Source organism: Centroberyx gerrardi, chromosome 21 (genome assembly GCF_048128805.1).
Source record: "Centroberyx gerrardi isolate f3 chromosome 21, fCenGer3.hap1.cur.20231027, whole genome shotgun sequence".
Lineage (NCBI taxonomy): Eukaryota > Metazoa > Chordata > Actinopteri > Beryciformes > Berycidae > Centroberyx > Centroberyx gerrardi.
In genome coordinates, this window is record NC_136017.1 from 12,822,927 (window position 1) to 12,895,015 (window position 72,089).

The window sequence follows — 72,089 nt, forward strand, 5'->3', positions numbered from 1 at the left end:
GTTTGTCATCCTGTTTTTCAAAATTGAATTGAAATCTGTTTTTTTCATGAAAATGTGTGTGTGCATGTGTGAGTGACTGTTTGAGTGTTTGTGCGTCACTTTTAGAAATATAATCAATAATTGGAGACAACTGACATCTCCAAAATTCTATCAGTAATTTCCAATTGTCACTTGTCAAATCCGGGCAGTGTGTTTTTTCAGCCACACTGTCACAAAAACGAAAAAAGCTGTTTTCTCTGTTATCTCTGTCTCACACCAGTGAGAAATCTGATTGGCGATTTGGTGCTGAGTGTGATTTGTGACAACGCCATTCATGTCTCCGGGGATTACGGGTCTCTCTAAAGTGCGGGGGGAAAAAAAATCTGGGGTTGATGTATTCACTTTTATTCACTTACACAGCTTATTCCCCGCTGTATAGAGGGCTGAGTGAGACGGACAGACAGAGAGAGAGTGAGAGAGAGATCATTATTCCAGCCAACAGGACAGTGCTGTGGCAGCGATATCATTATTTGTACACAACACACTAGCAGTGGTGATAGTACATGCCATACATTTTGTTTTGTGATTTGATTGACTGGGCAAACAGATCCGCATATATGGCTTGACATTTTCCTTAATACATTTCTTTGATGCTAATTCATTTGCTGCACACACACACACACACAACGGTTTATCAGTGATTTTCAAGGATCAATGCATAATTCATTATCATGAACATGTCTCCAGTATCACACTATTTCTGGACATTATGACGCCGTGTATGCAATTATTTGCATTCCACTTTGATGTTAATGATGACAGATACAAAAAAACAAAAAAAACAAAACACAAAATGCAAATTATTATATTTTAGCCTTCTACAGCCAAGGCTGATAATGGCGATGTGATTAGCATGCAGTTGTAGACTATTTATTGGATTTTGTATGTATGATGTATTCCTTTACACATCAGTTGTTTTCAAGGATCAAAGCACATTTCATTATTATGAACATGACAAAAATATCACACTATGCTACTATGTGCGTACACACATTTTTTCTCATATCATTCTCATCACATACAAAAACACCACATGATGGGGGACACTCAAGTTCTCCTTCAATCTTGGATCACTGAATAAAGGCTATTATTTTTGTCGATTATACTTCAGTATTGATGGCACAGAAAAATGAGCTAGAGAGAGAGAGAGAGAGAGTCTGAGGCACCGGAGAGAGAGAGAGAGAAACAGATAGGGAGAGCGAAGGATTTGCTGGAAGTTTTGACTGGAAATCTGGAGATAAAGCTTTTCGATCTTGGGATTTGGCCCTTTAGAGCCGTTGAGTTCTGGCCTGTGTAGGGGCAAGATTAAAGGGAGGGCCTGACTCAGAAGGCCTGCATGCTCAAACATGTCTGTTGTTTGACTGGGCTCACCACTGTTGATCTCTGAAATCCAAGGAAAGCTTTCAGATTTGATGCCTTTTTCATGAGCAAATGTTTTTCGTACTGATCAGCCAGTTCACACATACACAAAGGCACATTAGAGGGTACATAAGTTCATGCATAATACAAGTTTATGAAGTGCTGAGCGTAATGTGTGTGTGTGTGTGCGCTTGTATTTGTGTGAGTATGTGCTTGCTTCACTTTGTTCTACCAGACAGAAAGATATTTACACACTGGCTTTGGGACGGTGTGGACCCACTATATGGTTTTTAACTGTGAATGAAAAGGCAGCTCGGTAGGCCTTTGAGGATAGAGGAAGGATAGGTAAAGCTTTATTTGTTGTGACTGAATTGTCTGTCTGTCGCCGCCTTTTACACAAAGATATTACTGCTCCCATTTCCAGTTGTTGCTAGGATACCCAAATCCAATAGTTTTTTAGAGGTCAACTCCCGCACGTCTCATCCAGAAACAAACGGGACAAACGCTAGCAAATCAAAAATCTATCCTTAAATCCTCTATGACATCGCAGCCCCGGCTATCCGTTAATCCCCGCTTGTCACAGTCGAGGTAGATCAAAGTAAATAGGAGGCAATTGCCATGATGAAGTTTTGCCAGGAGCAGGCATGTGCACAGACGGGGTCCGCCGCTGCTCATGCATCTGCCCCATTGCCCTCCAACAGAGAAAGCACACTTGTGGTGATCCTGATATTATGTTTTTAAAATGACGATTTCAGTACCCTAGGCATTCAACATGCATTAACGGTACCAATCAACGTCTATCTTTCATTTAAATTTACTTACAGTTTTGTCGGATGAATACAAAGCTCACACTAGCCCCCCTGGCCAAGTGCCTGCAGTATATAATAGACAGTTTGGGGAAATGTACACATTGAGCAGTCCATATGTAGGCCTACATTGACCAACTGCATGTGGAATGTGTAAATTAAAGCTGCACTAGGAAAGACTTTTATCTAAAAATACACCCGTCTTATCAGCCTAAATCACCAAGTGGGGCTGCAACAGAGAAGAGCGTCCCATCCGCCTCTAATTTAGACGGCATAGATTCGCCATATTTTCCCAAATGAAATTCTGATGTGGGGTATTGACACAGGTGGGAAATCTCCTCCATGCACAGGAAGCGCTGAATTGAAACTTTACAGCTAAACCAAAGCTGCCACCTCCATCCTCACCAGCCACTAAGAAGAAGACATTTAGATCTGAGGAGTGCGCAGTTTGCTGACATCACATTACATGATTTCTGGGTAATGAAGTCCTTCAAACATTAAAAATGGCAAAGTTATCAGAGTAAATCAAAGTTGAAGTTGCTTAGTGCAGCTTTAACCGGTCATTGTGAAAATCATAGTCACAGTAGCACAATGAGCTCTTATAGTCCTTATGTTACATGCCGCCTAAACACCCATGGCATGGAGATTGGCCATTGTGTGTGTGTGTGTGTGTGTGTGTGTGTGTGTGTGTGTCTGTGTGTGTGTGTCGAAGAAAACTCAGGACGAGAGAATGGCAGTTTGACAGGTTTATTCCATCTGCAGGTTGGGAGCCAAGGAACTTTTATAGCAGTTTTATAGTCTTGAATATTTATGATTATGTTAATACAAATAGAATATAATAAAGCTATTGGTCAAACGGTACAAGGTCACATGAACAAGACTGAACAACCAATGATAATTATAGTCCTAGCACTTTAAGGAGGAATAAGGAATAAGAGGTGACCACCTTCTTCTAGAAGACAAGTTATTATTTTGTCAAGGCCACTTGGTCAGTGTTTTTGGGCCTTTGCACATTCCAAGCTCACAGTACTGTGAGAAACACACAAGATGTTACTTTAGAGTTTAACCTTATAATGGTGAAGCAGATTCTGTATTCTGGAGTTTTAGGCACTTAAGATGTAAATATGGGTCAGTGGTTACATACAGGAATGTTGTTTATTATAGGTACTTTTCCATTTCTTCCTCAACATGTGTGCCATTGTGGGCGCTGCAGTTCCCTACCTGAAGGTCTTCTGATGAATACTAGAGCCTGAATAGAATATCAACTGCCTAGTGTTTCCGGATAGAGCCTTGTTATTCCATTTCTGAAGATATGGCATGAGGCTGATTGTGTGAAGCAAATGCTAGGCAGCACGTAAGTTGAGGACTGTGAGAAAGCCTCATTCAACTGTGATTAGTGTTTTTCCCACATAAACTGATGAGGTACACATTCACTATGTACATTAGCAACACAGTGGGTATAGTAGTAGTTCATGTGTACAGACTAGTAACTGGTCAATGCATGCATTGACTAGCTAATGTATGCAATAATAACAATGCAGATGGTCAGTGTACACATTCTCTGGACGTATGGATATCAAAAATTCATTCTCACATACAGAATATGGGTGTACTGTATATTAAAGTGAGGCATAAACAAGTTGTTTTTCCTCCTTTCCAGTAGTACAGTGCAGATAACCCCAGAACTCATGCTAGAGGCACAAAACCAACCAAACTAGCCAATAGCCATTGTTTCATTATTTCTTTTCACAGAGCAAAGTCTTTGTGAGACCCCAGAAAAATCTCCTTCAGAGAAATATAGAGAAGACCAAACAAAACCTGGCTATTGGCATAGAGGCATAAATATGTTTTTGGGCAGGCCTGTAAACAAATAGGTAGTCCCCATTCTATTCAAACTCTACTGCATTATGGTGGTGCAAAAAACAAAATTATGTAAATGTCTCTTCTTTTTTCCCCCATCAATATTATAGTACACAACAAGGAGAGCACAGGCTTTAGTTCAGTTAAGCCCAAACCAACACTGCAACACCATGACAGCATGACATGCACAACTTTGAAGAGGAAATAACCTAATTAAAATCTCACAGCTGAGATATAGGCCAGTGCAACAAAGTTGAGGTAAAAACAAGTCCAGCAAACTCAAAAGCCCAACAACAACATCAAGAATCCTACAGTAGCCTATGGCATGGCCTGCACAGGCAGAAAATCACCAGCTAAACAATAGCCCTACAAAAAAAAACGTGATTTTTCTATTTCATTGATTTCTCATATTTATCTATAAGTGACAAAGATTAACAGACTAGTTTACATACAAGACAACACTTTATAGTAGCCACACAACATTGCCACAGCGGGCATGACATATAGCCTAATTCATTCAATTTACATACAAAATATAGTGACCACATAGCAACAATGCCAATATAAGGCTCCGGCGGCTGGCGGCCTACATCACAGGGTGCATGCGGCGTAGCTTGGAGTGGAATATGGAGATGATTTCATCGTTATCCAGTTCGTCTGCAGGTTCATGTTCCAGTCACAGTAAAGTCAAGTTGTTGAGCCTGTTCGTTGATGACCGGAGACCTGTTTTGATTCCGTTTGTTGTAGAAAAGTCTCCCTTGAAGAGAAACTACGTGGTTTCCCTGATATGGCAGTTGTAGGGAATGTTGTCATGATGGGTTGAGAGTGTGGCTCATCAATTGCAGACAATTGCAGGCAATCAAGTCGGTGGTTCCTTCCCCGGCTTCAGCTCGTCTCGACTCGCGCACCTCTTCTTCCTCCAATCGCGGCTTCTTAAAATATCTAGTGACTGATATTTGTTTTGACGTCTCTTGGTAAAAGACATTTAAAACGTAAATATCACCAAAACTAGCTCATTTGGAATGCATTTCTCGAAACAGACAACCATGAAGGCACGAGCACAGCAACCTTTTTTTTTTTTTAACATTCTAAAAGACAACCCCCTGCACTAACGTTACAAAGTTTTAATTGGCCACAATAATGACACACACAGAAAACAAATCAAATTCATAATCTTAAACAAGCACAGATCCTGTACAGGCTCATGGCGCAGTGTTCAATTCAATTCAATTCAATTCAATTCAATGCTTTAGCATTGCAACGCAGTTGTCAGTTAAATTACCTAATTCCACTAAAGTTACTAAAATACCACAAGGAAATAGCTTTACCTACCATTGCAGTTTGTAGGGCAGCAGAAAACAACTTATGAAGTTACTGTTAAAAATCCCCTTACCAACACAGGCGGTTTGGAGCAAATTGTGGAATGTTAAGTTTCACTTTCGTTTTCACTCTGGGTGGCTCTGTTTGGTTGAGTACACCATCAGCCAAATGGCTAAAATGTAAATGATGGCAGGTAACTAGCCTACTACACTTCACATCTGCATCACTGGCTTTGAGACTTTGCCTCCGCTGCATGGTCTGAGCCAAAATGTGGAATTGAAAGGATTAAACAGGCATGTTTCCAAATTCAAAAAATGAAATAAACATAAAACAATAAATTGCTCTAGTTTCTGATACATTCTACTTAAGTGATAGATGTGAGCCAGATAATAACTTAGCTGATATCCCTCAGATACTATGATTCACGTTGCTGTGTTTCTCTTTAGATTAGATTTGTTTTGATTAGATTAGATACATTTAGATTAGATTACATTAAATCAAATTTCTCTGAAATTTGTTTTATGTCATAAACTATCATCCAGTTGTCATACAGATATATGCCGTATAATTTCCATATAAATCCACATAAATACAAACAGAACCATCTGGGTTACACAATCCAGTGTAGATGGAACTGACTGGAACAGCAGACCAGGTCAAAGGACAAAGCCTTCACTCTTGGATCATGGATGAGTTTGATGAGCGATCAAACTGGTGAACAGTCTAGCTAAGTCTCTCAGCCATTCAATATTTGCTTTTTTAGATGCTTATTTTACATGTTTATGGATCAAATTCAAACTTGAACTAAGGACGAGCTGAATGGCCACGGATGCTGAAAATGATTCTTTCGAGGCTGTGACCAAAAATCACCAGCAGCGATTTCTGCTTTGGCTGCTGGGAGCGTGTTGGATTTGTATGTATTGTCATGTTCAATTTGATGTCATCTGTCTAAAACCAATTTGCTTCACACTGACCATCACACAAGAGCAAACAAGGGATCTGGATGTCTATGGCTAGTGCAAATGATAAAAGTAATTACCTTAAAACTCATAAAAGAGGCATATTCCCTGCGGGAGCCTCTGAGGACGGAGACCCATGCATTCATATGTCTGTGTGTATTGTATGTGTGTGTGTGTGTAGTTGCAGGTGCATAAGTGTGTACATATGTGTGATAGTTTGCCCTCGCCTATGTGCATGGGATCGTCCGTCTTGGGAAATCTGCTCCAAATTGGACTTTAAGCAGACCTGAGTGTGCTTAATGAGGTGTTGATCGGGTCTGTGGTCGCAGCACAGGACAGTGGGATAGTTTACCACCATGACCAATATTGACAAGCGGAATTATTCTGGTGAGGTCTCAGTTCAGTCGGGAGATGAGCAATACAGCTCCTCTGCGATGTGGAAAATGAGAATGATAACAAGCACGCCCGCTACGCTTCCCTTGTTAATGCGGTGCTGTGTGGAATTCAAACCCCAAGAGACTAGACTCCTATTAAGAAAGAGAGAATGATTGCATATGCATGCGCACGAATACGCTCACACACCTAGGTACGTATACACACATGTGCGAGCACACACACACTCAACGGTGCGTATGTATTGAGGAGATGTTTTGGTTGGGATGCCTTTGTCAACAGCTTTTTCTCTCCCCCGCCCCTGTGATAGTGTGTGAGCGGTTTTGTATGACAAACCATAACTGACTGGAGGAGACCATGGGGGCTTAAACACACTGGATGTGATCTTTGTTGGCAATGACATGGCGAATCAAGGTCTTTTCCCATCTCCATCAATTCAGTCAGTGTGTCTAAATATCCACCATCCTTCAAAAGATCCAAATGATCCAGATTTTAATTTCATGTGATAACTAGTACAGTACTTAGTTACTTATTAATAGGCTTGGGCTGATATTTGATAATATCGAATATCGCAATATTTCATGAATATCGAGATATTTTCCGCGATCTTGAATATAATAATAATAATCATAGTTCTAGTGAAAAATGTGTCATTTTATTTCAAGTGGGTTCCCTTGTGCACAATCAGCCTGATTTCCTGGAAATGGCAGGAATGAGCAAATGAAACCAAATTGCCATCTTTTTCGCTTGAATACTGAGATCAAATTTCTAGAAATTTGATGTAATTTAGAATAAATAAAATAAAATCCCCCCAAAAAGGGGAAAAAAAGACTACTTATTAGTGATATTCCCAAATCATTCCACAAAGAATGAAACAATTAATGAATTAAACCCATTCAACAACAGAAAGATATTCCTACGCCCCACTTAAAAACAGACTCAGGGCCTGTAAATTCAAACTATAAAGTTGGCCAAGTATGTGGCAACACAAGGAAATTTCCACATAATCACTCAGAAACTTCAAGGTAGACATTAGTCTTGCCGAGCAATATGTTTCCTTTTAGGGATAGTGATTACATACGCTATTATCTAGCTGTGGATCCTGGCACACCGCTCTTTGATCACTGTTTTGCTCTGACAAAAGAGCCCATCGTCTGCATTCAATATTAGTGTCTGGGAGAAGGAAAACACAGGAGGCGGCGGCTGTTGTTCAGCTCTGACCCGAGAGTGAACTGGACATCAGAGGCCCCAAAAGTCCAGACCTGGCAGCTCTGTCAGACCGTGGAGAAATCTGCTGTCTCAGTCGCATATCAATGGTCAGGGGGAAAAAAAATAAAAATGTAACATCATCTTCTTCCTCTCCATTAAACTCCCTTACTCTCTCCTTCACTCTCTCTCTGTCTTTGTCACTCTCTTTCCCTCTCTCCTTTCCCCCCTGTCCATTAAACTCATTCTTTCTGTCACTCCTCCTCTCTCTCTCTCTCTCTCTCTCTCCCTCTCCATCTCTTCCTTTTGAAAGGCAGCCATTTGCAGCAGTTGGAGGGCGAGACTGTTCGCTCGCTCGCAAAAGAAAAATGAAATGTTCCCAAGTCCCCGCGCAAAGCTCTCTCATCCACGCCGTTGCTCCATTATCGTCTTTTTCCCCGGCATCTTATTTTCACCTGAGCTCGAGTCAAATTTTAAGTGTTTAGACGCTGTGATTATGAGCGGAACTTTGTGTAACCTGCCACAGCCTCTGGCTGCATCGCTTTACATGCCGCACATCATTATCAACAAGAGTTCATGTGGGGCCAAAGAGGATTTCGCTTCTTGTGTCTCCGCTGACGACTTATGATGCTGAGGCGCTGCTATCAGGCCGCGCCGGTTAATTGTATTTGACAATTGCGAATAGTACAGCCATGTTCTAATAATTATGGTCGGCAAATTAGAAGATGGAGGGGATACAGGACGGCAGGGAAGGAGTCGAATCTCTCGAATCCTGCTGGTTTTTTATTCTTCAGCTCCATTTGGAGTTGACCCCCAAGGAAACTGTCACGTAATTAGAATTTGTTAATTTGTGTTAATGATGCTTAGGTCCTGCTTCTCAAATTATAACACATGCACACACACACACAGGCTCAAACATGCGTACATTAGCATATATCACTTAGACACACACACACACACACACTCCTAAAGCTTAGCAATGAGTTTGGATACAGCTCAACAACCCATTATGTGTGGACTGACCCTGGAGGTTGAGGCACCCTTTCTTCCTCGTTGGTGGTGCCCGCTCCTCACTGCCAGAGCTGAAGTACGAAGCGCGCCAAGACTTCACAGGGGGGGGGGAAGGAGCAACTTCAAAGGTTGCAGATGATTTCCTCAGATCTTCGCTCAGCGTGGTATCGCCACAACACACAGGCAAAGCGATTGTCTGTCCGGCCAGACTTCACAGGCGCTGCCCTGAGAATGGATAGGGAATCAGAATAAGAATGAGGAGAAGTCTAAGCACAGGCCAAATTTCAGTGCAAAGATGTACAGATATCTAGTCAAAATAGTAGTTGAATCCTTGAAAAGAACATAACAGAATTATATCATAACTTGACTGATTTTGATATGTGATGAGCCCACTTTGAGGCTTTTTGGATAATGTTTGTTTTAATCTTTATGGAGCACCAGATGGGTACAGTTTGCTACCTAGGACAACGAGTAATGTACATTTTTGACTATTTGAAAGTAAATTTATTAGACTTTTCTATGATTGTTTCTATTTGAATTGTCTTGATGAGGTAAATACCACCCTGGTGCTCCAAGGTTAAAAGAATACTTTGCAAATATTATTTGACCCAGGTCTGGCTTTAAAGTATTCAAATATTTGAACATTCTCAGGCCTTAAGGAGCTGTCCCTTAACACAGAATGTAGAATTTTTACACAACCTTTAAGTATTCCAGTGACTTGGCCTGATATTGAAAATACTGTGAAGTTAATGATCTATCACTCTTATTATGGTACATTTTTTCAGTTATGTCTGCGATAAATCCAACCGTCTCAGATGGAAGGACACTGGAAATGGGATTTAGGTTTGTTCGCCAAAACTACATACACACAAAATATGTTCTGGATTTGGGGAAGAGCCCAACAGTCTTTATAACTCTCTAAGGCGGCTTTCCACTGGGCTGCATTTTGTGTATATTTGGTCCTCTGGTTCAGTCCAGGGATTCATCCGTTAGCGCCTACTGTGACAGAAGCTGCGTTTGGAATGGTTCACTCGTTCACTCACCCACTATTCCATATGCAGTGTTTGTCATATAGTGAACTATATGGGCAACGACCAAACAAAAGTTTCGGACACTATTAAACATCATTGCTTCAAAAAAAAGCACCGGATATTCGTGTGACGCACCTGGATGTGCCCAGCAGCTCATAAACAAACCAAGAGGTCTTGACAGTAGGTTGAAATGTGCTCAGGTAGTGTTGATTTTGCTAATGTTTTGAACATTAAATTACAAGTAAATTGTTGAAATTCTAATCATGTGCAAGTGTGGTTTTGTCAACTAAGGTGCTGTCTCCAAATGATAGCAAGCTGTTCTAGTTTGGCAAACAATAAGCTCATGAGCTAACGTTAGCTAGCTCACAAGCTAGTGACTAGCTAGCTACTCTTCCTCTTCGGTAAGACACAATCGTATTGTATTGTGATATATAGGAGGAATTGTAGGGTACATTGTCTGTTCACGACAGTTTCCAGTGCATTGTGGGTATTTCATAGTGAACTAGTGAATCAAATTAACTGTTGAGCATTCAAACTATAGTACAAAATGGGCACACTATATAGTGCACTATAGGGAACGGTTTCAAACAGAGCTGGAGACACACACAGTAGAGGGTTAATTGTCTTCAGGTGAACCTCAGCAGCCCTGCCTCTTTCCCGCCCCTGACCAACACTCAATTCCACCCACTGCTTACCAGAGTGCAATAAAAATAATCTTTTAAAAAGGTTGTTCTATTCTAAATCTGCATAAAGCACTGCTAAACCACTGTTTCACACTGAAATCACCATTCCCGTCTTCCCTCAACTGGTGTTTGGTGTAGCAAAAAGGGGATTTGCAACAATCACTAAAATGTTAAAATGTGCGTTTAGCAAACCAGGATAAATGAGAGTTTAAAAGAAATGCACTGGTATTTTGTCTTTGTATCAGATGCTAAAGCTAAGCAAAAGTGTCTTGTAAATATTGGTGTGTCCCTCCTATATATTGTCTTGTGTTAAACAGCCTTAAGCAGGCTCTACATAGCCATACATATCAGCATTTTCCAGGAGGGCAGCCTCAGATGCGTATCCTTGGGTCTATTTTGGGGTCACGTTGTTTCACTCTGTGTGTATTTTTTCCCTCCTTCGGGATATTTGAACCTTGGCACCATGTTTTGCTGAAAGTTGCTGATTGTTCCTTGCACAGGGTCATGGAGGGAAATCACAGAAGAAGCGGAATTACATTATAGCTTATTTGGAGGCCACAAGGTTTCACGGGAGCCATCCATCAAATGTTTGAGGTGTTTTTGGAGCACATAAAGAGGCGGTTCTGCAAACACTGCATAGTCTCAGGTAGGTATAGCTGAGCAAATCAAGTACGCATACAAACACACACACACACCACTTCACACATGGGTTTCGCCGCCAGGTCAGGGTGAAGGATCAGTCAATGATCCTCAAACTTGCACTCCTTAATGGTGAATAAAGCCTCATTGCCACGTAGGAGAACAGCTGCATATTAATGTCTTAGATGACCCACGTTATCCAAAATGTCTTGCATATTTTGAATTGCATATGACCTCTGAATGAGTTCCAATAGTCGGTTGTCCTTACTCAGGAAAAGTATAGGCTTAAGAGAGGGATTCAGCAGCCTCATTTATGCACATAAAGGTTGCTGTGTGATAGTAGAGTCTTCAAACCCCAATTCGCTGACAAGGCAAACCTTACAAATGTAGCCTACTACCCAAGCCTCTGTGGGCAAAATCATTGACATTGCTTCCATCATTTCCAGGATGTTTTTTTTGAGGAGCGTAAGATACCTTTTCTGTTAAAATAAGATTTGAATGCTCTTTCTTTCAAAACAGTTACATTAAAATCATTGAAGCCACAGTGAAAATGAATCTGTTCTTTATGCCCCCTTTAAACTTAGACAGTAGGTGTTACAAGTGTCAAAATAATTTGATCAAATATACTTTAAGAGCTCTCAGCCCATCTTCAAACCACATCTATTCCATGTTTTACCTCTAAAGCTGCACTAGGCAATTTTGCACTTTTGCAGCCCCAAGAAATTTTGAAAATTTGAAAACCTTCATTACCCAGAAATCATCAGTAAACTGCGCACTCCTCTGACCTAAATGATCTCTTCTTAGTAGCTGGTAAGAGTGAAGATGGTGAAAAAAAAACCTTGGTTCAGCCATTGTTGATGAGTCCGGTTTTCACTGGATGGAGCGCTCATTCGCTGTTTAGGAGCAGGTTTTGTATTTAGCTCTTAAAGAGTAACTTAACACCAAACCCAGATCTGTGTAAAGCCTGGCATCTAATGATAAAAAGCATGCTACTGAAATTGCCATCTGTTATTGGCTGATCTTTGGTGCCAGGTGATGTCACCACTTATACCACTATAGTAGGTGACATCACCTGGCACCAAAGATCAGATGTCAGGCTTTACACAGATTTGGGTTTGGTGTTTAGTTACTCTTTAAGTTTTGATTCATCACACAAGATTCCCTGCCAGTGTCAATACCTTTCAATACATTTCAAATGCGCAAACAGGGAGAATCTACAATGTCTAAATCACAGAGGATGGGACACTTTTCTCTGCTGCAACCCCACTTTGTGATTTATTTTTTACATAAAAATCTTGCCTAGTGCAGCTTTAAGTGATAAGAACAACATGTGTGGAAGACCATCCAAGCATGCAAGCACTAGACACTTCTCAGCTGCTGCCCAGTGATAATCAGACACATACCTCAGCATATGTTCCGTGATTGAATATTGCATGGCTGACGTACTGTACATCCACATTGCTTTAAAAGTAATGAAGAGAGACTTTGAGAAAAAAATCATAATAGGGGAATGAACGGTGTCTTGTGTACCGGGGTGCTTATTAATAATAGAGCATGTCCTCCGCTGCACTCGGCGGCTGAGGTACAGGCTCAGCAATACACCGCCGTCAGCCAGTCGTGTGTGTCCTAATGGCGCTGCTTGATACATGACATGAGCGCCGCTGAAGTGGGCGGCATTTCACACTTTGGACTTCTTTATGCCTTTGGATGGTTTTACATCACGTCCCGGTGCGAGGCGCCAGTTAGCACATTTACAACTATTATCCCCTTCATCTCAATAAAAGTTTCAATTACAGGACAGAGATGGGATCAGATAAATGGGCCGTGGTGGTGAAATACTGTATGCTCATATTCTGAGAGGGAGGGAGAGAGTGACAGAGTGAGGGAGAGAGAGAGAGAGAGAGAGAGAGAGAGAGAGAGAGAGAGAGAGAGAGAGAGATGCTTATCATGTGATGGGGGCTGCGTTCACGGCTGGAGCCTCTTCATTAGGGAGTGAGGAAGCCCTTACAGGCGATTATGTGTGTGTGTGTGTGTGTGTGTGTGTGTGTGTGCACACACACACACACACAATTCCAACACACATGGCCCGGTACACAGAAGTGTGTATATGCTGCATGTTGTCTGTGTTGATGAATGTCATGTAAATGATGTGGAACAGAACCACTTATGATGAAAACGAAATATCTTATAAATTTCAGGGAACTGCAAATAGTCTGTGTTGTAAATAAACACACAGAGCCACATTCAGTCAGAAGCGTAGCATCAATATTGGCACAAAGCGATAAAAAATAGTCTTTTTTTGTTGCTGAGTCATCTACAGTGTGATATTAATTTTGCATCAAAAGAGGGGAATATGGCAAAGGAACAGACTGTCAGATTTGGATTATGTGTCTTTTTTTGGGGCCTGTTAAAAAATGGCAACAGCAAAAAAAAAACAAAAAAAAAACGACCCTACAGTACCTACTGTATATATTTAAACACATTCAAGTGAGCAGGCTCTCTCACACAGAAACAAGCATGCACATGTATACCTAAACATCATCTCTCTGGACAGAATCCTCGTTAAAATAAAGTTTCTGTCACTGCCAGGTGCTTTTGACTGCTTAAGAGGAGGAGCCAGCCGACAATAAAATTGCTCGGACAAACACAGGAGCAGTGTTTGGGGTGCAGCTAAACACGGCCAGCATGATGTCCCATGACAGGGAATCTTAATGATGACTGAAAACAACAATAAGTCACAATCTGAAAGGTATTGCAGGTTTACAGAAACCTATAATAATAATGGCGATGGACTGGCCATCCTGTGCGGAGTGTCGCCCTGCCTTCCGCCCAGTGCATGCTGGGATAGGCCCTGAGACGGATTCAGCAGGTAGAGAAAATGAATGAATAAATACCAGTCAGATTCCTTAGCTGGACTATACTGCCTGTATAATGGTCAATTGTTCTTTCAGTCTCTGCACAGTGAAAAAAGTTAGTCGATAAGTGTTCAAGCTTTTTTAAAATGTATTTAAGTGATAATCCACGAGATTCTTGTTTTTCTTGAATTTGGCAACGCCTTTGGTGATAAGCGGTCATTACTTTGGTGTTTTTCACTCGATGTAGACACTGGCCCAACATACTGTAATAATAGACATTCAATGTAAAGTGCGGCTTCTCATATTTCTTCTACCTTCTTCTTTTTATTCCAAACAAACTGCTGTTGCTGCTTCTGTAAACAGAAAAAGCATCACTTTGTGTGCAGCCGAGGATTTTTCCCGGGAATGATGGATCCCTTCATAGGTGTTTAGAACAGCAAATTCGTTTATATGAAAAAGTTGCAGATTATTAGTTTAAGGAATCCAAGCTTTTCTTAAGGACATTGCCAGTAATCAATATCATGACCTGGTGAAAATCCACTGTCTTTGATTTGAGAATGATGTTTCTATAAATATCAGTAGGTGACTGACTCACAAAAGGCATGCTCAGACAAAACAATGTGCTACATGTGTGACAAACAGAGAAAATAGATTTTGATATAACAGCTTAGTGTTATAACAGCAATAACGCAGTAACACATCAGTCCGATCCATGCAGGCGCTCTCCTTTCCCATTTTACCTTCACACATGCACTTCAGCGCTTAAAGCTGATATAACAAATCTCTTTATCCCTGCAGCTGTCTTTACAAACATAATCTCTAATTCGAGAAGGAAATCATTTATATGACTGGCCAAGGTTATTTGGATGAGCACATCAGTGAAGAATGGCCGCACCATCTAAGGATAAAGCGTAATAACTATTATGCCTCAGTACTTACATTTTTCAGCTTAGTGCCCTAATGTGAAATTTGTCTCATGTCACTGGAGAGCGTACGTGGCATTATGCTCACTCTCAAAGAGTTAACATCTCATTTCCCACAGTTCCTTGTTTGTGAAAGATGTCAATGTAACATAGCGTAAAAACAAATAATTTGTATTCTTCTCACCGCATTGTAAAATGATAGATTGTTTTCAAAAATGTTGTTTATAGAATGTTTTGAGTGATGAGTTTCTCAATCTTTTGCATAAAATGGTCAGGTAAAAAAAAAAAGGCCATCAAGTCATTTTATATTCTGTACCATTATAGAGGGATCCAGGATGCTCATTTAGCAAAATGTTCTTTAATTACATCTGGCATTCATAATTAAATAAATTGGTTTTATATTTTAATCCATCACTCAAAATAAAGTCCACCCACTGATTTTGGCATCTGGATAAATCTTTAATTATTCACAATTTCGGCTTAGCTTTTGACTTTGTCGTAATCAAAAAGTTGCTCTCTAATGGATAAACAATGTCCCTTATCTGTATCTGCATTCTCTTCCCCCAGCCATTCCTGTGTCTTATTCAATAACTATAAATGGATACAGGAATTATAATCATCCGATGCACACTCCATCTCACGAGGATTGCTAAAAGCCATACACTCCAGCGCTTCCTACTATTAGCAAACACTGACACCCACCCCATGGCCTAGCTGCTCCGCAAGGGAACTCAGCTGAGCACAGTGTGTGTGTGTGTGTAAGTGTGTGTACTTGTGCCCTGATGCTCGCCACGCCGAGTCATGCCACCTGCAATTCCTGTCCCTCTCCGTCTGACAGTGCGTCTTTTGACTTATGTAATCTTTCTGGGATGAATTGCCTCTCCCTCCGTCTCTGTCTCTCTCTCTTTCTCTCGCTCTCTCCCTCTCCCTGCCTTCCCCCTGGGGCGATGTGGAGATGGCGGTTGTGCAGTTCCAGCTTTACTGTCCGTCAGTATGTGACGGGCCCTGAGATCCTCCGTCAGCGAGATGAGGATCTAGGGCGTAATGAGCAGACAGTGGCCCCGCATTAACACTGACGCTAATGGATTTCTACAGTTCAGGAGCAGCGCGGTGTCCCCTTGGTCTTAATTCAAATGGGGATTAGTGACAGGCAGGAGAGCAGTGCATAAAGAAAGGGAGGAAATGAGGGAGAGGGGAAGAGTAGAGATGGAGGGAGGAAGGAAGAAAGGTAGAGAGAGAGGGAGAGATTTCTCCAGGGGAAAGTTGGGCTAGTAGGTTTTTAGCAGATTGGACTTTTAGTTCTACAAACATTTCTCGGAGGCAGAGCTGCTCTGGAGGCAGAAATAATCTGATTGGTTGAGTTAAACCTCAGTGGGCGGAGCCAAAGAAACAGTGTTTCGGGGCTCAATTTAGCTAACTGGCAAACTTGAATGGCAAAGAAGGAACTCTGGTTAAAATATAAATCAAAAATATAAATGGCAGTGACATTTTTTTCATTCATTATCATGGAATTCATGATGTTGGAAGGTCAGCAGGAAGCTAACTAGCTTACCTAGATAGTTATAGGCTAGCATGGCTAATTGAACTTGAAAGGTCAGCTAGGCAAACTGGGCAGATTGCATTTTTCAATTAGTAGCAAGAGCGCTAGGCTTCATAATATTAGCTTCTTCCTCTCTTACCCCTTGTCTTTTTCACTGGGCTTCAGTCTAATGTCACTTAGCCACATAGGTAGCACCAGGGTGGCTTGCAGTAGCTGTAGCTGCCCTGGAAACCTCATAGCCACCCATTAGCCATCCCTAAAATGTACCTCAAATCATAATGAAACTGGCACTCAGTGGAGCCAATTACTCCGGCACTACACCAGCTTTCTGACGTACAGACGCTTTAGATTCACTAAATACTTTCCCCATTTGACCCAATTTTGTTGCTGTAGCAGCAAAACCACCCCACTCCACCTGCGTTACTTGTAGCTGCCACTTATCCAGTCACATACAGTTGTTCAAAGCAATGTTCCGCAATGCCCAATGGTATGCGAGTACAGCGGTGTCTTATCCAATCAGGAGCAACCTACCTTCAAAGCCTGTGAGTTGCTGGAATGGAGGTGTAGCACGGATAATAAAGGCTGGTGAGGACACCACAGGGCAGACGGGCCGTCCTGAGCAGCGGGGGGTTTCCCGGTGAGCCGGTCGATCTGCGGGCAATGAGATATTTTGGCGGGGGGCAAAACAAACGTTAGTTCCCAATGTTCCCCTGGAGAAAAAAGAAAATCATGCCTTTTAGACTTAAAGTCACCTGTGTGGCACAATTAGAGAGAACCTTCTCACTGATCCTCAATGCTACAGTTTCATTATAGTTGAATTAATATGTGATGATGAATAATTCACCAACAATAAATAGATAAAAATGAATGCATGGTATTAACTTTGCAAAAGAGGCTTTTATTTGCTTATTCAAAGTTAATCTCATCTTAACTTCCACTGTCCCCCGAATGAATACAAGAATATAAAGATGGAATATGCAACCTGTTTGTTGAGGGCCGACTATGGAATCTGTGTTGGTTAAATATTTTGAGGCAAAATAAATCGTCAACAATTACAACCAACAGGATCGGTTATTGTGCTTTTGTTCAGTAAGGGTTATGCCTGTCACTGGAAGCTCACCATTTTGCATTACTGGACCGGCTGGGAAGGCCTGGGTGGGGAAATGAAAAAAGCAGCACTAACCCCCTTACAACAACAGCCAGTGTGGCCTTAAGCAACCTCCTTTCACCTGCGACAACTCCTCATGGCTGCTGCTGTAAATAACAATGTGCTTTTATTCAACTTTCCTATTTAAATTAGGCTGTTAACCGAGTTTAACCCATTAAAATCATCCCCTCTGCCACCCCTCTTCCTTCATTATTGCTTTACTTTACTTCCCTCAAAAATGTTGACCATGTATCATTGCCACAATTGTCTGCAACCCTGACTGTCACAGTGTGGTGATGCTCATTAGCATATGCCCATTAATTTCTACATCTACATCATTTTTCTTTCAGGACTGAAGGGGAGCTAATCCCAAGAGAGTAATTCAGTCAATAATAATGTCTTTTTTGGGTCGATCACAGGCTATAAGACAGTTTAATCACGATAAAGTCTTATTACTGTATTCTCAAGTCCATGGCGATAGTGTGCAGCAAAAGGGAGAGAGTTTAGGGAACTCTCAGTGATTTATCTGTGTCTGACACTCACCCATGTGCAGTAATTTGCTGCCTGTATGCTATATTTACTCCCACAAATATGTATTTCGCTGAAACACACTCTTGATGAGTACAGAACTAAATGAGGTAGATGGAAGAGGGAGCGGGGGGATGCTGCCGCCGCTATCGCTCCCGTTCGGTCTCTGATAAAATTATTCAGCATGAATTGTTGATGTCTCGGATAATTGCACGTTTCCATGGATACGGTCCCGCCGAACGTGGCCTGCTCTCGGAATGGAGATGGGAGAGATGGGAGATGGCGGCGGCGGCGAGATTAGAGCGGCAGAGAGCCTACGGAAACTTTGCACAGCTGGCTCGGTGACAGATGCGAATCGTGGGGCTGCCGCTCCAGAATAGCAACATTAACAACTGTACAGAAGCGCCACTGAGAGTCTGCACCTTATTTCCTGCTTCCTCACTGCAGGGTGTTCCCCTCGCTGAGACGTTCCCTTGGTAACCCCGGCAAAACATACTGTACTGTACAATAAAACAATGCAGGGGAAAAACTATGGTACAGTACAATATGATATGGCCGTCATAAGCAGCTATCCCTGTTTCCCCATCAATTTCTAGTCAGTATATTGGTTTGACTGTGTATGAAATGTTTCTCTATCCAAGAATTCACAAAGTAAAAAGTACAAAAACATTCATTTTGGCCTCAAGTTTCATTTGAACTTTCACCTTGACTGCAATGCAAACTAGATGTATACAGTACAGAATGCAAATACACTTAAAAAGATCAGGCGTTCTGTGTTAAATAATTCCTCCCACAGACAGTATATTTAATGTTTATTCAGCCGCTTGGCTTCTTGAGACACATGCAGTTGTAGTCGTATATTTTCAAGAGCTAATTAGCATTTTGCTGCATCATGCTACGGCCTGTTTCAACTAAAATCACAGGATCCAGTCCAGCCAGCCTGGCAAATGCTGATCTATACCGTCATCTACCCCACTGCACTCTGCATCTTATTTGATTTCATCTGTAATATCTTCTGCCTTGTGTTTTGAAGTCGGGGTTTTATTTATTTATATTGAACCATTAGAGTGAGTGACAAATTACCTCTTTGTAAAATGTTGATATGCCTCTCTTAGGTTCTGTAATCATCTTACACTGGACTTGAACTAAACTGACATTGACATTTACTCACTTTTTTTGGATAACAGACTGTCTCTCTGAGTTAGATACCACAAAAAAAAGAACTTTGACTTCGAACTTGATTTCCTCTGCCAAATCGGCAAAGGAGAGACTTTCCGCTACAGCTGAAGTACTGAACCTTCACCCTGTTAGACGTACCCCCACCAATGCTCAGTCACAAAAGGGAGTCTCGGACAAAAAAAGAGTATATCAGGATCAAGACGGCATCAATTCAAATAAAAGGAACAGAACGGAATGCGCCGCATAAAATGGAGGAGAGCGGCGCGGAAGGCGAAGAGCGAGGAGATGGGTCTCTGAGCACAGCTAGTTAGTTCCAAATGCATCAGTAGGCCCTCCTTTTGACTCAGGCGGTAAATTAAGGGGCAGGGCCCATTTTCCTCAGTGGGAGCCTTAACAGGAATCCTCTCATGCGTGGAGCTGAGCGGCCCTGATGGGTTTTCAGCCTCTAACTGTCAAAGCATTGGGGGGGAAGTGGGAGAGGAGAGGGGTGGGGGTTGGAGGGGGGGGTCGACCTTTTTCTATGATGCAAACCGAACGGAAAGGGAGTGTATGTGTGTGCTGGAATACTGACCCCCAATCAGAGAAGTAATTGTGTGAGGGTGTGTGCATGCATTTGTGTGTGTGAATGTCTGTGTGTGTGTGTGTGTGTTTGTGTGTGTGAATGTCTGTGTGTGTGTTTGTGTGTGTAATTGGAAGTTTCCAGGTGAATTGAGGTGAAATTATTCACAGAGCGAGGCGACAGAGGGTTTTCGCTGCAGAGGAATACAGGGCAGATAATCACCAATGCTGTTATTGATTTTGGAATAAGAAAGGAAGGCAAAAATAAATACCAAAAAAAGAAAATATATATATATATTTATATCTCAAGCCTGGTTTTCTAAGCTATGGATTAGGCATAGTTTGCAGGGCTATTTATTTATTGTGGGACCCCACATGACAATAACAACATGTTTTCATGAGCCAGGATCCCAGACTGAGAAACTCAAAATCTCATACCGAGCTAAAAAGTTTAACATCTCCGGATGTTAAGTAATTTTCGTAATGCTTCATGAATCTAATAATGGGGGTGGCGGGGGCGGTGGCTTGGGGGGGGGGGGGGGGGGGGATCCCATAAAATGTGATTGTGTTTCTCTTATGAGTTCCATAGCGGCGAATTTATCCAACAGCTGGGACCCATTGAACGAAACCTGCAAGGACTCATTTGTGTTGAATATCAATTCAATGCTCAAATGCATTTCTGAAAGTAGGGGCAATTAACAGGCTAATTATCGGGACCGTGGAGAACATTCTAATCAGGGGAAAAGAGCTTAAGTGAAATAGCGTTGTCAACGTTGGCTGAGTCGGGGTGAGTGAGAGAGGGAAATGCGTTTGACTTTTCAACCAGGACTTGACCTTTGTCGGCAACTTGTGAAAGTGATTAAGTTACTTGGAAAATGCACGCACGTTTGACTGCAGTGGGCGTATTCGGTTCACAAAACAATAAAGAGTACAGTGTGCATACAAAAATATACTAAAATGTACCTGTGTAAGTTGATACAGCTGGATGCATGAAGTATTTGCTTGTATTTGTACACTATTTGCTGTAAGAATGAAGGGAGAGAAGACAGAGGATTGTGATACAGGTAAGATTATTGACTCAACTCATATCATATCATATCATTTAATTTCATATCATATATCATATCATTTCATTTCATATCATATCATATATCATTCCATTTCATATCATATCATTTCATATCATATCACATCATATCATTTAATTTCATATCATATATCATATCAAATCATATATATAATTTCATTTAATTTCATATCATATCATATCATATCATATCATTTTATTTCATATCATATCATATCATATCATTTCATTTCATATCATATCATGTGTGTGTCATGTGTATGTGCTGCTAAATGGTGATTTGGAACCGGTCATTTGAAACATAGAAGTTTTATGTTACAGCACGCCTATTCAGTTCCACTTTACAACTTGTAAACAGACAATGAAAGAAAAAAAGAAAGAAAGAAAGAAATCAAATCAAACAAACAGAACTAAATTGATATGGCTGCATGAAGACAGATGCATGAATTCCACAGTTCCAAGGGAGGAAAGGGGGGCGGTTTCCTAAAAGGTTTTTAAACAGTTATCAATCAAGGCAGTTTTCCCCCCTATTCAACGAAATTTGGATTCGCATGTAAGTTCCTCTCGACCGAATGTAAAACCGCCCACCGTCTCTCATTAAGAGTCGAGCGTTGATTTCTTTTGATCTCCTGCCAAATGATACTGGGGAAAGGTGAAAAGTTCAGTGTAGGGTGGAGAATGCATCTATTAAGCCTTTAATGAAAATGCTTGACCGTCTCTGGCACGGCGCCAGCACTCACTTTGCGGTAAAACATAATGCAAATGTACAGAATCCAAATGGAAGATGGAAATTTTTATACCCCAGCTGGTTTATTTCCAGTCCACAGCAATAGAATACACAGATATATTTGTCTCATGGGGACAAACGATGAATTATTCCAAATCGAACCCCTCAGAATGATAGATTTATGCATTTATGGCTGCAAAATAATATTAGTATTTAGCTACTCTTCTTGTTTCTTTGTGGTAGGTTTGCCGCAAGAGTGGAAATTCACAGGTAGCTGGCAGTGCAGCCACCTCTCTGCAGTGATGCTTAGTATAGTAAAGGTCTTTTAAAAGTAGCTAGTCATCCCCTCCTACATGGAGTGACTACAGAATTAACATCATCAACAGTCTGAGGGTGCGATCACACCTACAGTTCATTTTCTTTGGTCCGAACCATAGTGGGAAAGTTTACTCTGTTGCATTTTTCTATTTGGTTGATTTTAGGTTCAAACTGCCCAGTTACAAGTGAACCACGGCTCGTAAACAAAAGTCACATGGACTCACAAGCAGCTTGTTTATTGGACAGAGTTTTGGTGACCTGTCGTCCAGCCAGGTTAGAGATTTTAGCGGCAGGTGGAAGTCCTTTACCTAAGCATCATGGACTTGTCTGTGCTTTTTGCCATAATTGACCTTCTCTGGTCTTCATACCAGATCAGAACACATGAAGAAATAGATGTTGGGGTTGTTTCCTGTCGGTTTGAGTTACGTTCTCACTTCTAATAAAGTGCAGCGCAGTTCTCTTAGAAGAGGACTGGGACTCGCCTTTTCAGGCGTCTCGGTGCGATTATTCAGTGCCGCCCAAGTGCGAGCTCACCAAGCCAAACAAAGTGAAATAAAGGAGTAAACGCTCCAGAGTTTGAATAATGTGCTCAAGACATGCTTGGTGAGAGCACGCCCATAGCCTAGAAAATGTCCTTAAAGTAGCTCCTACATGGAGTGACTACAGATTTAACATCAACAGTCAGAGGATAGGGACAGTCAGGTGGATTGAATACTCTAAATTGCCCATAGGCATAAGTGTGTTTGTGTAGTATGGTAAATTATGTATGTATTTAATCTATTAAAATGATGTATATGACATTGTATATGATGTGAAGTATGTAACCTATATGACATTGTATAGGATGTATATGATGTGTATATGTAGTATGTATATACAGTATATATGATGTAGTATGTATATGACATGTACTGTATATGATGTAAAGCCCTTTGAGACATGCTTGTGATAAAGGGCTATATAAATAAACAAGACTAGACTAGACTAGACTAGACTAGACAAAGGATGTTGGCCAAAAAATGTTTGTACCCAGTCCCATGTGATCTACCACAATAAGAGCCTTCTGCCTGACTCTTATTTCTCTATCTGGCACTTCTCTATTATACATAAATATATAATATATGCACACAAGGGACACTGGAATGTTTGTTACACCTATTGTCTGGACGCTGTGACCTTGACTCATTTGGTTTGCTAATAATGTAGGCAGGCTAGGAATTTATTGTTCTACTTGATACTCTGTGTCGGTTGCTGTGGAAAAGAGTGTCAGCTAACTGGCAAAAATATAAATGTAAGCTCGCCGCCGATGTGCTCTTCCTTCTATTGTGTTGTGTCTCTCCTCTTATAAAGAGTTCAAACCAGTCAGAAGTCTGATCTCTGGGGTCATCTTTGCCTCAGAATAGCACTGTATTGAGCATCCCGCCTTTCATTATACATCAATATCCCAGCGCTAACAAGCGGCAGCAGTATTTTTCTCATCTGGCGGATTCAGGCTTCATCTCCCTAAAATTTATGCAGATAATTAAGCACTGGGGACACAATTAAGCAGACAGGTATGTGTGCCTTTGAGTTAATTGACTGATTTAAAAAGGGTAAGTGTGCAGAATAATGTTATCTGCTTGGCTACTCATACTCCGTTGTTGGACGTCCACACGGGGAAAGATCATTTATCTTTTGACTGCACATATATTGACCTCTTGTAGTCCAAAGAAGTAAACAAAAGTTCTAAATGTCCATTAATCAGACAGCAAACAGCATACTCGCCCATAATAATAATGCCCTTTTGCTGAAGCGTGGATATTAACAATGCAAATTTTCCAGTATGATACTCGGGAGCTAAAGTGTGCCCGTTTACAATGCAAATGTATGCTATAAATTATGAAAAAAGGGTGTGTTACATTAGTGCGTAATTAATCAAATCTACGCCTGATTAAATGTATGTTTGAGGCTCGGGCTTACATTATATGATTATCTCAAACAATGCGATTCACAATTTATTTGCATTTTCTGTGTGGTCAGTGCAGAGCTTAGCCAAACTTAGCACCACTAGAAACTTTTATTAATGATTCTAATTCTGCAACTCAGGAGTTGTTTTAGCAAAAGATTTCCCAAAATGTCTACAAAGTGGGTGTTTATTCATAGTTTATTCATAATCGGGCTTTGGAGCAAACTGCATAGGCACTCATCATTATTTACTATATCTTTTTGTATGTTACTGATTATTCTCTGGCAGTGTCCTGATTGCTCTTTGAACCATGTGTGGCGTTTCAGTGACAAAAGACCTTCTCACCGTGCGATCGATAAAGTAATACTACTACTACTACATTATAGATGCTGTTACACACCAGCCGCGGTTTGAAAGTCCAGCCTCATACATGACAGAGTTCATCTTTCCTGAATAGCCTTGACAGTGGCACAACACCCACTGAACAAGAAGCGATAATAAATCAGTACAACATAAAACAAAGGTACCCATTCCCAACTGCTCTGAATTTATTCTGAGCGGGGGTATTAGATATTATTTATGTGGAGAGCAGAACGTCAACCCTATGCTTGCTGCATTTGCTTGATTGTATTTGCGAGCGAACAGGTTGCATAGCAATCGCGTTCTTATTTGATCTCACCACGGGTTCCACGTTTTCCGTTAATGCCTGGTAGTATTGATTGTGCATTTTTAATAAGCCGGGATAAGATCAGCATAAACAAACACAGTTTTCAGCAATGAAAATACAATTACGGGTCCATCATGGAGTCTTATTCTCGGTGTTTGTTTCTATCTGCAAATCCCCAAGTCATTAGAAGACTGCTGGGAGAAGGGAAGCTGTACTTTGTTTGACTAACGTCGCTATCAGGCCTGCATATGAATAAGTCTCTTTCTATCCAGATCAGCATGCCACTTGGACGCCCCCATTGCTGTCTCATCAGCATTCACATAAAGTGAGTCAGACACTTCCTAGTATAGAAAACTGTCTGTAACACTTAACGTCATTAAGCAACCCAGATCTGACACTGAGTGGATGTTTGCTCACCCACAGTGCGATGCCGCTTCTGGATTCCTTTTTTTGAAGCGTTACGGTTCGATTCCAAAAACACACTCCCTCTCTCTCCCTCTGTCTCTATATATAGACGTCAAAGTGTCAGCCGAGTATACCTGCTATCCTTTGGAAAGTGTCATAATATTGTTGTGCGAACAATTTTTACGTAAGAGCGGGTTTCAAATCGTGAAGTAAATTGACTTATTCAGCTGTTTTGCACACCGCGGGGTTCAGCCGCTGCTTTGCATGACTGTTTCTGCACACTTATTCCCAGCTTGAACATTGATTAGGTGGTTGAAATGAGGCTGAAACATTGTAATGCTGACTACCCACTGTGAAACACTCCCTTTTTTTCCCCTGTCATTTGTGAGTAAAAGTAGCAGATAAATGCTTGTCTAATAATTGATCATTTAGCTGCTCATTAACACATTTCTGTAATAACACATCCTGCTTCTAGGAGTGTGACTGCACTTGAAGCGAGCATTATTTCCTGCAAACTCCCAGCATGGACAGCACTGTTTTCATACATAGACTTCTCCCAAGTTTATTTGACTTGGAAGCATGCCTTATGAGCTCTGAAAAAGTTCATGTTCTTAGTTAGGATTCACATTTAATATATTCTTGAAGATGAAGACAGTCTTGGCTCTTCGCCGCAGTATTAAACTTTCTTATTTTAATGTATTTTATGTTCTTTGCCAACATCCCAAGGATAATATGGCTTGTACCCATTTGAATAATTGCAGCATATACTCTGCAATACCTCATGGGGTCTTTTCAGAGCTTTGGTGACAGTGTTTTCCATAAAGATTTGGATTTATTTCAAAGGGGAATACCATTCAATTTAATACTTCTCAGATGCTATTCTTATGGCCAAGGACAGCCCAACAATTATTTGTGAGCATAAACAACTTTTCCCAAACCTAGAAACAAGAGAACCAGGACTGCAATCTGTAATGTTGTAATGATGTAAAACCTGGAGCTACTCTATTGCCATTGGACTCAAACAATGTTAATCTGAATATTTAAAGCCCAATGAGCTTTATATTACAGCAGCGCTATCAGCTACAAACCAGAAACTCAACCCTTTTATCCAGAAAATCATCCTGGATACTGTCACAGTCGGCTTCTCCATCTTCGCCAATTCATTTTCCATGGAGTTGTATGTACATGGGTGTGACATCACAGATTAGGGTGTGGGGGCAAATTCAACTTTAAGAGCTATTTTATTCATTTTCATCATCATCGAATGGTTGTGATTGTGAAAATGTTTGTAAGTCTGAGTTATAGGGTTAGTGATGCCTGATGCAAGGTGACTCTTATCCTTGTGGAGTGGATGGTAACAAGGTATATTATTAACCAGGGCAATCATGGGGAAAATATTTTCAGAAGCGTTTAGATTGTTGATGCAACTGGGGGGAGGGGGGATGGAGGCCAATTTGCTCCCCAACTTTTAGGTGCATTTCTCCATTTTAGCAGACACTCACCTTCCCATGACCTTCTGGGTGGAGGAGAAGGATGATACAGCACTTGGTTTCCTTGAAAGCATTTTGTTTACTGCCCTTATAACTATTTCTACTTTCATTACCCTTAAAATAAAAAAGTGGAGAGGCACCAATTGGAAAAAGCTTTCTTCCTCCGAGTATCACGGTAGTTAGTCTGGACATGCTGTTCCTTCCAACCTGGCGCTGAACAACATCAAATTGAGATTGTAAAAATATTACAGTGCCTCAGTTGGCGCTGGCTCTGGGCAAAGGCATTGGCCAAGACAATGGTCAGAGTTTTGGGTAGTCTACATAAGAAGCTATATAGACCTATAAATAAGACAGAAGAAGCCTAATAAAAATGTGGAGCCCCCACCTGCACCATGTGAATGCACTTCCGAGGCCAACATGACACATTTCTCCTTAATTGACTCTAAAGTGCTTAGGGAAGTTCTACCTCTTCTCAAGTCTTCAGCGTGCCCTCTGGACCCCGTCCCCACCGCTTTTTTAAAACGGTTTTTAGCTGCTTATCGGGTAATATTCTAAACACTGTAAACTCCTCCTTGCAAATCGTTTTTTTTCCCAAAGCCTCTAAAAATTGCCATGGTTAGAACTTTACTGAAGAAAAGTATGCTTGATCCTTCAGTCCTCAGTAATTATAGGTCTATTTCGAACCTATCTTTCCCTGGCAAAATAGCTGAAAAAGTGGTCTTCAAGCAGCTTAGTGATTATCTGGAAATGCATAGTATCTTCGAAAGAATTTAAATCTAGTCTCTATGCCCACCAGAGTGCAGAGACACTTGTGAGGGTGGTCAACGATTTGAGAATCAATAGTGAGTCCAAAAAGCTTTCTGTTTTAGTGCTACTAGACCTGACTGCTGTAGTTCATCATGAAATTCTGCTTGACAGACTCTGTGAGTGGATTGGCCTATCTGGCCCAGTTGTAAATTGGTTTAGATCATATCTAACTGGGAGAAAATTCTATGTTAGTTTAGGTAACTTCAGCTCTGACCCCTGTGGTGTCCCACAGGGCTCCATTCTCTGACCTCTTTTGTTTAATTTGTACATGCTCCTTTTGGGACTAGGAAACACAACATTAATTTCCATCAGTACACTCATTACACCCAAGTCTATATAGCACTTTCACCAGAAGACTTGAGTCCTGTGAGCTCTTCAATCCACTGCATGGAGGATATAAATTTATGCACGTCTCATATCTTTTTACAGCTTAACGAATACAAAACCAAGGCTCAGAGAGTGAACATCTCTGTTTACCTAGACTCTCTGTCACTCAAGAATAATTAGCAAGTGAGAAATTTAGGAGTTGCTCCACATTGGAATCTATCTCCAAAACATCTCTGTACAATTTAAGAAATATACAGAAAAAAAACGTGTGCATGATTTAATTACAAGAAGATTAGATTGCTACAATACGCTCCTTTCTGGACTACCCAAAAAGTCAATAGCTCAGCTTCAGTTTATACAAAATGCTGCTCCCAGAGTTTTACAGAGGACCAGAAAGAGAGCACATAATTCGCCTGTTTTAAAATCTCTGCACTGGCCACGCTGTTTCTTTCCGAATCGATTTTTAAAATTATCTTATTGATTTTTAAACACTTCCGCGGACTTGCTCCTGATTATTTTAATGATATACTCACGGAGCGGGTTCCCGGCAGAGCCCCTCAGATCCTCTAACTCCAGCCTTCCAATTGTTCCTAGAACTGGAACCAGAGCTGGGGAAGCAGCCTTTAGCACTTATGGCCCCAGGCTCTGGAACAGCCTCACAGAGAATATTAGGCCAGTCGAAACCACTGACATTTTTAAACAAAGGCTGAAAACACACCTTCTTAACCTTGCTTTAAGCTAAGGAACAGTCTTATGGTGTGTACATTTTTTGACTTTCTTTCTTTCTTTCTTTCTGTGTTCCCTTTCCATAAACAGTACATTGTTATTGCTCTTTCTCTTTTATCTATCTCTTTTATTGTATTGCATTGACTTGCATGAATTGTGCTATATAAAATTTTGAAAGTTTTTGAATTATATGTACATACTGTATTCATGTTTACAGTGATAGCATTTCCCATGCTATCACTGTAAACATGAGTACACGAATAGCCGTTTGAATGGGGACAGCAGGATTTTTCATAAAATCCATTGTTTGACCAACAAACCACTGTTAGAGAACAAAGGGGATTTCATAAGCGCGCACACACACACACACACACACACACACACACACACACAAGCAGATTTCCTCTGCACTGCTCTAGGTATTCCATATTATTCCTCTCATCAAAATGCAGTGATGTGCATGATATCTATATTTTATCTCTGTGTCCTTAAGAACTGAAACAATTACCATGATCATTATGTGGAATTGTATTTGCATTACAGCTTTTGACAGTATATATTATATAATAGCTGTGGGCTGAAATATTCAAGAAGGAAATTCAAGCAAACCTATTCCGCTTCAAAAACAAATGAATGCATACTCATTTAAGCCGAACACCTCCATTACTGCATTAGTATATGCACTTAGAAATGATTTGTAATTATTCCTAGCAGCATTTAACATTTATAAAGTGGGAAACATGCCTCTAAGTGACTTAGTTAATATAAGATCATGCAAAGGCTCTGAACTGTTTAGGTTTATCATGGCTTGCTTTGAGCTTGGTTGTTCATAATTAAGGAAGTTTGGGGGAGAGTGGTGGTGATTCATGCTCCCTCAAGTTGTAATGAGCTCCAAGACGTATGGATTAATGGGGCTAATTCATGATCCTGCAATCTCAGTGCAACATTTTGTCAGGTGGCCCAGAATCCCGCGCAGCACCTCTGATGTCAGAGGGAAAATCCCCCCCTAAAGCAGCATTCATATATAGGAGGGGTTCTCCTTGTTGTTTTCATGTTATCCATTAAGACCTGTTAAGATTTTGAACTCCACATGAGAAGACTTTGGATTATACTGTTGTCATTTTTCACAATGTCTATATATCCCCAAAATCTGCACAACCTTAGGTAATTAGATAAAACAGTACTATACACTATTATAGGGTAAATTAGACCATAACTGAAAGAAAAAACATAGAAACACAAATTAAATTTCACTTTTTTTTATTGGAAAATCACTGCAAACTATGAGAGTTAAAGAAAATAAAAAGTCCTACAAGTTATTTGGCACTTTTGCCATCTTTACTTTTTATAAGCAGTGTCCTCAGGCATTTTTGCCCGTTACACTACAGTGTCTTTGTGAATGTAGCAATGTACCCATTACTTTCAAAACGAACGGAGCACATAGAAATATTGAGCTTCATATGCAAAAAAACACATATCTCTCAAACAGTTGAGATTCAGTAACGTTTTAAAGACAATATGACATTTTGGTATCACCTGTGAGGCGGTGGATCATTGATATTTTACACTGTATGTGAGGAGATAATAGTGGTGAGAGTGAAACCTGTGATTAGAATAGTCATTCTTCATGCAATGCTCCAACTGGCATGTCTAGTGAACTAAATAATAATGAAATAAAGATATTCTTCACTTTGATGACCCCACTTTGGGAGCCATTGATGTGTGGTATTTCGGTTCCTACTGCTTTAGATTTGTTCAAGTTCTGGAGGGAGTTGTTCCTGCTCACAAATATTGATTGAACTGTGTAAGAGCCTAGGAATAACATATGCTAATCTTATTTTCGGATGGACCTTCCATTTTAGTACTAAGAGACTTTATGAGTAGCAATGAATATTATTTACATAGAAACCCAGGCAAGGCAAAGCCTGTTTAGCAGTACAGGCTCCAGAAGAATCACTGCAAGAAAGTGCAATAAAGCCCACCAAATATGCTTCTGGTATTTTGTTCTGCATGTTTGGGAGCCCTGACACAAACATGATTATTTGGAGACCTAATGTGATTAACTTGTGAGAGTGTAAACCTCTGTGGGCCTTGCAGAGGAAGAGCTGAATCAGCTGTAATCGGATGTTTTTAGCTGAAGATGTTATGCTGTATGCACGAATCCTCCCCTAGTCTTAGAATGAGAGAGAGAGAGGGAGAGAGAGAGGGAAAGAGGGAGAGATCAGTTGTGTGGGTTTACTTTTATTAGCTGTGCCAAGAGAAAGAGAGGTTGCGTTTGGGTCTTTTCAGCCCATGAAATAGCTTGCCTAAATTCCCAGCAAACCCATGCATATCATTAGCTTGATTTCCACTGCAGGGCTCGGCAGGCTTTGCCAAAATTTAAGTTTCACCAAAGCAATCGAGCTTATGCCAAAGCATTAGCTGATGCCTGAACTCGGTTTGAACTTAACCAATCCAAACCCTGATGTAGAATGCTGATTTTGGCATGAAAAGCTGCACTCAGTACACTTGAAACATACTCATGCGTATGGCCTTCTAATGGGCAGATTGGAGTATTTGGGGCGTGTTCAGGCCAAGCATGTTTGCAGCAGTTTATTTGAACTCCACAGCGTTTACTCTGTTAGTTCGGTTCGTTTGGGCAGTTGAGAACAATGCCATTCGACCTTGGGTGTGCAAACAATAAGTGGCCTGAAATTGCCGGTCTCAGACATCTTCCAAGCAAATTGCGGTGTGGTTCATTATCCGAACCAACTACGGGAAACAAGCCCAAGACACACGGTTTCAGGGGTAGAAAGAGACATATGTTGACATCTGATAGCCAGCAGTTCCTCATGCTTGGAAAGTCCAGTATGCAGAGCTGCTCTGGAGGCAGAAATAATCTGATTGGTTGAGTTAAACCTCAGTGGGCGGAGCCAAAGAACCACAGTTTTTTCTGGCAATGTACGTTAGACTGAAGCCCAGGGAAAAAGGCAAGAGGTAAGACAGGAGGAAGCTATATTATGAAGCCTAGAGCTCTTGTTACTAACTAAAAAATGCAATCTTGCCATAGTAAGTTATCTAGGTTAGCTAGCTGACCTTCCCAGTTCAAACTAGCCATACTAGCCTATAGCTATGTAGGTAAGCTTAAAAAATTACACTGTTGAAGGTCATATTTGCATCATATCACTGTACAGAAACACATTTTATGATCAACTTACTAATGTCTTTACCGTTGTTGATTAATATGCAAATTTAAAAGAAACAGAGATCACTGTGGGCTGATAAAATATCAGTTTGCCAAATCAACATCGGGTCTGTTATTGAATTATCACTAAAAAAAAGCATATTTGTTTAGTAAATATTTAGGCTACTATTTCGATAGATAGATAGATAGATAGATAGATAGATAGATAGATAGATAGATAGATAGATCTTGTGTACATATGTTTATGTATGTTATGTTTTTTACAAGAACAGATAGTTTCAGCATTTTAACTAATATTGGCCAATTTTCAGTGTAAGTCCTTGGTAGTACTGTAGTTGGTCCACACAGCTCACAGTGGATTCTGGCACTGTCAGTACTGGACTACTGAACCAGCAACCCTTTTGCTATTAGTTGGCATGCCTTGCCAACTTACAGTCATCATGCGGGACGGGCTGCTCCGCTTTGGCACCCTGTTCAACTTGTCTGTTTTCCTTTTCACACCATACAGTGTTTTGCTGGCACTGTGAGCATAGGTGAAAATCAGATACAGATTTCCCAAGGCGTTCACAGTCTCTAAGGGGAAACGACATGCTAAAACAGAATTCATACGTGTGGCTGTATGATGATCTCGGCGAGTTCAGTCAATATTTGTGAACAATAGAAGTCATTTCTGATCCTCTGCACTAGGATCACATTTGACATACATAATCAAAGCATATTCACAGATTCACTGAAAAATTCGACTGAAAGAGCTGGCGCCTCTTCTCCTTCTTCCATCTCCTCTTCCTTCCATTCCATTATGACATGATACGGGTCACTGCAGTACCGCTACACTGAGCTGCCAACAAGCATATCATTTTCCATTAAGATCCCACTCAATGGTTGCAGTGGCATTATTGGTAGAAGGAGCAGACAGAGAGTAATGGACCCAAAGTGATGGCTCTGTCAAATAGACACTGGTGGAAAGTACCTTATAGAGCCGTAATAGACCAAAGTCTGTCTGGATAGCAGGCAGAGGAGGACTGAAATGTTACTGCTGAGGTCAGTTCAGAGACTTTATTGAAATTATTTGATTTGGAACTGATAAAGGCAGAGAACAGAATTTGACTTTAAATACGTGAAATTGAATTTAAAAAACGGCATGAACACACAAACCAGTGTTACATCGCTTGATTTAAAACTTTGAATTTTAATTACATTTTAAAATCAATTTTCCGTTTTATTTCCTTTGAACCATCCAAATCCAAGAATTTAATTATAATCTAGTGAATTCTGAGCTGATCCCAAACCTCGCCGCCACCTCTGACTGGGAAAAGATTTACACTATGTGGCACTTGCTGTAATAGGCTTGTCCGCAGTGTCCGGCAGTGATTGATCTCACCCATCATGCCTCATGTGTGCAAGTGGCTTGATTTACACTTTGTTAATCTTTCACTACTGTGCAGGGCCTCTGCTAGTATTCCCTGGGCCCCAGACCGAACCCAACAATATGGGCCCTGCTTGTGACTTATAGGGGGGAAGTGGGTTCATAAATGGTCATAACTGAACATTGTATGAAATCATATAAAAAGAAATACATCTTGGTTTCTCTTGCTCTTACAAAATTATGAATGGTGAAACCCCATTACAGAATCTGACAGGCTAGAGTGGGATGGTCAGATTTAAGACCTGTAACACAAGGGCATCTGGTTCAAGCCCCATGTCAAGAGTACTACTGTTCAACAACCCAGAGCACAGTTATTTCCTAACAGCCACCTATAAACCATAGCCCACATGTTTTCTCCAACCCTTGACAAAGTTGTTTTCTTTGCTTAGCGCTGAGTCACTAGTTGTTGTTGTCTACTTTAAGTGCATCCCTGACCTTAACCCCAACCTCACCTACATTCATTGTCATTTTCTGTTTTTGCTGAAACTTTTTATTTGCCAGTGTTAGTTATTGTACACAATATTTGTCACTAAAACCAGCACCCACCACATAGCTTTTTGTTAATGTTTGCCAAAACCATTAGTATGAATTTTCGTAATCCTCCTTACAATAACAACAACACGTCCCTCCTTGATGGTCGCCCTGATACTGTAACATATTTTCTCCTTGCTCTTCACCTAAATAATGAAACAGTACATAAGAGTGAGGACTGACTTGTCTCATAAAACAATTGTTTTATCATGTTCCAGAAAACTTTGAGCAACTCCATGAAAAACAAGGGAGTGGCGGCACAAAACCCTGTTAGAAAAATGATTAATTCGAAAAAAATGACAGGACTGGACCTCAACATCATGCTAATGCATTTCAGAAAATACACATGATACTTTGCCAAGTATTGATAATGTATGTGGCACTTGTAAACTGGAACGTACAACAAGGAATAACAAGGAAACAGCAAGGAAAAAAGGGGAAAATAAAAATAAAACCAAATGAATAGATACGTTCAAATCATTTTAAGGTTTTGGTTGTGACAAAGTATGGGTTTGGCAAATATGATGTTGTCTTTATCCTGTGAACTTGGTTATGCTCCATTGTATTTTCTAGGCGGCCCCAAACAAAATAGCCAGTAGCACAGAGCAGTGAGTCCCTCCTCGGGCCCCGCTGACAAAGCACTTCAGAGGTTTTGCACGATGAGTAACTGTTACACTGACAACTTAGAATCAATAACATATTTGTGCGTAAATCAAATTTCCCTCAAGCACAAGTACCTAATTAACCTCCCTAGCCATCTTTTTAACTCCCAATTACATTATCACAGGAACCGATCCCCCATACTTGACTGCATCCTTTATGAGAGCATCAGTGGCACACTTGAACAAAAGACCAGCGGTTTCTGTTTGCTGCTCGAACTGATTTTCTAATTCTAATCGCTTTTCTTCCTTGATCAGGCTATTCAAGAATATCATTGTAATGCACCAATCTACTTCACTCCTGAGTTTACACTGTATTTTTCTGAGGTATTTGGATGACATGTCTATGTTGGAATAGCACATGGCATAGGGATAATATAAATGTAAATTCTGTATTATGTAAAATACACAATGGATGCACACCTCTGGTCGCATAGCAGTGTCACTTAGCAACCACTTTCTTTAGCTACTGTTCAAGAGCTATATTGCTTGGTGGAAGAATATCATTTAAATCAGTGCCACTCAAGGCCATAATTGACAGTGATTTTAGAACAGCTGTGAGGGTTTTTACTCTGCTTCATGTTGTACCTTACAACGCCTAATTTTTAGGCAACTTTGCACTTTGGCGGCAAGTGGCAGCAAGGATAACTGTTTGAATTTTTGAAAGTTTGAAGGACTTCATTACCCAGAAATCATGAAACGTGACTTAAGTAAACTGCTCAATCTTCACACCTAGATGTCTTCTTCTTAGTAGGGGTGGAGATGGTGAAGAAAATAAATAAAGAAACTCAATCTTCTATATATTATTAAAGCTCTGTGCGTGTTTGTGTATGTCTGTAAGTGTTCGCAAGTCTTTACACTTTTATATATTTTGTTTTAGGGGTGGACAGCAAATCCCTTCATTCACTCATCCTATAAACTGTGGTTTCTAGACTGTAGACCCACATGCCGATCCAATATGTCTCATATGCAACTGAATAGCTTGCGATTGTCACTTGATCCCTCTCTCTCTCATTATCCCTCTCTCTCACTTTTTATGCATCAAGCACTACCACACACACACACACACACGCGCGTGCACACACACACACACACAAATGAATGGGAGCATAAGTAACAATGAGCGGTTGAAGACAAGTAGTCATACCCTCATTACAGGGCAACTCCGTTGTTCAGGACAGACACACACACACACGCACAGTTCGCGAGGGCACAATCTCTGCTCAACAAAGGAAGAAATGAAAGTCTGTGACAAACGGATGGACAGCATCTGTTTCTCTGTGTCAGTCTGCAGCCTAGTGCTAATTGCAAATGCCAGAAGATACAAAACCATGGCAAAGGTCTCTGGCAACTTCTCCTCAGTTCGGTTTTTTTTCTTTCTTCCTTTTTTATGCTCCGGGGGTAAACAAGCGAGAGGCCCCAGTAGCTAGAAAAAAATCACATTATATATGAAGCGCCTCATGCTATTGTTGGGGTATGTGTGTGTGTGTGTGGGATGAATCCCAACCGCAGGCTTTTTATTCCCCAATCACCTTCTAATATGTTTCTGACAGTAGCTGTCATGTTATGGGAGCGGGTATTGAAAGGCTTGATTTCTAAAAGGGGGATACAGCTCAATTTGCTGTATGAATTCATATACATTGTCCTCCAGAAACCTTGGTAAGGCTTTGGCAAAGGTTCGCTATGTTTTCTAAATAATAAGCACACAAAAAGATAGATAGATAGATAGATAGATAGATAGATAGATAGATAGATAGATAGACAGATAGACAGGCAGACCACCATTATGGTGTTGATAGTGCCTCTCATTACCTTCATACTGTGACACAGGACTGTAAGTGTAGCCTATCACATCTATTTATCGTATAAATTGTATTACATATTATTATTAGTACATATTTTCCATCCTGTTCCATCCGACACATCTTTTCCTCTCGCCTCCTCTTCGATCATATTCTTCCATATATCATATCATATCCCAAGAGCCCCATGAGCAAGACAGTAAACTGCAAACTATACTCCATGGGCAATCCTGCACTTTGACTTCTACGACAAAACGCATATGTGTGGGAGGCTGCGTTTGCACATCGAGGAACAAAATGAGAATGAGGAGAATTCCAGAGACTGTGAAATTGGTAATCTTCTTCCCTCTTCTCTGTCAGTACCTGCGGTGAACCATATTGTCCTAACACGACACCACAGTTTCAAAATTTACCAATGTCACGTTAATAGTTTGTGCAGCATAAATATACTGTATTTTATGTGTTCATTACCCGCCCCCACCCTCTGTGTCCCTTTGCTGTTTAATTTCATGCAAGCCATTTATCAACCAGATGTTTCCAATGAGTCCTAAGATTAAGTACCTGTGGTAATAAATGAGACTTTATCATTCATGAAAAGATTTGTATGGTAAGAAAAAAAAAGAAAAAGAAAGAAAACCCACCGCCTTTGCTTGCCAAGGTAGATTAATTGTAGGTCAAAAGAAAAGTCAATGTAACGTCGAGAGAGCGCGTGGAAATGTTTTATTGGGGTCAATCAGGGATGACGAAGTTCAGCGCCTGTTGAAAGAGGCCATTCGTGATGTTCATTAAACATACACGGTAAAGTATACATTTTATTCTGTTCTATTCTCTGAAAGTACAGGTTTCAATTAGTGCATGGGAATTACATTTCTTACGATGTAGAGGCTTTGCAGTTGCGTCACAAATCTCCTAGCAACCATAGATGGCACCATCGTGGTCCATTGGAAAATGTGTGCAAATAGCAACTAGGAAAGAAAACGAGAGATACCTGGAAACGATTGTTGTGCTACACTGAATTATCTTGTAGCCTATGTAAAAGTGAACAGTATGATAAGATTCAAGATCAAAGTAATCCAGCACACACCAGGATTGTCCAAATCAACTTTTTAGTTTAATTCATATAAAATATTGGGGCGAACAACACATTTTGCATTGTGGCTTCTTCAGGTTTGCTCTTATTTTCGCTAGTATGATAAGATATTTGTTTCCAAATTTAGGTTAATGTGACACAGGAATCTTGTATTTAGCCTTAGTCTCTACTCCAAAGCACAAGTTAGCCTAGCTTGAGAAGATCAGCTCACAATTGGTTTTTGGCTTTGTTAGCTAGTTGACTAGTCTGTAGACTGTCTTAACTCTGGTCTCTACTCCAAAGCACAACAAGTTAGCTTGAGAAGAGTCAGCTCAGCTAAAGTAAACAAACAGTTGGTTTTTGGCTTTGTTAGCTAACTGACTAGTCTGTGGACTAATTTAGTCAAGCAAACAATGTTAACATGCAGCTGCTAGCCATTATGAACGCTAGCTTCTACTTGATTAATTAGCTAGTGTGCAACCAGATGTGTTTACAACAAGACAGCTAACAAGCTGACTTTAACAACAAAGTCAGTCAAATTCATCAGTGGGAAAATTATCAGTTCTCAGTCAAAAACAGCACAGAAAGAAACCATGTCTATTAAATTCTATTAAGACAGCCCAAGAGCTGTGGACCTCCACAATGGCCGCCAGAGGGTGTGTTACGCCACCCGGAAGCTATGTAAATGGAGTTAAACAAAATAGAAAAATGAGAAATTATTAAATAACTTTTTGGCAACAGACTTATGCTGTAAAAAGCTATCCTTCTGGGATGCCCTGGTGGATGAGTGCACTAATGCGCTTGCCTCAGCAGCTGTCCATGTACTGTGACAGCATGTGTCTAACTCAAGAACTGCTTCACACACTCCTCACTGCCTCCTTTACTGTCTATCTCCATTTCACCATCTGAAGCACTAATAAAAAGAACTGAAGGACGGATCTCTCTTACAGGTTCTGTGATCTTTACAACCCTGACCTTCTTTGGTTGTTCCTTGAAAAAAAAGAAAAAAAAGGTGTTATTGAAGTGAAATATCAGTATCTCTCCTGGTTCTCCCCATTCTCAATCTCAGAGAAAAGATACTGTGGACTAAAATGCATAGAAGATACACCACAGTATTCAACCTCAGAGACAATGGGAATGACTTTAGGAAATGTGTTACTTCTTCATTGGTTACTTCTATTATCTAAGCATTGTTGTTTTGATCCTTGCACTCCTTAACAACTGGCTATTTATTATATTGATGATTTAGGATTTTGGGCTGGAAGCACATCAATGCAGCAGGTTGCCACCTAGTCCATAAGTACATGTGTATGGGAGTAGAGTAATTGACCCATAATGGATTGAAGTTGCAAACCTTTGTGGCGAGTTGACCTATTCTCTCCACAGAGCCAAAGGTTATAAACAAATGAATATATATCTCTATTATCTATATATTATCTATAACTATGTGAATTCCATCAGGATTTTTTAACTCAAAGCTCCCGTTCATTTCCAGCGAATAAAGTTGTTTTCCTTTTTTTGATTGTTTGCTGCTTTGTGGGTTGCGCTCATCACACACCTGCATAATGAAACCCATGATATGTCTGAGTAAAGGCGTGTGGTAAAAATAGACGTGATTCTTTCCATGCTTAGAGACTGAATTGAATGTGTTCATGGGCTCTCCATGGCTCTAGCAGTGCGCAGATGCTCTCACTGATCTCTGATCACGATCCTTCGGGCAAACCAGACCATTTTATGATTATGCATTTTATGATTACTGACATGAAACGGCTTTACCAACCTCAAACAGAGCTGTTCAAAGGTGAGCGGCTCGCAGCTTGACATCAGGAGGTGGGGATGTTATTACAGCTGTGGGCTGGAGCACAGCAGCCCATAGGAGAAGATTTAATGACCCCGGTAATATGAGACGAATGCCAACAAATCTAGGCAATAACACTGCATTCTATGGATCAAAAACATTACATTCTATGGGTCAACAGACTTTGGGTATTTTTATCTTATGCTTAGATTGCTGGGAAGTGTGGGTGGGGGTTATAGATGAGAAGAGAAGAATAGAATAGGTAATAGAATAACATGGAACTAAACTTTATTGTCTGCACAAGGTGGAAAATCGTCCCTGGCCTCATCTTGGACATAAAACATACACCAGTGCACAACATAAAAACTCATTAAAACAATAATAAAAAAGCCAATTAAAACAAAAAAAGTGAACAAAAAACAGATTTTAATGTTTCTGGACAATGGTGCGAGAAAGCTATTGACAATGATGATGCATGTCTTTAAAAATGTGACATGGATGTTTAATTTATTGAATGATTTTGATTTTTTTTTTTTTGATTTTCAGTGTTTTAATCATACGTTACAGAAATATGAGTGAATGATTAATGAGTGAGAAGCTATGTGGAAACTACTGTACACTAATTATCAGGTGAATCTAAGTGGCTCTGAGCCAAGCTATTGACACACTTTTACCTTTCAAGTTGTCAGCCAAGTTAGCTCCTTAATCCTGTAGCCGCTGCCAACGTGTGATTCCATGCAAGACGATTTTAAGAATGTTAATGCATTTCATATGCAATGTTTTGGAGAGCTTTGATACAGATTCACAGCCCACACTTCTTAAGTTGAGAGTAAACATAATACAAACACTTACTATCAATGTCTGTGGCTCATACATGATAGAGCATTAACATGATAGGATAACAACAGCAAAAAAAAACCCTGAGTAAATGGGAGTAGGGTTCGACTGATATGGATTTTTGAAGGACATACCGATATTTTTAGACTGAAGTCACTGATATTTTTTGCCGATATTAAATATATTTAAATTTGACATTTGAATTTTAAATTTCCCCAAGAATTTTACTTTTCTCAGGGTGGAGAAGCCTCTGAAACAGCATTTAGACCATATGGCACTTAAACTTTACACTGAAACCCATAAATAAATAATACAACTGTTTTAGGGTTAGCAGCTCCTTCAGGTAGGAGCAACTCTGGGAAACATTATGCTTGTAGACGAAGAATTAAGAAGAATTAATATCCAGTATTTAATTAAAAAAAAAACCAATATTGGCCCGATTTATTGGCAAAATGACCTATCAGTCTAACCGTAATAGAAAGTATATTGAAAGTGGTTGAGGTGCATTTATTGGACATAAAATGGCAATGAATATAAAAACTCTTCTGAGTAATGGCCTTCAAATAACATTGAAGCTTTTCTACATGATGCCAGTGCCCCCGTCCTCAGGGTGTGAGTGGACATGAATGGTTTGACGAGCACAAAAACGATTGAAACCACATGCCATAGCTGTATCTGTCAACAGATCTCAAGCCAATTTAACCTTAAGGGAGATGCTTGGGCAGCGCCTGAGACAGCATTTTTCCCCGGCTATCAACAAAACAACAATCACATTTCTGATGGAAGAATGGCATCACATCTCTGCGGCAGGGTTCACAACACTTGTGGAATCTATGAAAAGGGACAGTGACGGTTTCTCACAGGTTGTGGTGGCCCAATGCCCTTTTCAAACTTTTAATGTCAGTGCTCCACTTATTTGGTTGAATTCATCATTTAATCATTTAACGTCACTGTATGCAGGTGTCAATCAGGTTTGAAAAAACAAAACAGAATAGCTCTCTGAGAGACAAACAGTATATAAGCTTGATGACGTTACCGAAGCAGCTACAATGAGGAGAGCAGATGGCGGCATGTACGTGGATGATTGACAACCTGGTGTTACGCCCTCTGGCTTCGGGGTTTGCCTCATTTGTCTGATGCTTGAGTCTTGAAATTTATTTGAAAAAGCAAATAATGGAGCAATGGCGCTATCATTATTGCTGACATTTTGACATTAGCAGACTCAAAAATGGGGGTTACTTTTTCAAACAAAATGCCAATTTAGAAATCCTGACAACCGCGGCTTTAATCTTTTATTCAGTCGGAAAATCGTTTATTTCACTAAGCAAGTGAATAAATCTGCAAATGGAATTAGACTATTATACTTGTTTAATCTTGCATACATTCTTATTGATTTTGTTTTCATAAAACAAGTGGGCAAAAAATCTGATGGGGTGAGTTCTTTTTTACTTGTTTCGAGTGTAACTTAAAACAAAAAAACAAAACTTGAATTAAGTGATTTAAGGTGGATTGTAGCAACTGATAATGTAACTGCCAGATTATGAAACATGTAATAACCATGTATAGTAAAAATCGCAGATTTGTGTAATAATGCAATGAAATTACATTATCCAGCAATTCATTACATTAACAGGTAATACATTTTTGACCATTTAGAGTGACATTTTGAGAAGTTATTGCATTATCTAGCAGTTATATTGCATTATCGGTTGCTACATGTTTTCTTTCTGCAATGACCTACCTAAAAATTAAAAAAGTTTCAAAGTTTTATAAGGTTCATAATGATGTCAGCCTCATTCATTCATGTCATTCGGCCCTCCAACTCCATCCTGCGCTGCAGTACATATACAACACGGTGAACATGGTATTTGGAGGTTATAGCTAAGGTGTTTGTGATGCTAACATTGTCCCTTTATGCTTGTTAGCCTTAGAGAGTTTGTAATTCTTACAATATTACAGTCTGTTGACCATGGAGATGATAAAATATTTACAGTTAATACTTGGCCAAGACGGCGTAATGAAAGAGATTTGTTCACTGAAAATCCACTGTTGCGGGAATACATGAGCAGGGAAAGAGTGTTTATTAGCGTGTACTAGACCGCTAGCTATGTCATTTCCTCTGATCCCCGCCTCTCCGTATGTACACCACGCATTAATTCCTCTTCTTCCTCTCTGTCTGAACTGACAAGAGTAGATGATGCCGTCTGCACTCCACACTGTGAGGCAAACATGAAAAGAGCAACAGTACCAAACGAGGAGCCTTCCATCTTCCATCAGCTCATCAAATATGCAAAACTTGTTAGTGATCAGCGTTTCACAGCTTGACACCAGCAGATAGAGATTATGGTCTTTAGATATGATTAACATTGCAGCTTGGACAAGCTAGCAAGCAGTAGGTGGAGATGTAATGAGGTTGCGGATGTGAGTGGAATACCACCAAATCCAGGCTGACATCCTCGATCATGACTGATGTGTGTTTTCGGCGAGCTGAGGTGTTGCTGATGCTGGTTTTGATGTTTGTTTGTGTACTCGCTCATGATGAATATTATTTTCATAATTAGTAAGTGATGTTTTTCCAAAAAAAGATGCTGGCTTCTTCATGAATGCATACAGATAAACATGATCACAAGTTCCTCTCAAACATTATATCGTCATGCAGGGGGAAAGAATATGTGCAAAAAAAAAAAAGCAAGTACATGAGAGATGGAAAATATTGCGCTGCATACTTTAACCATAACATCTGACTATTCTTCTAAATGTAAAGCTGAATCATTTTAACCACCAAGTACAATTAATATGCCAGCATTTATTTTATGTGACACTGGCACGGAGATATATTGACAACTGACAGTTTCATGCCACACACATGGTAGAAGCACAACAACAAGGACTATACACATACAGTACAAGGACACACTTCAGCCAGTGGGCTATAAATATCCCTCTATATATATAACATTCAACACTTTATAGCTGTGCATACACATTCAGCAACATTGTTAAATGTGTACAATGAAACTGCAGGGAAAAGATGTGCCTGTCAGAAAAAAATAGATTTTTTTTTTTTTTTTTTTGTGGTTAACATAAATGGATGTTTTGGCATGTGAGGCGATTAGCTACTGTGTTCAGTGGGTGGGCCGCCATTGTTCATTCATGATAAATGTGTATTACACGCATGGGCAGCTCTAAAGCGATTAAACGTGAGTTGAAAATGGTCCTTCTTCCAACAGTTGGGGAGTGCCAGTGGAAAACAAGCTGGAGTGCCGACATGTTAGCCCAAGCGCATCACGAGTTGTTTTGACGTTTGAAGCCATTTCAACCATATTTGTTGCCCATTTCCGACCATGAATACCATCCTGTTCCATTAAAGGTTGCCCATAACCTTCTTATATTTTCCCACCGACTGAAACCTAGCTCCTCCAGCTGAGGGGAATCTGTCGGCACGGTGTGCAGGGGTACTTGGGATTCCCTTACAAGTCATTATCAATCTGTTCCATTTTCCTCCGACATGGTTATAGGGCACACGTCGGTGCGGGCGAGAGACGTCGGGGCTCGCTTCTCTCTCTCTCTTTCTCCCTCCCAATGCCTTTTTTTGCTCACATATCTATCACATACGCACGCACACACACACACACACACACGTGCACACATACACACACACTGACATTTGTGATTACAGTGATTACCAGGCGGTGAAATGAAGTCATATTTTTGTTTCCAAATAACAGATTGTCAAAGCAACAAATGAATCTGCTCCCACCAGCGATGCGAATAGACATATTATTTTCAAATTTCAATTTATTTTCTTGTGAAGGCTGTTGTCTTGTGGGGCTGCCACTCACACAATTGTTTTTCTCGATATTGTTAGCAATCAGGCAGTGAGACGCCGGCGCAGTTTGTCAGGGGGGGCTTGTTTTTCATCTGTCGCCGCTGGAAAACGTGGTTTAGAACACATTCGGATCAACACGTGCTGTGTGTGTGTGTGTGTGTGTGTGCATGGGTGGTGCGAAATGGTTGGGACACCCTGTGGAGCTTCGCAGTCTCCCCTGCTGCCTTGGTCAGGACCCACCATGTATCTTTTTCTGGTCTCTTTGGATCCCTCTGCCTGAATAGAATCTACATCGACTTGTTATTTTATTTATTTGTCTGTCTATTGCTGTCGAAATTCATCCACTCAGTTATGTTTATGCTCCCCGTAATATGGCTCACCCTTTGCTGTCAGGGTTAAACGTCCCATTAGCATCAAATGGTTTAATATGGAGTAAACAGTATGAAATATAGCCGACACTTAACGGCCCATTTTGCGCACTTGTTTTCATGCGGGCCTGTTGTGTCACTGTAGAAGCAATTCAGTCACCACAGGACAAATAATTTTCACACGTCAAGGCAAACTTGAAATTGAGGTTTTTAAGGTTGTGTACCATTGGCAAATAAAAGTATATTCCAGTTAGATGATATTGTCATATAGCAGAATAGAATAGAATGGAATGGAATGGAATAGAATAAGATGTTGCCCTCATTCCAGGCAAAAAAAAAAAGTGTACTGGGCCTCCTACAAAGTAAAATGTTGTATCATCACTGTCAGACTAATGATTAAAAATGGATCTACACTCGTTACAGTTTCAGGCGTTTTTCTGTCAGCAATGGCACTGTCACAGAACAGTATTAAAACAATTGTGAATCCAGTGACAGTTACCAAGGCAAAACAATTTCTCTTTGGCTGAGATGCAACAGAGAACAAACAATTGATTTCTCGCTGTGACTTATACTTTATTCATTGCAGGGATATGGAACTGCCAAACTACAGGCTAACTTGTATGATTCTAAAATCCTTCAACAAAGCGATAAGAAAATCCCTACCCATAACCATGGCCCACTCTGATAATGTCTCATCCAAAGCGATTTTACCCCAAAGCGGGTAAAAATTCAGCAGACGTATAGGTTGTTTCCCTTGGCAAACTTATTCCTTTTTTTTTTTTTTTATTCCAGCTTTTCTGTTTTCAATGTCACCCAATCATAACAAAAACGCATCATGCACAGGGATTTGTTTTGCCACTTTTCAGTTTCAATATATCCACAGTGTCCACAATTGCAATTTTTGTCAGTAGCAAATTCATTTTCCCTCCAACAAGCTGACTTGAGCTGGATATGAATGAATGGGTGATGAGAATATTTCAGTCAAAACTAAACTGTTTGTCAGGGACCCTTCTGGAAAAGTTGCTGTAAGAGAAACAGTAGTTAATTCTTGGTTCTGGTCAAGTAAATCTGCAAATAGTTGCTGAGTGAATTACTGTAGGACTCAAAGATCTCTGTGCAAATGGCTGTATTTATCAGACGAATCATACTGCAATTCAGCTGAACAAGAAACGTAGCCAGAATATTTATAACTACTTAGGATGAATAATGAGGCATATTTTCTGATATAGAAAAGGTCCATGCACCTATTTGATACAATGTGATGAGCAAGGCTGGTTAAATTCTATTTCAATTTAATCGAATCCGAAGGTACAACTTATTCGAAATTCAAGTACTAAAAAAAATACTTGCCATATGCAACCCAGAAATAATGGAGAATGAATGTTCTATCATCAGAAAGCGATTTGATATTCCAGTTTGTCATTTATACTGCATTGTTTCAATTGAAAATGAACTGAGCCTAACCCTAATGAAGAGCGCCCATGAGGGAAAATGTTTTTCATCATGCATGTGTCATCAGGCTGATAGGCATTTCAACCTGGCTTGAACCACAAACCTTTTCTTTGTGGAGACTCAGGTGGACCGGAGACTCTAAACTTCCCATAGGTGTGAATATGAGTGCGAGTGATTGATTGTCTGTCTGTGTTCGCCCTGTGATGGAGTGGCGACCTGTCCGGGGTGTTTCCCTGCTTTCCGCCCAAAGCATGCTGGGATAGACTCCAGCACCCCTCCCCTCTGACCCTGAATAGGAGTATGCGGGTGAAGAGATTGAAGGAACGTTATTTCATGTCATGGAATACATCGCATACCTATAAATTATTATGTTTGTTATGTTTTCTGTTGTTATATCACAGTTTGTATAACACTTGTTACATTACTTTTCCATTACACCCCCCAAATTGATGATTGCATCCTCTCTTACCTTCATAAATTGAAACAACTCAATTGCTCTCCTATGTGCATCTGTATGAATGATCAGGGCAACCAAATAGTGTTGATGCCCAATGTTCTTTTCATCGTTATGCTTGATAAAATCAATAATGTAAATCAAAATGGTTGCTTGGTGTGTGCCCACATCAACTGAGAGGATTACGGCTAATTATGAGGAAAACAAATCAGGAGAATGGGGGATATCGTTTTTGACATATAGAGGGGGTGATAACTAATATAACAACTTATATCTTGATTGAAAACTGTGATTACTGAAGCTGAAATGTAATTTGCTCATCACTGGGAAAAGTAATAATAATACTCTAATGCGTTACCACCTGACATGGTGGATGGGTAAGTGTGTCACTGTTAAACTAAACCAAGCACAAACTTCCTTTGAAGTAGAGATGCTGGGTTTCGTGACGCTAATGTCATGAGGCTTTTCATTGAATAACCAACCAAACAAACAAATTATTAAACACATCCCTTCACATTACGAACCGAAATGACAAGCGCTGTCTTTTGAAATACTTTTTTTGGCTTGCTTTGTACCTGTACGGGACTCTAGTTCACCTCAAATCAGCGGGATTTTAGGAAATCCGGCGTGACAAGGAGACGAAGCGGAAGGAGCGGGGTGGGGTTAGAGGAGGCTGAAAGCGTCCTTACAACTAAGTGACTTTGGGAGAGGATAAACATGGGACGAATGCGAAACGGAGACGTCACGCGTCTGACCCGTTACTTAGACGTTGTTATCGCCCTCTTTGTTCAAACATAATGGAGTGACACAGCCGGGATTGTCACTGTGCGAAGACGAGACATCAAATCCGAGAAGACACAGCTGCATTTCTTTTACCTTTTCTGGGTAATGGCCTTGCTGTAATTGCAGCCTTAAAATGTTCAAGGTGCGACGCGTCTCCCTTTGTCTCGCATGCTGATGCTACAATATTGCACTCAAACCCTTCGCTGTTGAAGACACACATTTGTCTGATGTTTATCTTTTGACCAGTGGCAGTATCTATTCTGCAGTATAGTAACTTCAGTAACTCTTAAGGAAAACAATAGTCAAGGTTTTCTGTCTTTTGTGTTGGCTTTCAGTTTTGCAGAAGGCTGAGTTTGTTTACTGTGAGGGGATATGAAAACATCACTGAGAACAACAGAGCCTTGTGCCATATGTTTTTTTTCCTCCTCTTCTTCAATTATATATTGCTTTGCACTGAATCATACACGCTATTGCGCTGCAGGGTGGATACAGGTACATGCAATGAGTTATTTTCTGCCTCTTCCCCACAGTTGTACTCACTACACCGTCTAGTAGCCGTCAATAGGCTCTTGTCCATGGTCACACTCAAGGCAGACGTAATGAGGGGAGCTAGTGCTTATTGTTCGCCCACAAGTTTCAGCTGGGTTTGGGGTTTGGGGTTTTCACAGTGCTGGAAACTTCATCTTCCTCCAAGATGTTCTTGAGGCAGTTAATGGTCACCAGTTATGTTATGTATGAAAAACCTTGAAAACACGTAGCACTGTCCTTGCCTTTCATGTTGACGTATGTTGCTGATTGGAGTTTTAGTTCTACAAATATTTCTCAGAGGCAGAGCTGCTCTGGAGGGAGAAATAATCTGATTGGTTGAGTGAAACCTCATGGGCGGAGCCAAAGAACCACAGTTTTTCAGAGCGCAAGTTAGCTAACTAAACTTGAATAGCAAATAAGGAGTTCCTCTCAAAGTATAAATAAAAAATATAAATGGTAATGACTTCTTTCATTCATTCATACCCATGGCATTCATGATGTTGGAAGGTCAGCAGGTTAGCTAACTAGTTTACCTAGCCAGCTAAAGGCTAGTATGGCTGGTTTGAATTTGGAAGCAGCTAGGCTAACTAGCTAACCTAGATAACTTAGGATAGAATGCCTTTTTCACAGCCTAACAAGTTGAGAAAAAAATCTTTCTTTATCTTATGCATTGAGGTTTAACTCCTGCCTCCATGAAATGTTTTTGGAACTAAAACACCAATCTGCATTTATGCTTGCGTGTGTGTGCTTTTGTGGTGTGTGGGTGGGTGGGTTATGATTATGCAGTGACAACTGATATCATCAGATGGAAAGATGTCTTGTAATTGTGTGTAAATTCGCTCTGGATACAAAGTGCCATGCTCCACACAGCCCTAGTGGCTGAAAGCCCTTGATACTCAGTAGCCTTGCTGTTGGCAAGTGGCTACGGAGGAGTGGCTATCTTTGTTGTGTAGTGAGGTTAAATTTGCCTGGCATGTATTTCTTGGATGAATTTTAAGTTTGTCTGACATATGACATGATAAGGTCAAGGATGTTAATAGATGATGTACAAACGTTGAAGATCCTTGCTAACCCATGAAATGAATTAATTTGTTTCGGATTAGCTGTGATCACTGATTGCTCTGCTTTGCAAGCTGAGGAGGAACAACATGGTGACACTACATTGAGTTGTACTGTAATGGCTACACCATTCAACAATTTTGTGCAAATCCATATCAGGAGTTCATTTTCAAAACACTATATACTTTTAGAAAAAATATAGGCTGCCACAAGTTCATCATTCAAAATCTCTGAATGGAATTTTTTGTAGACTAGATGACCTTATCACATAGTGGATATCTCCTTTTGGAGTAAAACTAATAATATAAAGCCATGTAGCAAAGCTGTGGGATGTCAAAAATGCTACAAATACCATCTATATTTGACTTGATATAAATTTGATTTCAGTCTCCAAGATTACTATCTCTTTGCCAAGTCTTCTTGAACAAAATATAGGTGCTTGAGATTAATATGAAGCATGTGGGCGACTTGCAGGTTGAAGTCAAATAGCATAATGTTGATTTGGTCTTCATTGGTTCATATGCCCTCTCTCAGTTTTGCATAGAGGTGGTTTTATACAAAGATAGGCTATTTGACATGATATATTTTTATTATGGGGGGTTCATGTATTACAAATTCATCATATAGTCATTATGGGAAAAGTAAAACATCCATTTAGTTTACTACACAATGTAGGCTAATTTGTGTACAATTACAAAAACAAATGACAAAATCTATATATCTATCTATATATCTATACATAGCAAATAAAACATCATTACCTCCTCCACAGCTCCATACTGGCCAACAAGCCACAAGCTGAAGGAAATCTGAATGTTGGCCTTTGTATTCTGAGTTATTGGCGTCTTTCTTTTCTGTACTGTATATAGAGTTTATATGTGCCTCCTCCACTGACACCGTCTCTTTCTGTATTCTGGCCCCGTCAGTTCATCTGGCACATAATGTGTTTGTCAGGCATGGAGGCCCCCAAGCTCGGCCAGGCTGAACTCCAGCCATACGTCTTTCTTTCATTACTTTGTCATAGGGATCCAGTGGCCTCCAACACTGGTCATTAATCCTACGCCAGGTCCCCACCTCCGAGTGCCATACTGTTTGCAAGTTGAGCCTTGTCGTTTGGCCATGGGAGTTTCACCGGGAAGGAGGGAGTTTCACAGCCTGGAGCCCCATGAATCGCTCTCTCTGCGCTCTCCCTCATATTTGCCTGTTAACCATGTAGGATTTTTGCAATTCATGAAACTGATGCTGCTGTATTTCAGGCTGCTTTTCCTGAACTGGTCATTCTCTGGACCAATGCTACTTCCATCCTCAGCCTAGATTTTCCTGATCAGTCAAAATAGCTTGATTGTTGAGGCCAATCAAAGAGCTCAATGCCTGTACACTTGATCTGCTTCCTCAGAGCAAACCCCAGACAGTCAACTGAAACACAAAATTCAAATGGTCATGATTCCTGGGGATTCCTGGCTCCAGACTAGGAGGTTCGTCAGGCAGTACGCTGCTGTCAGCACTACTGTCTGTGTTAATGCATCCTGTTTACGCAGAGAAAGATACACCCAATGATAAATTGCATGCTTAATTGCCTCTTGCCTTAGGATGCACAGTTCATGCTAATGTAATATCCATCACTGGATCAGACATGTCTTGAGCTACTGTCTCCTTCCTGGTTCAAATCTGCAATTTTTCAGCAACTAAATGCCTCCATGAAAAGGCTGCCACCATTTTAGAGTTGTTGTTGCTGCTATACTAGACCTATGTCTTACACTGTATATTTGTGATCCTTTTATGGTATCTCGAAAGCTTTGAAAAAGAGATGAATTGAAGACAATTGAGATCATGAAGGCACCATACTACTCAAATGAAGTATTACAGCTAGACTGCATGGTATTTTCTTTTAAAGGAGCATTAATTAATCAATGACCTTTACTGACCTGTACTGGGGAACTGCAACAACATCGATAGAACTGATCTCCTAAACAAGCTCCCACCCCTCCAATCCCCTTGAGCTACGGTGGCCTGTGATTGACACAAAGTCACATTTAGACGATAGAGAGGACTGAGCGAGCTAATTTGAGTCTTGAAATTCCAATGGGTGGGGAGTTTTTGTTCCAAAAGAGAGTACGAGCTGGAAAGTGAGTTTTGAAAGCCAGAATTCTCAGCACCTGGCAGAGTAATCCTTGGGTCAATAGTACTGATCAATAACCCCATCAGCCACAGTAATAGCAGCAGCAGCAGCACCAAATTCTTACTTTTTATTGTACCTTTAATATTACTACATCAAAATACCACTGATTACATGCAAGGATGATTTAGGGTGGGTCTGAATTAGTTATTAATATTTTTAAATTCAGTTATATAATTAAGTCTAGCTGTAATTATCTAATGTTAACATTTGTCGTGTGATGAATAGTCATTTGCAGATTGAGGATAAACATGTAGATAACACTGAACACACGGTGCCAGCTATATCCACTTAATCTGGCTTTATGTACAGTTCAGCACATGAATAATTACACAGTGAAGTCAGCCATACCTACTCTGTCCTGTGTAATGTGATGGGTAAAGCATTAACATTGTCTTCCAAAAATGAATAATTCATGATTTAGCAGCACATATCCATTAAATGCTTGTTACCATTACTTGACACTAATAAATGTACATTATGATTGGGTCTGATGGCTGGAATCACAAAACAGAGAGGGATGACGGGAGACAGAGGGGGAGAGACAGAGACCTCCAAGTGACATACATCTGACTGTTGATGTTGATAGAGAGCGCTTGCTTGATAACATTACCAATTTAATTGCTTTTAGAAAATGATAATTATGCTGGGTAAATTAGACCATAGCCTATGCTGGCCTGTTGCCAGGCACAGTACATGAACACAGGTCAGAATTAAAGTGATTTATCAGATTATTTCCTGAAATGTTTTGCAACTAACTGTACAATCTGAATATTTAATGCTCTTGATTACATGGCATAACATAATGAAACATTGATTCAGAGCTAGTTGATTTACTCACTCACCGGGAGTGATTGCCTCAAGAGATCATTTGTACATAAGTGGGAACAAATATATTCCATCCTCAGAGAGGGAGGTGAGTTGCATTATTGAGCATTGGGATTATCTTTGTTTACCGCATTGCTACCCTTAATCTCCCTTTATCCGGAATCCCCACCCTGAGTATGACAAATTTATTTATAATTTGGTTAATTTGTGTTAAGACGCCTGTGTACAAAGCGGCTCGATTTGCTTGAATGCCCTTCACTTTCCTCAGCAGCAAAAACAACTAGGAACACTCCTCACTCATCTGTTGTGTTCCCATGCATACCAATAGGCCCAAATCGATGGCATCTTTTAATTGAAAATAGATGGAGGCGTTTATATGCAGCCTGATCTGCTGCACCTTTCGCCCCGTTTCTCTCGCGCACCGCGGTTGCAGATTTGTTATATGCTCCGCTTAAAATTTTTGTGTGTGTTTGTTCAAGGGACAAATCTGCCCGACTCATTTCTGAGGGTAAGAACCGTTAATGCTATGAGGAGCGAGGGCCTTAATGTCATTAGTCAAAGAGCGAATGTTTAATCATCCCCTCGCTCGGTTATTGATTTGCCATTAGACGGCAACTATTTAAAGAAAACCTTGAATAGGATCCCGAGATTCACCCGATGGCGTCTCTTAATCACCGACGGACGACCTTGGATTGTTTAGTCGTATCGCAGCGTCACATCACGTATTACAGATACCTCGCCTTTGCACTTCCCCAGGACTATACATCATTGGGAAATGCCCAGAAGGCTCTCTTGATTGCGCTCCTGAGAGCACATAAGGGATTCATGAGGGAACATAAAACAGGTATGGAGAGGAAGATGCTACCAACAGCAACAATGAAAACATTGCTCCCAGGTGCACCACTACTATCTGGCAACTTTTTTGTTTTTTTCCATCCCTCGGAGTAAACCTCAGTGCCTCAGTAAACACACAGCCGGCCGGTCGTATAATTGGGAGGTCAACTGAATTTTCCTAGTTGGGTTTTAAGCCAAAAACCCATAAAACGATACCAGTGAGCTTTGCTGTTTGTTTGTTACATTACTCCAGCGGCATAATGCTATCTAATGGCCGACTATATCCGCAAGTGACTATTTCAAATTGCAATAGCGCATTCAAATATGCAATAATTCAGAAATTCAATAACACACACATTTTTCAAATCCTAGAAAGTGTCACTGGCAATCATGGGCGAGAATGTAAGCCTGATGCATGGCTATACACAGCACAGTGCAATTGCGAGTGATGTAAGTGCAATCATAAGTACGCACCGCACTAAAGTACCTCCACCCTGCATACACACACACACAAGCATACCACATGATGTAAAGCTGGCCTATATGGCATGACAGATAGCTTCAAATCCCTTCGCCTAGCAGATGTTTCATTTGTCTCGCACTATGATCCATGGCATGTCAACCGCAATTGGGGCCTAGATGGCTCTCGCGATGAGCACTTTCTGCATGATTTGTGAAAGCCGCATGAACCGCGCCCGCACTCTCCACCGGGACGGCTCGGCATCATCATGCTCGAGTGGCGTCCATATGATCAATGCGCATCACATCATCGTCGCCGACGTGAATGAGCAATGCCCAGTCATTCTAAATTCACTGACATTTCCACAGTTGCGAAAATACTGCGGCCAGCACCGGCGTACTTTGAACTCGGGTCTCCATATTGTGCAACGAAGCGAAAAAACACTTGGTAACAGAAGTCAGGAGGGAGTTAATTGAGGTGAAAATCGTCTGGGGGTAAGTTGCTCATGTTCAGATATCGATTAAACCGTCGAGGATCATAACGGTTACATGTGCATGTCGTTTTAGGGTTGATGTCTGCTTTGGAAGACGAACCAAAAAGGAGAGATACCCCACTTTGAACGTCAGCTGGTTTGACCTTCTTGATGTCAGTTAAGTGTCTTTCTGTTCGCCCCGCCTGAGATCACCCATGATTTTCCCTTTCTCTCAGGAAGAGCAGGAAGCGCACCCTTTGATATTTCCTCTTTATCCACGACAGCAACAAAAGGAGAGAGGGCCAAAAGGTACGGAGGGATCACGTTAGAAAGAGGAGCGCCGCCAGGAATCGATCCCTGGCCCACGCGGGTCTCGGAGTCAGCTGTCTGTCAGACCGCAGCACGGCGCGGCGTGTCGCCCCGTCGCCGCGCCGCTTAACTTTAATTATTGTGTTTGACATTCTGTATTTTCCCTATGACTTTGTCTCATTTCCCATTCATGTTTTTTTTTTTTTTTTTCCTCAGCCCTGCCGCCTCATAAATGATAATTGTTGTGAAAATAAATGGAACGATGGCTTGGCCTCTGTCCCAAACAGACGGCAATACTGTTGCACTCGGGTGACTGTTTAAATGCAAGTGCATAGAGTAAAAGACTGATAATAAAAGTAAGTTCTGTGTTATTGCCCTGTCTGCTGGTGATTCTGTTGTTCTGTTTTATACAACTCCAAACGTTTCATACAAAAATGAGCACAAAAGAATAAGGTTTCATACGGCCAAAATGCAGCCGAAATAAGAAATAAGATATATTCTAAACCTAAACGCCTTGATTGGCTTTCCTGGTTAAATTAAGTTAAAATAATCTAAATCAGTACATATCTATTAATGATATCCTATACTGGTTTCTTGCCTAAAGAGAGAATCGATCGTCCTCACAAACACAGCTTGGACTCTCTTGGATTCCAGGAATATTTCATCCCTGTTAGTGAATTCTTCATTTAAGCTGTAAAAAAAAAAAACGAACAGAGACCACATACTGCAGAATGACAGATCGATCGCTTGGTTATGCTTTTGTTTGCGTTCGCTTCCTAAAACATGTTTAATAATAACGACGTGCTTTGATCAACTATACCAGCTGCAGCTTGTAAAGCCCAGCCTGAGGCAGCTGGGAAAAGCAAAATAGTGGATTTGCCCCCTCCTCCTCCGCACACACACACACACTCTCTCTCTCTGTCTTTCTCTCTAGTGGAAATAAACTGTTCTTTTTATATCAGGAAACAGCCACACAGCTGGTCCACTGTCACTGTTTGACTGATTTTCCAAGCCATACGATTCGTTATCATTGTGATCAATTATCCGCTTGTTCCCGGGTGACCCTCTCTATTCGGCTTACCCTCCATGCAGCGGCAGGATTCCCATGCAGCTGATGGGAGGAAAACTCATTTAGGAAGATCACACATCACTTGATCTTCACGCGAGCAATCTTGCTCGCTGCGTTTAGATTTTTTGGTTCGCTTCTGCAGAATTTACATTTACACATATTTATACACTTTTTTCCTCCCACACATATTCAGTTTGATCACAGTTAAACCAATATTCACTTTGGTCTTTCAGTCCAATCAAGACCAAGGCAAATCAAATGATGGTCTCTTGCAGTGTTCAAACATCATGTGGAACCAAAATGTCTGCACCTAACCCACCTGGGAAACAAGCTGCTTAACTGCAAGTGTGAGTGTTGTTGAGTATTCCATATGAAACTAAACAGTAAATTGTCTGCCCAAAAGAAATGATGACATACCCAAAGCCCTCAGTTGCCTGTCAGACTTACTCTCCTACACATTGTCGATGTCCTGCATCTCTGTATCTCTGTCCCTTTTCCCATCTAACTGACAGCTGATTGTAGAAAATGTTGCACAACTCTGGTACCACGCAAACTATTAGTAAGTCCTTGCAAAAATTCAGAAAATACTTGGCTGTGAATAAGAAAACCAACCGGATTATCTTCGATATTAAAATCTTGACTTTCTGGAGATACACGAAGCATATGGAGAAATGCAAATTCAAAATAAATCTTAAATGGATCAGAAAATGGTACAAAATCATTCCTTATGCAATTGGGTGTTGTCCGACTGCACTACTGGCATCCAACGAGGGAGTATCGCGTACGACGAGCTTCCCTAAAAGTCTGCTTGACTTTTATCAGCGCCAATGACAGTAATTGAGAACCTTGGGATCGTTATTGATACTGCCGAGATGAGCCTGGAAGTTTTGATGTTGTCGGGAAGCTGACAATGAGCATTTCAAGGGTGTTCATGCTCACTTACGGTGATTGACATCAGTGGAAATGCTAATGCTGCAGGACGTGGTGTTCTTTCGTGTGTCTGTGTGAGAGAGAGATAGAGCGATAGAGAGAGAGGGTCAGAGAGAGAGGTAGAAAGGATGTGCTTGAGTGTGTGTGTGTGTGTGTGTGTGTGTGTGTGTGTGCGCAAACGTGTTCCTGTGTGCAATCAGCCCGGCAAGAAGAAAAGTCCCCTGCCACAAAGTCGTTCAGGGTGAGGCTTCTCATGCAAAAATGTCAACATCACTGAAAATGAAGTTGAGGTAAGTGCGTTAATGGACTCGTTTGGGAACTGCCACTGTGTCAAAAGCAACTTGTTAGACTGAGATCAAGAGAGAGAGGGCTGATTAATTATTTGCATATATTAGGTTGGTGTAGCCGCTAAGACTAGAACGGCGTCTCTTGACATCGAGCGGGTCCGCAGAGGTTCAGCCCGTCTTCACATTCGCAATATCGGGATTGTCATCCGTTGGCGTCCCGTTTCCATCCGCATCTCGGAAAGAGGGGCGAAATCGGTAATTCTCGGCGATTATTCAAAGGTTCATTTTTGTCACATTTTGACTCACCTCGGCACTCATCACCGGGGTGGCTTGAGGTTAAGACTCGGCGGTAATCTTACATTCTGTTAGAAAACTTTCAACAATTTACTTCGCTCCAATTATGCCTCTTGAAGGAAATTTTCGGTGACGCCTAGACACATCCGAGACGCCGTCGGAATGTGAGATTTTTTGTTCCCCTCCTTTTGTTCTGTCTCATTTAATGCCGAGGCTCCCCAGAGAAAGAAATGATGTGTTTCCTCTTTGAGAGCAGGTGAGACCGAGTGTCAATTAAACTTTTTTTCCCTCTTCTTCAAAGGGTGGGAGGTGCGAGGGGGCAAATAATTCATTAAGTTCTGCCGCCGTAAAGAATGTCGGGGGCCCCGCAGAGCGACGCCGAACATGTTTCCTGCGGAGAGAACTTCAATAAGAGGTCATTTTTATTTCATTCCTTACATTTAGTTATTTTGATTTCTGTATGTGAGACGAAAAAGAAAAAAAAAAAAAGTCCACCGAGGCAGCGGGAATTGTAATTAAATTTCGCTCTGCATCCGCACCACTCGGGAGGGATAGTTTAATTTAGCTAAAGGGCTTTTTTCTTTTCAAACAACTCTCCTCCTGGATCCCCTGGAGTGCTTTCCTTTGCATCCTGCTGCGGCGATGACCACCATATGCACGCTTTCCCCCCGCCATTGAAACGAACACACACTAGGACTTTGATGTGAATTATTCCAATTCACTTTGCATGATTTCACATTTCATACTGACGATCTATATCTGTTTTTTTTATATATTACCTTATTTCCTCCGCAGAGTCGTTTTAATTTCAGCCTGAACCTACATTTATTTGAATACGCACCGCAAGGCAGAGGCAACCAATGACACTTCAATGATAGGCCGCTGATAGCTGTCATCTCTGGAGCGCATTCACAACCGGGCGTGGTGATTGATTCATAGTTGGAGTAAACAAATTGCCTCATCCTGCCAATACGGGCAAGAAGACACACGGTCATCTGTGCAGACATGACAAAAGTCTATATTTCCATGACTCAAGCCGTATCCCCATGACCCCTTTCCTCAAGTCACAGAAACTAGTTAATCACACCAATTTTGCAGCTGGGCCGTCCTTAGCGAGGGCCTCTGCTGGATATTCTCTATCCAAGGTAATTGCAGTCCGTGTCTCTATCCCGGCAGTACATTTGTCAAGATCTGCATTAGTTGGCACCGTAACAATGGCATAAGTGGCCTCAAGTGCCTTTTATATTTCAGTGCCCTTGAGTCCAAATTGAATTATCCATGAAAATTGCATTGTCTCTGGAGAACAGCGGGTGACAAACCAGTGGGCTTGACAAAGGAAATGTGTACCGGACATAAGTAGAACGTGCTGTTTGGTTGTGTGCACATGCAGCGATGATGCAGAAAAATACCGCAAGATAAGTCCAACAGGGGCATTTCTCTGTTTAGTCATTTAATGTTGCACTAGGGAAGATTTTTATGTAAAAATACACCCGTCTTTTCAGCCTAAGTCACAAAGTGGGCTGCAGTAGAATCCCATTCCGACCAATTGAAACACTGTAGATTCTCCCTATTTGCCTAAATTAAATTCTGATGTCAGGTATGGACAGAAAGTGACAAATTAAAACTTAAAGAGCAACTTAACCTCAAACCCAAATCTGTGTCAAGCCTGATATCTAAAAAAAAAGCATGCTATACTGAAATTGCCATCTGCTATTGGCTGATCTTTGGTGCCAGGTGATGTCACCTTCTACAGAGTACAACAGGTGGTGACATCACCTGCCACCAAAGATCAGCCAATAGCATATGGCCATGTTAGGCTCTACACAGATTTGGGTTTGGGGTTTAGTTACTCTTTAAGAGCGAAAAACAATCTGTCTCCTAAACAGCAATGAGTGAGCACTCTGTCCAACGTTAGATCTTTTCCTCTCTCATCCCTTTATTATCCTTTAGTATATTATAAAGCATCACAGACAGGTGATAAACAGCCAGGTTGGTAAACATGAGCGTGCTGTGTGCAGTTCACCTTCCATGACAGCTATTTGAAGTTCAAACTCTTCAGCTACCTCTCGCTACCCAATGTGCAAAGTTACCTAATGTGGCGTTTAAACAGTCAGTTTGAACCTGAGCAAAGGTAAACTGAGGCTGCGGAGCTGCGGGTGTTAACTGTGGTTAATTAGCGACACATCGCCAGCCAACACAGCGGTATGAAACCAGGTTTCTCCCGTTTGAGAATCTGTCAGTGGAACACGTCAAGAAGTTGCGGAGCTGAAAGTGATGATATTTTGCATGTCAAATGCATTCTCAGCCATTGGATATTTAGCATTCAGGGCATTTCCAGGCGCTCAGCAGTCTGGAGTGCTGGTGCTGAGGATGCCATACTGTGCATGGGGCTATTGCTAATGCATTTATCTTGTCCATTTGTATATGATGCACAGTGTGTTATATGGCTGAATCTTTTGTTCTACTCCACTGCATCCATTTCTGCTTTGTATGTTATGCGGTGAAATCACAAGCATACCCATGTGAGGCCTGGGCATAATACAGGGTGTGTGTGTGTGTGTGTGTGTGTGTGTGTGTGTGTGTGTGTGTGTGTGTGTGTGTTGGGGGAGGGGTGAGTATGGCCCGACACACATATGCATAAAACAACTACAGAATGTACAGCATATAGTCTGATTTTAATTAATGAAGCAAAGTGTGCTGAACATGAAAAACTAGACTCGGACCCATTGTGACTTGCATCTCTCCACTCCATTTATCATCCTCCTTTACCACAGTGTATTATCACAGAATAATATGAACTGCTGCATGTTGGCAGCAGAGGCCAAGGATACTCAGTGATCAGATATCAAGAGCTGAAGAAGTCCCAATTACACAAAAAGAGAGGGGAAAAGCGAGAGAGTGACAAAGAAGATCCTCATAATATGAAGAGTGCTGGTCAGGTAATGTGAGGTGTCCGTCTCCGTACAAAAGCCTCACTTACCATCATAATGGTGATTATACGCTCCATCATATGATTTCAATTGCAATGAGGAAAATTATCCAGGGCTGCAATGCTGCCGGCTTTTCTTTCCCTCTTGAATAGAGGTATTGATTCCGGTTATTCAGCAGTGTGTAAATGTCATTAATTCATCAATCAGAAATCATCTGAAATGTTTAAATTCAGAATTCTGAGATATCTAAATGTGGAAACTGTACATGCATATTGACTAACATTGTCTCTTTGGAAGGCATTTAACCCGTCTCATAAAAGCCACGCTTCTCACACTGAAATTGGCACAGATTGTTGTTTTCCTTTGTCATCGCTGCATGCTGGGAATCTTCACTCTTGGAGTAGAATGCAAAAGGAATCGTACAAAACGAATGGGTGCGAAAAGTCAATGGAAAGGTCACGGCAAATTGCTGGAAGATATCACTTCCAGCTTTTTAATGCATTCCAATTTGCAGCTAATGGCTTTTTGTCATTCCTTGAATGTCATTTTTCAGATGAAAATGAAAATACACAATGTTGCGCAGAAGGGTTTATATTTTTAAAACCTTGCCTTTTGTTGGGGATTCCTGCTTTTCAGAGATCAGTGGAAGCATAATACTTTTGCAGTGATAGCCTTCTTGGGCAGAGTGCTCGTGCATCCGCTGTGTGAAAACACACACACTTACCAAGCGGGGAACTTGATTATGCCAGTCACAAATGTAATTTTGCCTTGTATTTATTTACTCTCAGGTTGGTCAACATTTTCATTAAGTTTCCCGAGCAATGAGCACATCTGAGGGGATGTTTGTTGCAGACAGCATGGTCACTATTTCAAACCATTTCTTTTTTTATGCCGTTGGACTACCAATAACAGTTTATAATAACATACTTGAGAGTCCTGTTCTTTAAACAAGCACCTCCTTGACGACCCTACAATTACAATCTGACTCGCTAATGAGCACCTTCCAAATGCTAACTGAGTTTGAGCCCTTTGCTGATTAAAAATGGGGATTTGTTTATCCAGACAAACAAAATGTAATTTCCCCTCTGATGATAACGTGTGAGCCATTACTGATGTATATTTCCATAGAGTGGTTTTCATTTAAGTCACATCTTCATCTTCATCTATAATCTATAAAGTTGTTGTGGGGGAAATACATCTACAGAAGACTTTTATCAAACTCAAAAGATAAAAAAAATAAATATATATGCATAAAATAATCCTCTCATGTCAGCATTTGTGTTGGATTGTGCTTTAACTTGGCAACACTGTTTAATTATTCCCTATACATCAAAACACAGCACATAATGATGAATATCTGTATGCTGTGTGTGTTTAGTGCTGCTGGCCTGGTACACTCTACTTGTTTATGAGTCGACTTTTTCTAGGTCAAATATTATTTAATGATGGATTAGGTCTGGAGTGGAAAAGGGACAGAACTTAAGATTTATGTGACAGAAGCACGTGTCTCCACCAGCCCAGTCACAGTGTGTCTGGGACTTTTAGGGGGTTCAAGAACACATGGGAGCAGAACACAACTGCAAGTGCAAAAGTTCTTGTACCATTTGAGCCTGAGACACAAACTAATAGCTCCCTACATGACCTATAACACAGTCATGTAGGGACCTATCAGCAACACACCTGTGACCCATTTAGTGTCCACAACCATGTAAGTAAAGTAACTACTGTCTACCGCCCATTAATATAACACAACAGCAGTTTGTTTGGAATAAACAGAAGAAGAACTGGGTACTTACCATGGCTGAACAGACAAAGAAAAGAGCGCCACCTACAGAAACTCAAACTGCATCAACAGAAAATCCAAGGAAGAAGACGTCCCAGTACTGGACACACTGTTTGATTGACAGCTGATCTCTGGGAAGAGCAGTGCAGAAACACCACAGCAATGAGAAAATGGAGACGAAATAAAAAAAACAACAACAGGATCTTGTGGATTACCTCTTTAAAAACACTGACAGTGAATCATTTCATGAAATAGGAAAGAGCAGCAGCCTGTAACTCCTGTGCTGTGAGGTTACAGTATCTGCCTTCTCGGAGCTGCAAGTTATATACTGTCATAAACCGGATCCATCCATCCATCCAAGCCGGGTTCGCCGAGTTTTTATTGAACTTCCCAACGCCTCTGATTAACGGCAGGCGCTAAGTGAAATCACCTTAAACACACCGTGTACGGCTAACAGCTTTTTTATTTAATTCCTCCACAGGGGTGGGCTCCATGGGCACCTTAACGCAATCAAGCCTTGTGCTTCTGCTGCACAGAGGAACCTTTTGCCACGAGATAATCCCTCTCGCGCGTGATTCTCCGACTGTCACTGTAGTGATGGCAATTACAGGCCCGAGGGTGCCAGGCAGGTGGCCTTTGAGTTTTAAATCAGTCAGGCAGTCTATAGGGGCCATTTAACCTCGCTTACCTGACTTTTTGTTGGAACTGCTTTGAAGAGAAAAAAACACAGCAAAAATATGTGTGTGTGTGTGCGTGTGTGTGTGTATAGCCACATGTGTGCCACCACTGGCCTAAGATCAAATCCCAACAGAGCTTTCTCTACTTTCTTCTATACTATTTCTCCCTCTCTTCTTTCCCACTGTCTAACTATTGAATAAAAAGACCAAAGGTAGTGGAACTGCCCACTCTACTTTTTGGGAAACAAATTAACTCATGCATACATACATACAGTACATGTATACATACATACATACAGTACATGTATACATACATACATACAGTACATGCATACATACATACAGTACATGTATACATACATACATACATACATACATACACATACATACAGTACATGTATACATATATACAGTACATGTACACATACATACATACAGTACATGTATACATACATACATACATACACATACATACAGTACATGTATACATACATACATACATACATACAGTACATGCATACATGTATACATACATACATAAATACATAAATACATAAATACATACATACAGTACATGCATAGATACATACACACATATGTTAATGTCTGGTTCAATTCAATTTCTAGGCATTTGAAATGGACAGACAAGCAAAATAGAATTCTCAAAAAAAATAATTTGATGTGTTCTGAAACCCTTCATAAGCCCTTTCTGGACAGGATTGGTTTTACTCACGGACTTAAAGGAGTAAAGTAAAGGTCAGGTAATGTCATTTTCATTTTAGTCCCTTGCACAACAGCATTATTTGTGACTATGCGGGAGTAATTGTTCCAGGACAAACGGTCTACTTTTCAGTGCAAACTCCCACGTCTTCCATCAATTCTAGTGTTGCTACTATCAATTCTGTCAATTCTAGTGTGTTTGAATCAAAAAAGCAAAGCTTTGTGTGGTCATTTTTGTCTCTCAGTAATACCTCCCATCTCTTCTCTGACTGTGTGTCTTTCCCCAGCAATGCAGGCTCCATATGGAGTTGTGTGTTTTGACTATTTTCTTTTCTGTAAGCGGAAAATATGTAGGCGGAAGTAGTGCGAGAGACGTATTTCTGAAAATGAAACGCCTCCTCAGTCATTCTGGGGAATAGGATTTTAATAGATTTATCCCCAGCGGATCGTTCAGTGAAATCAGTGACGTGCGAGGAGAGGAATTACCCATATTGCCCTGTGACACGAGCCCCGTCCCAACTGTGCTTTGTACCATCTGGGACAATCCACCCACCTCCCAATATGAAGTGCAACCCGTCTCCCGCATCTTCCCTCAAATGCATGCCTGTATTTTTTAAGCTGTGATTCACTGAAGGACTGTCTATATGACATCAAAGTAAACAACTTCTTTCTACCTCAGCAATTCTATATTCTGTTTAACATTTTTCCACAGTATGTCCGCCTTAAATTAACTTAAGCAAACTTCCACAGCAGCCTTGAATTAACTGCGCACTTGAAAACTTTCTTCCCATGTTGTGAACTTTGTTCAAGCTGTACTACATCATCAAAGAAAACGAGCACAAGCTACATCAGAATATTTATCTTTTTTTTTTTTTTTTTTTTTTTTTTTTCTCTTAAAGCATATTATCTTTCAAACAGTGGACGCTCTTGGAGAGAGGCTTAATTTGTTTCTGCTGTCTAGTTTTTGGAGAAACCTTTCAAAGTAATTGGGCAACATCCCACACACCATACAGCAAACCTAAAGGTCAGGTAAACTCGCAGGGAATATGTACCGACCAGAATCTTTTTCATCTTTTCCATTAGCGAATCCTGTCTGACGTCGGAACCGCGTTAAAATTTCACCTCCGGCACATCAAATCGTACTTTCTGATTGCCTCGACTGCGATGCGCAGTACATTGGGTAATAGTCTTGAACTTAGCAGTCATGTGCTTTAACGTCTAGAAATTCTCCTCACTGAAAAGCATCAGCACATTGCTCCACTCCCCTTCAGCCTCTGTCCCGAGAGGGCAAGAGTGTCTGCTCTACACTTCACCACACAAGGAACTTGCAGACAAGATTCAGCATAATGACTGCAGGGCTGTTTTCAGATATCTCTGGTCTCAGACTTGTCTTCGATTGTAACCTAGTTTGACCTGGTATTGGCTCATTTTGGCTGCTGCTGGGTATCTGTTGTTTATTTGCACAAAATTGCCACATTAAAAAACACGGTCATCCTCCAGTTTGCATGGTCTTCCCATGTTTGCTCCCACAGTCCAAAGACATGCAAATCAGGTGGATTGGAGACTCTAAACTGCCCATCGGTACGAATGTAATTGTCTGTCTATCTGTGTTGGTCCTATGATGGACCGGCGACCTGCCCAATGCATGCAGGGATGGACTCCAACCCTCTGTGACCCTGAAAAGGAATAAGCGGGTAAAGAAAATGAATGCATGAACGCTATCCAGTGTGTTGGACAGTCTGAAATCGCATTAGATTAGAATGCCGTCACGTGATTTTTTGCATATTCTACTGTTTGAATATCATCATCAGGAAGGAGACTCGACAGTTCTGTTGTCGATTCCGTTTTGAACCGCATCTGGTCCGCATGTGGTCTCGACTGCAGCCGTAGGTAAGTGTTAATCAATGACGCAGCATGTTGCGATGCTCAAACAGGCAGTAGCCGGCCAAACTGTGCGCCGGCAGATCGATGCGGAGGGGAGCAGCGGATCATTTCTGTGCTTGTCAGTCTTGCCTCATGTATACAGTGCATATTTCTGTTTCTATTCCTCGTCACAGCACTTGTTTATTTTCGAAAGCGTACAGCCTGACCGTCGGTCTCGAGGCGCGCAGCAGTGAATCATTCGGACGCGATGTAAAGGCGACGCTTGGTAAACATCAGTCGTCCTGAACCCCCCAGCTGCAGGTCTTCTAAATACACGGGAATACATTGACACGGCGTTCCACTCCCATTAACCTCTGTCTACCAACATGGCTGTGGCAGGGGCGCCCGCTTTGCATTTGCAGCGAAGGTTGGGGCGACAAGGAGGTTTGAGGTAGATTGAGCATGATGAATGTTAATCGATGATACAGTATGTCCCCGGCTGCATAATGAGCTCGTCTCTCAAGTCTTCCACACCTCTGCAAATAGAGTTTGGCTTCTGCCCTTCGTTCTGTATTCAAGTGTGTGTGCGTACGCGCCATTAAATCTGCACTTGAATAGCTGAACAAATCTCAGTATGCTTGTGTTGTTCTGAGTGCTTTTGTCATAAATTCTGAAAATCCCACCTTGAAATGCTGCCAAATGCAATGTGTGCCAGAGACAAAACCACTTTTGGTGTTCTTTTGCTACCACTTTGATTATCATACCTTTCAACACGCTGTGGTGTTATGATGTTTTTTTTTCACCCGCTTGTCATACAAGACAGTCAATCAAGGTTACTATTTGGATTTTTTCCCATTTTCTTTTTGCCTGCATTTTCTTTCTTTTGTTCTGTTTTTCATTTTATGATTATAACTTTTGCCTTTTGTTTTGCTTTGCATGCTGCTGCAAATTGGACTGGACTTTAACCTCATCAAACCTGAAGCTTCAGTTTTGACAAGTGTACAGCCAGTCATTAAGCATTATCTTGGCCTTTTTCATTGATTGCCTCCCTGATCCATTCATGTTTGTATAGTCACCACTTGCAGGGGATAATAAACTGTAAATGCCTATGAGTATAGAGACTTTAAACGCTACACACCAAATCAAATTTGGTATTTATGAGACATGATATACAGCATCTTAAAAGCAATTAAAACATCTTTATTTGTCAATAATGAGGCCAGAGGCTAAACGAGCCTTTTGAAACTCAAATATCATGCAATATCTTGTAAGAACTCTGCTCTAACAAGATAATGTAATCTATTGTATCCCTTTCAACAGCGAAACAGTGAGTATGTCATCTTTTGAACGAGAGAGCTGATACAAATGGACACAGTGATGAAATAGTGTGAAATGCGTGTGCCCCACTGGTTTCACTGCAAAGGCCGCCGTTTTCCCCTGTGTTTACCACGCCAGCTAAAGTGACTAATACATAGATGAGATTTGACATGTTTGAACAAAGCATAATAGACAAGCTGTGAAAACTGGTCATATAATCAAGACCTGGGTCAAATAATGCAGAGGGAGGGAGGGGGGGTGTGTCTCATTTCCTCTCATTAGCGGTACCTGTAGCTGCTGAAGCCTCTAATGATCTGTCTGCGGATGGTGGGTTGTCTTTATATAACGCAGATGAAAGGCGGAACGTACACATTAATAAACTTCAAGTTTTTTTTTTTGGCACTTTTCAGAAGCGGGATGCTGGGAAACGGCTTTACATTTCGCAGCGTTATAGCAAATAAAACTAGATACAATGGCAGAGGAAACGGTGGAATCAATGGAATGAATGAGTGTGTAGAAGAATACATGCATAAATGAACTCGCTGGCAGATGAAATGAATAAATTATGCGCGGAATGAAAGAGAGAATGTCTGAATAAATGGAAGTCTGAATGACTCGATGAATGAATGCATGAACTGAAGTGTGCATGAATGACTGAGTGACAGATTGACTTTTAGCCAACGCGCCAACTTTCCCTGTCGCGTAACCGTTCGGCCCTCGAATATTGTGGTTCGATGCGAGGCGTCGCTTTAAATTCAGGGCGGTCGCAGCCTGGCTATGCCCCCCGCATCGTGGCAGCAGGTATTCCCCCTCGGCACGGCTCCCCCCCCCCCCCCCCCCCCCCGCGGAATGACAAATTCTGAAAATAAGGGAGAGTTTAGCGTTGGATCCGCTCCGACCACTTTTGGCAGATGGGGACATTTGGAACGTCACACGGGGCATGCAGGTTTTCCCAGTTCTCATTGGGGTGGGGTGGTGGGGGGGCCTTTTGGACTGCACTCAAACAGCTAGCAGTGACTGATGGGCCCCAGGGATGTTTACCCCTGCCCAGTAGAATAAACATTTTATTTTTTTTTTTTTTTAGAAGGTATCCCTGCACAGCTCAGAGAAATCAGGTGGGGAGTGAGCAGGTCCCAGAGCCTTAAATGGTACATAGCGAACTGGCACTCAGCCTCAGAGTTTAAGTCAAATGCATCGATAGTGGTTTACGTTGATATACACGGGTGTTTTTACTCAACTTGCTTTCTAAAAATGACTTTTTTGAAAGTATGCTGTTCAAATATACAATCAGTAATTTACTTGACCGTCTAAATCTTGGGTATATCCGCATATGTTCTTCAAGAGGTTGATGGAGTAAGATTTCTACAACTTTATAACCCACCATAAATCAAAAACATATATCATTTCAAGTTGGTCCTTGCATCGAATGTTCAGACATTTCAAAGTGAGGAAAAAATGGCTTAAAGATTAATTAAACCCCAAAACCAAATATGTGGTGAAGCCTGGCACCTAGGCTGGTCTTTGTTCCAGGTGATGTCACCACCTGTTGTACTCTATAGAGGGTGACATCACCTGGCACAAAGACCAGCCAATAGAAGATGGCCAGTACAGTACCCTACTTTCACCATTAGGTGTCAGGCTTCACCACAGATTTGGGTTTGGGGTTTAGTTACTCTTTAAAGGGGCATTGAGTAATCTGTGACCTTTATCGAATTCTAAATTCAAAAAGTCATGTAAGCAAAACCAATGGTGGGGTGACGATATTTCAACAGGTCTGGAAAAACTTAGGAGCTACTGCTTTAACCACTATCTGGTCTACATGATGACAGGAAATAAAATTAATTTACTCGCCTTACATTTGTATCAAAAGACTTTGATAACACGCCCAAGGTAGTAGATGGTGGTAGATGTAAAAACTCAGGGGGTTTACTTGGGTGTGTGGATTGAGGAATTCAGCGTACAGGAATCAAAAGCGGAGCAACCCGCACACCATCTACCTTGGGCAAAAAAGCTTCAATGAATGAGTATGTGGCTCTGATACATGCAAAACTCTTCTTTTAATTGGACATGAGCGCCAAAAACGTGCTCGGGTGCAGAAATGTGAATTAAAAAGCAGCAAACGTTTCAGCCCTCAAACTATGACCAGTGCTACTGGCCAAGAGCGTTCTCCAAGGCTACATATAGGCTAGCAGTTGTAACCAATTAGTCTTCCTGATTGGCCAAATGTTTGAATGGAATCATGATCGACATCACATTTTACATTGTTATGAATAATATGTTCTATTAGCTTATAGTTTACAGCTGTTGAGCAAGAACACAGCTTATTTACTTGCATTGCAGCTTGTTTTTGGCACTCATGTCTAATTAAAAAAGGATTTTTGCATGTATCTCAGCATACATAGTGATTCACTGAGGCTTTTTTGCCTAAGGTAGATGGTGTGCGGGTTGCATCTTACATTTCCCATCAGCCCACAAGAGCATTCCCTGCTGATTTGAGCACCATCATGAAATGCTGGTGTCTTTTCCATTAATCTCATTTCAGAAGAAAATGTTAAAATTTTTGACACAATGAATTATTGTCATGTCCACTGATCTGAATGCTTGTCACTCAAATAAACAACAAAATAATTAAATGGTCCCATCAATAAAAATGTCTGGTGAAGTCTTAGCTGGTTAAGCAAAGACAGAATAATGCATGACTTCCCAGGTATCTGCATAGAAACAGACTGGTTCAAGCTTTAAAGGTCCCATATTATTAATATTTCATGATTTTATTTTCAAATATACTCTGGCTCAGGTGAAGAATGATTTTCATGATGTTTTGCAAGTAAATAGTTTAATTAAAAGTTGAATCGAATTAGATAAGTTGAATGAATTTGAAGACTCAGTCACAATACTGGATCCTGATTGGCCAAAAAATTAAAATGATGTAAACCTGCTGAGTGGAGGTTGCCAGTGGGTGTGTCAGTTCAAATGCTGAGAACTGGCCTGATTGGAAGGATTTTCAGAATTCTTTATCAAAGGGAGCCAACCAGGACCAAGTGCTGTTGTGATGTGTTTACTGGAGCTGGTCTGAATCTGCCTGTAAAAAGTTTTTGAAAATGCACTTTAAATTTAACCACTCAAACAAAATACATTTTTAACATTGTCTTCATTAAACATTTTCAATCATACATATATATATATATATGTATGATTGATTGATATATATATATATATATATATATATATATACATATGTATGATTGAAAATGTTTAATGAAGACAATGTTAAAAATGTATTTTGTTATATATATGTATATATATATATATGTATATATACATATATATAAATGGAGGAAAATTTGAATTCCTATAATGGGGGCACCTTTAAAGCTCCATCTTCAAGAGTGCGACTGGGTTAACAGTCGCAGCAGCTCACATTGTAGTCTTGTGTCCTTTTGTGGCATTTGGCATGATGAGACCCATTGTAGCCGTCAGTGAGAGTGTGAAGAGCGTCTCAAAGTCAAAGAGACGTAAATAAATGGTGACATATAGAGGCTTGACCTCTTGACCGTGTCATTGTCTGCTCTCTGTCGGGATCAAAGATCAGCCTCCAATGTCGTGGCCGCGAGTAACGTGGCTTCAAAGGCCATTGTGGTGAAGAGATCTCCCCTTCTCTTCTCTAAAATGACACAATTATCCTTATCCCTGCTCTATTTGGAGAATATTTCAAGGTACTGTGATGCACAAGGGAGAAAACCTGAACCGCTCGCTGTCAACCCATTAAAATAATACGTTTCTGCACTAGAGATGGAGACAGTTTGAAGTAGTAGAGAAACAAGGGTAATATTTTTAGCCCTACTCTACTCACAAATAATTATATCAAGAGGGCACTGTATTGGAAAAACAGGTTTTTCAAGTTCGGATGTTAAAGAAAATGTGTCACTAATTTCTTGACCTGAAAGTGAACTGACCCCAACCCATCAGACCGACAATACCATACATGGCTTCACCGGGCCATATTTGAAGCTTTCAAGCAATGAACTGCACAAGGCCACTTTGAACACCGTACCAAAGACCAACGTAAATGAATCAAAATCATTTGGCGTGTGAGTGATACACAGCCCTTGAAGGTACACAGCCTTTTTATCCGTCCGCGAAGGTACGTAAATCTGGAATTGACAGTCTGGAGATGAGATTTGAAAAAGAATCGCCCGTTTCCAAACTTCGCACGCGCACATTTACGGCTCTTGTTCATCAATCAACCCCTCCGTGCAGAAACGCTGATTTAGGATCACGGACCGGGTCCTAGATCAGTACTCGCAAGATGGTTGATAAATATCATTGTGAACCACTATAGCCTAAGCGACATTTGGCGTTTTACGATGGCAGTAGCGGTGTATCCATCTCTTGTCTGTTGCGTGATGTACTGCTCAGGCGGGCGCAGCGTGGGAGTCAGATAGGCTGCCTATCACTTTCATATACTCCAATAACTCTTTATGCATATATCAACAGTGGTTCTAAAGAAAGATATTAAACTTTAAGGCGGCAAGGCCACTCGCCGCCTCCAAACAAACTCGCTTCTGACACATTACCATGAAGGATGGGCATCTGAGAAATCATTAAGAGGAGTCTAACTATCATGGCACAACGCAGGAACTCTCACTGGAACAATGGCTTAAGAGATGCTTAATAATATAAAAATTGTGTGTGCGTGTGCACTCTACGCAAGGGCTTATATAGGAGCAAAATTGATTGCACCAAGCTAATTGCATGTGTAAAACAATGAGTTGTGGGCAATACGCAGCTGCAGATGGCTTAAAGAGATAATAAATTAATCAAAATCTCTGTTCCATAATAACACCACTGTTTTTTTTTTTTTGGTGTGGAGAGGGTGAATTAATAAGACAAAATAGCTCTAACAAAAGCAAAAAGAGTAGCTTCTGAATACCTGGGGTGGCTGGTTCACAGAGTTGAATCAATATCTCTGCCTCTTCCCTCGCCACAGTGTGAGCTCATGCCTCTGGACGCAGTGCCCTCGCCAGCCCTGGAGGCAATCTATGCAGAGACCGTTGGCGTACGGCTGTAATGATACAGGAAAGAAGTAGCAAGATCTGTCCAAAGTTTCCTCCTCGCTCCTTTTTTTCTTGTGTAACAGTTACAATTAGATGTTGAGGTTTTTGATTTGCACGCGGGCGGCTGGGAGCGAAAAGGCAGAATTTATGCCTCGGCGTAAATGCGATTTTACTCGGAGGAACAAGTTTGGACCCTGTGCTTATGGTGGAACCGCCTAAGTCTCTCTCTCTCTCTCTCTCTCTCTCTCTTTCCTCTCTCTCTTTCCTCTCTCTCTCTCTCTGGGGTTACAGCGAGTTCAGCAAAGAACCACATTTTAAATACCGTGGGTTACTTTTTAAACCCTTCTTTTAACCAGACGGATTTTCTTCACCAAAATGAACACCTTGAGGTAGTGTTATGTCACCTGTGAGCATGTGATTTCATGTGTCTTTTAATTGTCAGTGCAATGTGTAGCCGAACTAAGAGCTGAGATTAAAGGCTTCTTTCTAAGAATAATTCCAAAGTGCCCCGCTGTCTAACCCATGACTAATTTAGTTAACACTATTCATAATTTTACTGGTTTGATATGCCTTCTGTTGTGGGATGCAGTGTCATCTGGTTAAGACTTATGAAAGACTCCAACACATATTGGTATATGCTGCGTACAGATCATCTTTTGGAAGCCTGGATATCATACAATGTAAAAACTAAACCCTTGAGGCAATGTAATCAATTTACATTTCAGATTTCATTTTGCCAGTAAGTCAAACTTTTAGATTTGTTTGAAGAGGAATTAGATATATTCAGATAAAAAAGTGCAGATTATCAAGGTTCTGAGTTATTGAGCATCAAAGATTTGACATACTGTACCAACTGGCAAAACTGATATGTACTTCCTATCTTTTCAAATATTGAACCCCAAAAGGTTCCTTTTAAAAAAATAAAAAAATAACACTGCACAAGCATTAAGTACCATTCAAGATCATGAATATGTGAGTAACTCAATTTTGATAAAAAAATAAATAAAAAAAAATCAGTCAGATAGAACCATATACTTACAAGTTCACAAAAAATTTAACTGTAAAGTATTGTAAAAATGTAAAGTAAACCTATCCTAGAGTTGACCAAAGCAGATCTTTTACACCTAGATCTAGGGCAACATAGTCATTTTGAATTTCAGATTTCATCAATTAACACCAATTCTTACATTTGTTCAGTGAGAAATGCTATCAAATACATTTTACAAATATAAAACCAGATTTAACCAATAAAACACATTGTCATCACATGTTATTGTCATCACATGAGCAGGTTAGGCTGTGACACATTGCTTGACAACAATGCTTGATTTGCCTTGTCTTGAGAGGGATCCACATGATGCTCTGTAAGTGTCTGGCAAGGTAAAGAGAGCACGACTAAACTGGTGCTATGTTGTCCTGGTCTGCATCAGCACATAACAAGCTACTGGCAATGCAGGGGAACAGGCCAGAACACCACGCTGTCATGTCTCATGCCTTTACATCCACGATGGACATTATGTGGTGAAGTGGCTGCCAGTTCGTTCCCTCCACTGGATATGGGTTGACGTTCGCTGGACTGAGGCAGACAATGTAATGGCTCGAATGTGTATTTTCTGTTTGTTTTTGACACAAATCCGATCTGGGAAATGCAATCTGTAGGATCGTACATCTGCCCGACAGGTGGCAACGTCAGATTGGAGCTGGAAGTGTTAATCCCCGCCTGATGTCGCTTCGGCTGCCTCTAACTTTATTCATTAACCCTAGATTTT